This window comes from Furipterus horrens, unplaced genomic scaffold (genome assembly GCF_987537825.1).
Source record: "Furipterus horrens unplaced genomic scaffold, mFurHor1.1.pri manual_scaffold_8, whole genome shotgun sequence".
In the NCBI taxonomy this organism is placed as follows: Eukaryota; Metazoa; Chordata; class Mammalia; order Chiroptera; family Furipteridae; genus Furipterus; species Furipterus horrens.
Window position 1 is genome coordinate 95,308,419 of NW_028327178.1, and position 72,089 is coordinate 95,380,507.

Consider the following 72,089-nt stretch of genomic DNA (forward strand, 5'->3'; position numbering starts at 1 on the left):
TGAAAGACCTTGACTTTGGCACCTTGTAAACTCTTAACACTTCTCATTGCCCTTTTGTTCCAGTCTCCTGACTTGGAGCTCTAAGGCCTACTCTTTTTGCTCCCAGCTGATGAGTGGGATTTCAGGGCTTAGGTTTGAGAATGGAGCTGCTCCTGTTGACAACTCCTAGTGAAGAGAATCTCAGAAGGAGAAGATGTTCCCTCTTCCCTTGCAAGTTTGGGAAAGCGAACAGTTTCCTGAGAGCAGTGGACAGCTGATTCAAAGAGCTTCTGCTGATGAAGTGTGGGGCTCTCACCCTTGTTCTGATTTTGGTTGCAAATGTGATATGTAACCAAGGACTCAGTTTTAATGCTTAAAAACAACAACAACAAGATAATTGATATCTTAAAAAGAATTGGTAGCCTTGCTTAATTATATGTTGCCTTAGTAACATCAGTGATTTTAAAAATGAAGGTACTACTGTTTGTAAGTTGCCTGTATTGGCCAGAAGAGCTTTGTAGTTTTCTTTTTCTTCTTTCTCCTATGACTATGATTTAAAATGAACAATATATGCTTTGTATATTTGATTTTGGACTGATGTATATGTCATATGCAATGATAAAACAAATACATTTTAATCAATATAAGAGTAAAATCTTTAAAAACCAAAAGCAAAGTGAAACAAATAAATCTAATTAAATGTATATTATATATATATAGCTTACACAGAGAGGTCTTATTTTAAGTCTTTAATTGGGTAACTTTATTTTACAGTAGTGAGGAAAAAATGGTAGTTGAATGTACATTTCAGTATAAAAACAAAAACAAAAAAATATATAGTCTAGGAACAAGAGAATTGCAAAGAAAACTTTTCAGTAATTTTGTTGTTAGTAATAACATTGGTATGGTTACTCTAAAATAGAAATATACATATTATAAATATGAAAATAATTATGTTAATATTGTCAGGACCAAGATTTTCAGCATAAGATACAAGATATAAAAATAAAAAATCAAAATTTTAAAAGTCTGGTAACCCTAAATTTGAATCACAGATATCAGTGTGAGCATGTGATGTATTTTCTTCTCTGAAAGTGTTAATTTCCTAGCTGAAATACAATCTAGAAATAATGAACAGCCCAATTATCAAGGAACATGCCTAGTGTGGCGTCTCAAACACCATTTCTCATTAGAAGGAACTAGGGCTCCTTGGAGATATGGCTGATAACAGCTCTGGGGCAGGAAATATACAAGATGAGCCTGGAGTATCTTGTTATATTAGAAAGCAAAGAAACTATCAAATACTCCTGGGACCATATAAAAAAAACAACTCAGGAGCCAACTTGTAGTGGCTCTCTCCGGCCAAGGAATGGGACAATTTGAGCATCAGAAAGAATTGAAATAAAGGGTTAAAATACATCAACTCTTAAAATCCATGACTTCATTATTGGTTACCTCTGGAGCAACCAGGTCATAATTTTGAAAACTGATAAAGCAGAAGAAGCAGACATTGATCCTGCCTTCCCTGTACCGAGTGTACCCCACAGTAACCAAATAGATGATAAAGGAATTTTTCTTTGTAGAGGATTTCCAGCTAGTACATGGAGAAGGAACGATAGAATCCCACCATTTTCTAACTCCCAATAACAGCAAGAGACAATGATCATCCACATCTAAACATCATTTGGTGAAAAGCTGATAGAGATCTTTATAATGGATGGATATCATGTGCCTACTGATGTGCTACAATATAACATATCAAACATCAACGATTAAGTATTTTTACAAAAATAAAATTTAACTGAATCTGATCAAGCCTCCAGATTTAACTGCCAGTTCACTGGAAATACTGGGACAGAGAAACATTGTATGTTAGGGTTACTCCAGGAGACAGATGGCGAACTCAGGTGAGGAAAATGAGAAGAGGCTGTATTTACAAAGGTGAAGGCAGAGTGTGAAGGGCAGAGCGGGATCCTGGGAGGAGCAGCAGAGAAGCCCTTACCAGTTGGAGGGAGAGATTACCAGAACTTGGAAGGGGAGGGAGTTGTGTAGAGCAGCCGTCTTGAGAGAAATAGTCACCTTCAGTCACGAAGCACAGACAATCAAAGCAGCCTTGCAGGGAAATAAATACTCTGACCTCATTCTCCTCCCTCCCTCCCATACCTACCAGGGCTCCCTATTGGCCAAACCAAACTAAAGCCAGAGGGCAGGAGAGCCTGGCTGATTTAGTTTCTTGGGGCAAACGCCAGGGTGAAGAAGAGTGAAAAGGGACCTGAATGGGGGAAAATGGGGAAAATCTGTCACAAATATGACAAATAATGCCATGGGGATGCAATCAGCAAAATCCAGAATGCAAAAAGCTCTCCAGGACAAACAACCTTGTTTTACTTCCCTTCTATCAAATAAATTGCCAAGAGGGAAAAAAAAGAGTCAGGGTGGGGGAACCTATAAATTAAACAAACTTTTTTTCTTCCTAACACATAAATTGCAAATGGGGTAAAAAGAAGGGGGGTGTCCTATAAATTAAAAAACATTTGAAACATAACACAAAGTGATTCTAACAAATCATCATTAAAAAGAAATAAACTGAAAAATTATGGAAATTTGAACATGATTTGGGTATTTGGTTATATGAAAGAATTGTTGATGGGTTTTTATTTTTAGATGTGATTGTGTTTATGGAAAGAGAGAGAGAGAGAGAGAGAGAGAGAGAGAGAGAGAGAGAGAGAGAGAATAAATGAGAATGCTTATAGAGATACAAACTGAAGTGTCTGGGATTTGCTCCAAAATAATCAAGTGGGATGGAGGGGAATGGGAGGGGCACATAGATGAAACAAGACTGGCTTTGTGTTCATTATCATGAATATCATGAATATGGGAGGATAGCTACCTAGAGATGCGTTGTCCTTCTCTCTCTACTTTTGTATGTGTTTGAAGTTTTCCATTAAAAACATAGGAACGTATCAGAAGTACTCTTATGTAGTAGCCTTGCTTTGTCTTATGGCAATATGTGTTGGGTATCATTCAATACCACTGCATATGGAGCCGCTTCTTTCTCATCTTTTAAAAATGTATGTGCATGTATATCTGTCACAAACATGATAAATAACACCATGAGGATGCCATCAGCATGTCAGTACATGCCTGACATGTACTTTTTTCCATGAATGATAGCGTCAGCAGTATGTCTTGGAGATCATACTGCATTTATACAGGGGCAGCTTCCACATGCTTCCTTCCTTTACTTTTTATGTTTAATGGATAATGCATTCACGAGATTCTGAAATAACCACCTTCTAACCCTTTGCTCTTTTACACGAAGAAATATGATAAGAATTGCAAATGGTTTCCTGTCCTGGGTGTTTGTCATTTGACTTTATTGAGGTGTTTTCCGTGCAGAATATTTTATGGATTCAAAACAGGCCATCTTTGAGAGTGCTTCTGAGTTGTAGGTCCTATTTAGAAAAGTCTTACTCACTCTAAGATAATGAAAAAACAAACAAGCAAACCTATGTTTTCTTCCCACATATTTAGTTAATTTAAACCTTCTTATGTAAAACATAACACACATAATGGCATAAAATATAAAGCTATAACCTAACAACTTGTTGTGAAATGAGCGCCTATGTAATCACAATGGTCAAGAAACAGAACATTACTTCCCTCACAGAAGCCCCCAGTAAGGTCTTTCCTGATCAAAATTTGCTCCTTCCCCCTTGTAGGAAACCACTGCATGGACTTCTATAGTATTCCTCTCCATGCATTTTATGGTTTTGACACTTAATTATGCGTCCCTAAGCACTGTGTTCAATATTCATCTATGTTGCATGCAACATGGTTCCTTCGTTCTCAGGTACATGGTATTTTATTGTATGTTGATGTATGAACCATGACTCATTTATCCAGTGGGAATTTATCTTGCCATAGGTTTGTGGTAGGCCTCTGGGTGAGTTTCTTCTCAGATGGCTAGCCAATTGTGCCAACAATATTTATTGAGTTTTCCGTCCTTTCTCCGCTGATTTAAATGTCACCTTTGTTATTTATTAAATGACTTTATGTATTTTGGTTTACTTCCAGACTCATTCATCTGCTCCATTCATCTCTCTATCTATTCCTGAATTCATAATGAATTATTAATCTCACTTTATAATACATTTTAAGATGTGGCAGAGTTTGTCTACCCAGATTTCTCTCTCTCTCTCTCTCTTTTTTTTTCTCTTCAGGATCTTCTTTTGTAGTCAGTTTGTTCAGTTCCAAAATAATCTGGTTAGAATATTTATTTGCATTCCATTGAAATTATAGATTAAAAGATGAAAGATGGTATCTTCTAGTCAAAAATGAGAATGTGTCTTTTTCCTTTACCTAAGTCACATAATCAACTTCAATATTTTTATTCATATATTTCCTGTATGTTTTTTGGTGAAGTTACTCATTCCTTTAAACAAATGAATAGTATTCCATTATGTTTGCTGCCATGATTTATTTAATCATTCCACCTTTGAATGGCATTTGAATAAATCTGTTTCCAAATTTATTCTATTACAAAAATTGCCCTGGCTGGTGTGGCTCAGTAGATCGAGCTTGGGCCTGTGAACCAAGGGGTCACCAGTTTGATTCCCAGTCAGGGCACATGCCTGGGTTGCGGGCCAGGTCCCCAGTTGGGGGTGCCTGTGAGAGGCAACCACACCTTGATGTTTCTCTCTCTCTCCCCCTTTCCCTCTCTCTAAAAATAAGTAAGTAAAATATTTAAAAAACAAAACAAAAATTGACTGGACCACATGGATCCTGGCTTATATCTGCTACAAACACGCACAGATTGCATTTTCTCAAGATGGCCTTAGGAGTATCCACATGCTCTTCTGATAATGTGACTATTATGGGCTGACTTGGTGCTGCTACCTGGTGGCCAGTAGAAACAATGCAAGACCCACTGTTCTCTCTTTTTAAGAGAAGGTTTATTCTCATTCATTGATTCCACAAACATTCACAATACCTGATGGTAGAGGCGTCAAGTGTACTTAACCATTTTTGTATGCTCCCATCTCTGGTCATGAGATATCACTTAGAAATCCACAATTTCTTTTACTTTCTTCCAAAAATCAAAATTCTCTGCAAACAGAGATTTTTCATCAACTTACAAAAGCTGACTCAGTAGCAAAACCTAATCTGAACTGACATACGGCTATTTATATACTCATTGTAATATATTTTTCTATATAATGTATGTTTATTTTACAGTGGAAGTGTGAATGTTTGGTTATAGGGCGCTGTTCTATACCTCTCCAGGGATGTTATATAATAGAAGTCGTTCTCAGATGAGGTCCTCCAGCAGCATCAACATCGCCGGGGAACTTGGTAGAAATGGAAATTCTCAGGCCCTATCCCATGCCTATTAAATAAAAAGACTCTGGGATGAGGTCCAGCCATCTGTGCTTTAATGAACCCTCCTGGTGATTCTGACTCATGCTCAAGTATAGAATCACTAATATAGAGTATAGGCACCACATTATATTTATAAAATTCTAAAGTCCCAAATTCCAAAGCATACCTCCCACCTCAGCCTCAGAGAAAGGATTTCTTGCAGGCCTCTATTTTGAAATTTCAAGTAACATTAAATAAAAGAAGCCATAAGATTTTTAAAAGATGTATTTGTTTTTAGAGCGAGGGAAAGGGAGGGAGAAAGAAGGAGAGAGACATCAATGTGTGAGAGAAACATCCACCGGCTGCCTTTTCGCATGTCCCCCCTCCCCCCCATAGCTGGACCTGGCCCACAACCCAGGCATGTGCCCTGACAGGAATCAGAATCAAACCAGTGACCCTTTGCTTTGCAGGTTGATGCCCAACGCACTGAGCCACACCAGTCAGGGCGCCATGAATTTTTTTATGTTAAAAGGGGAGCAGAGTTCCTTGTAGGAATGGAGAAAAGGTATAATAAATATTAACAAAATTCCATGATATGAAAATACCTCCTAATTCATTGTATCCATTCCCCTGTTGGTAAGCATTGAGAATGTTGCTAATCTTCTGCTATCACAGATAAAAGCCAGGATGAATATCCTTTTCTACGTGCCTTTTCCTGCACAAGGGAAGGTTTTCTCCAGCCTAGGTATTCCTCAGGGTGGAGTTGCTGAGTCCTACATAATGCCAACCTTCTCTCCTAAGTGGCAGTACCAGTGTTTGGGCACCCCCACCCCCAGGGGTTCCTGATTCGTGGTCCTGGCCTGTCCCAGTATTGACAGACCTGTGGGTTTTCCCCCCTTTTCTGAAAGCTGTCAGCTTTTATCTCCTGAATTTTTAATTTGCAGTTCCTGAAACATTCAGGAGTGGAGCCTCTCTTCAACCAATCTATTGTTTGGGAATAAGCGTTTTGCCTTTTCCCTTCAGGCTTTGCCCGTCTATCTTCCAAGCCTGGGTTTCTTGAATTCTGTAACAACTTTCCTTTCCTGTCTGAGGTGGTAACACATGAAAAGTGCTTTGGCTCCCTGGCCGTTACTTGGATTGTGGAGGTTACAGACTCTATTTTGCACCTCAGGACTGAGAAACCACTTTCGTTTGTTCCAGGTGGCATCTGTGTTCCCCCAGGGGCCAGGGGTGACAATAGCTAGATGGGCGCAGGGCTGAAGGCAGCAGTGTCAGCACCAACAAAACAAACAACGAGGGGAAGCAAGCCTAAGCCTCAGTTTGTAATTTCCCAAACATGATCGTGCTGCATTTTCACGCACTGTTTACTGAAGCCCTGCCATATGCCAGGGCCTGAGTGTGTTCTCCACTTCATTCATTCAGCAGAGCCTGCCTGTGCTCCTCCTGTGTGCCAAGCTTTGCTGGGCCCTGGGAATTTAGATGTAAACAAAACACATCTGGCTCCCGATCGGTGTCTGTCACTGGCGACGTTAGTCTGTTTGGGCCACCCTAACCAAAGACCACAAACTGGGTGGCTTAAACAATGGAAACCCATTTTCTCACAATTCTGGGGGTAGAAGTCCGAGAACAAGGTGTAGATAGAGGGTCGTCTTCTTCCTGTGTCTTCCCGTGGTCTTTTCTCCATCTTGAATCTCCTTTTCTTTCTTCTTCTTTTTTTTTTTTTAGTTAACATCCAATGTCTCATATATTAACCCCTTATCAGATATATGATTTGCAAATATTTTCTTCCATTCAGTAGGTTGCCTTCTCATTTTGTTGATGTTTCCTTTGCTGTGTAGAAACTTTTTAGTTTGATGTGGTCCCAGTTGTTTATTTTTGCTTTTGTTATCTTTGCATTTGGTGTTCATCATTACCTGTCTGGATGAGTATTTCTTCTTTACATCTTTGTTTGCGGGACTTCTATGCAGTTTGGTTTTCTGGAACTTCTGGTTGTTTCTAGTTTTGAGGTAGTTGTATTCCTTTTTAGTTGTGGAGGAAGACGCGGCCTGACTGTCTACACCTCCATCTTCTCTCCTTTTCTTTTTATTGTTTTTTATCCTCACCTGAGGACATTTTTTCATTGATTTTTTCAGAGAGAGAGAGAAAGGGAGAAGAGGAAGGGATAGAGAGAAACATCAATGCAAGAGAGAAGTACCAATCAGTTGCCTCCCATATGCTCCTAGACAGCAGATCATAAGCATCTGGACCAGGGGATGAACCCACAACCTAAGTTTGTGCCCTGACTGGCAATCGGACCCACAACCCTTCAGTTATGGGATGATGCTGCAACCAACCGAGCCACACTGACCATGGCATCGAATCTCTTCTTCTTATAAGGACACCAGTCATATTGGATGAGAGCCCACCGATCCTATATGAACTCACTTGACCTGAATCACCTCTTTAAAGCCCCTATGTCCAGATGCAGTCACATTCTAAGGCACTGGGGTTAGGACTTCAACAAATGAATTGGGGCAGGGGAGGACACAGTTCAGCCCATAACACTGTAATAGGAGAAGCAGACATTAACTCCAAAGTCACAATTATGTGTAAAATTACAACTGTGGTCCCTGGGGTCATGAGAGCCAGTACCAGGGGGTTGACAGGCTTGCTGGAACCTTCCCTGAGGTAGTGACATTTGGGCTGAGACCTGAAAGAAGGATGGGGTTAAGCAGAAAGAGGGAACAGCAGACCAGGCAGAGGGAACAGAATATGCAAAGAGATGGTAGTACCTGGTGGGCTTCTGAGAAACCAAAAGGCAGCTGTGCAGGTTGCTCTGGTGACCTGTGGGGATGGTGAAGCCTTGAAGCGGAAAAAGACCACCTGGGCATTCCTTTACAAATACAGATCCCAGGCTTCATTCCAGGTCTACTTGAATCAGAATCTCCAAGAGGTGGGGCTCAGGAAGCTGCCTTCTCCACGCCAAACTTCTTTATTTTGAAAAATATCAAACCTGTGGAGAAATTGAAATGAACGTACAAGGAACACTCGAATACCCTTCACCTAGATTCACTGATAGTTAGCCTTTTGGCACGTTTATGCTTTTCTTTCTCCTTCCTTTGCCCTCTCTTTAGCATGCATCTTCTAAGAATAAGATAAGGACCTTCTCTTCCATCACTACATTCCCGCCATCATATCCCAGAATACTAACATTAATTCAATAATATTATCTAGTACATACGCAATATTTAAATTTCAATGGCCCACAACCTTTTCTTTATAGCTATTTACTTTTTCAACCCGTGATCCAATCAAGGTTCACACATGCACCCACACGTGCACACATGTGCGCACACATGCATGTTGTATGTCCCTTTAACACTTCTAAACTAGACTAACTCCCTGCCTTAAAAAAAAGCTGATGTTAACTTTTAAAAAGAGAGCCCAGGCTTGTGGAATGCCCCACATTCTAGATCTGTCTAAATTTTCCTCCTGACTAAAATCAGGTTAAGTATTTTTGGCAAGAAAACAACGGAGAAGATGTCGAGTCCATCAGACCTGTCACATTGGAGGCCTGCAATGCCAGCTTGTCCCACTCCTGGTGATGTGGGTTGGTCACTCGATTCTGGTGGAGTCTGCTGGGTCTCCCTATTGTAGGTACCGTTTCCCCTTTTTCATTAGTAAATAATAAGTAGTGTGATATTTTGAACCATGTGACTCTTCTGTTACCCAAAACCTCCCACTCAGTGGCTTTAGCATTTGCTGAGGACCGTTGCTTCCTCAACTGATTATTATATTGGTGATTGCAGCATGGAATCTGTATTTTTAATAAGTGCCCCAGGTGACTCTTCCACTTGGGATTTCGAAGAGCCTGTTTGAGTCAAAGTAATGAAGTGTTGCTATCAGGGCAGCTGGAGGCATTAGCTATGACATACGGCTCTTTGGAATCAGTCAAAATGCATGTCCCCAGGCCCCATACCACACCAAGGAATGAGAAAGGAGTATAAAGGATAGGACTGGGAAGCAGCATTTTCCATACCTTTTTCCTTACCTTCCCCTAGATGAGTCTGTGATCCCAAAGTTTGAGAAACACAGACTTAGCGGGTGATCGATCCTCAGCCTGGCCGCACATTGCATTTTTAACTCACCTGGGGAGTTTTTTTGATCTGCGTGTATGCATGTGTTTAAAAGTACAAGCCCCACCTCCAGAATCTGATTCACATGGTCCTGGGTAGAGCCTGGGCATCAACATTTTTAAAAGATCTCTTTGGGATTCCAATGTCCTGCCAAGATCGAGAGCCTCAGGGCTAGGAGGGTTCTCTCTAACTTGAATATTAAAACGAAAATCCATCTGCCCCCACTTTGTGACCGTTAAACTCCCAGCATCACAAGACCGAGCTCACCTGCTGTCCCAGACCTCAGGTGCTCCCTCCACACCACTGATGGGGGCCCCCCCGTCAGTGCAAACAGCTTGGCTTCTTCTCCTTGGGGAGTTTACAACAGAGGTTGAAGAGAGGTCACTTCCCTTAAAAGCGTGGGGACATGGGAAAAATGCACACAAAAACACACGCAAGTATTGTACAATTGGAGTTTTATAGACCAGGAAACAGACACTCTGGAAGGGGAAATGGCTGCCCAGCTCGTTCATGGCAGAGCCAGGAGTCTTATCTAGGATGTCTTTCACCCACTTGGCTCATTTTCACTTGGGCCTCGGGGCACCCTCTGCACTTCCTGCACATCTGTTGGCTGGGCCTGGCCTGGAGCCAGCCAACATCTTCACCAGCAGCATCAGCCACCTCTCAAGGCTTCTGTTGGGCCAGGCATTAGACTATTCGCTGAATGAATGGATGCAGCCAGCCCACCACTTGCCCACTGGCTGGCATTTAAACCAGGGAATTAAATAACCTTGAAAATAAATTCTTTTGAGATGGATTAGCTCAATAGTTTTTACATATTCAGTAGTCTCTAGGTCTTCCTTATTCTACAGTCTTTGCCTTGTAGCATAGTAACCAGGTAGTTCACTCAAATTCTCTTTTCCATATAATTAATATGCAACTGTGAGTACTTGAATAGCAGTGGACGGTTGACCTAAAGTTATATAGATATTTAAGTATATATTTGTAAACATTAATGTTTCATATTTTATATGTTAGGGCCAATCCATTTGTTTTCAGGTTCTCAAATACTTTCCATATTCTATTAGAATGTTCATTAACTGTGGACTATCTATCCCCTAATGTCTAACAGATCATAGATGACCTCAACATATAAGGGGTTTGCCTTCATTGAGGCTTGGGGACAAGAGAGATTTCAAGGACATGGTCAATGTTGTTTTCAAGGACCAAAGAATAGTTTTAACTTTGGGGGAATAAAAACTTTATTGATATATCATTCATACCCCATACAATTCACCCACTTAAACTACACAATTCAATGGTTTTTAGTATATTCATAGCTGTGCAACCATTACCACAATCAATTTTAGAACATTTTCATCACCCCAAAAAGAAACTGCTGCCCTTTTATCTGTTACTTTCCCCTGGCCCCTCCTACCCCCTCCCAACTCTAGACAGCTACTAATCTACTTTTTCTCTCTATAGATTTTGCCTACACTGGACATTTCATATCAATGGAATCAAATAATATGCAGCTTTGTGTCTGGCTTCTTTCACTTAGCCCATGTTTTCAAAGTCCATCCGTGTTGTGGTGTATATCGGGACTCTATTCCTTTCAATTGCCAAATAATTTGCATTGCACAGGTACACCACATTTTATTTACCCACTTATCATTTGATGAACATTTGGGTTTTTCCACTTTTTGGCTATTATTAGTAACACTACCACGATTATTTGTGTACAAATTTATGCAGATGTATGCTTTATTTCTCTTGGGTATATACCTAGGGGTGGAATTCCTGGGTTGTCTGGGAATCCCATGTTTAACATTTTGAGGAACTTTCAGACTGTTTTTGAAAGCAGCGACACATTTTACATTCCCACCAGCAGTGTATGAGGTTTCGCCACATCCTTGACAGCACCTGTTACTATCTGTCTTTTTCATTATAGCCATCCCAGTGAGTTTGAAAGTGTATCTCACTGTGGTTTTGATGTGGATTTCCTTGTTGGTTGATGACATTGAGTGTCTTCTCATGTACTTGTTGGCCATTTGTGTATTTTCTCTTTATTTATTTATATTGATCTGAGAGAGAGAGAGAGAGGAAGAGGGGGAGAGAGAGAGAGAGAGAGAGAGAGATAGAGAGAGAGAGATTGGTTGTTCCACTTATTGCTGCATTCATTGGTTGCTTCTTGTTTGTGCCCTGAATAGATATCGAACCTGCAGCCTTGGTGTATCGGGATGATGCTCTAACCAGCTGAGCTACCCAGCCAAGCTACCCAGCCAGGGCTATATATTTTCTTTGGAGAAATACCTATTCAGATTCTTTGTTCACTTTTAATCAAGTTATTTGGCATTTTATTGTGGCGTTGTAAGAGTTCCTTATATATTCTAGATACAAGTCCCTTATCAGATGCATGATTTGCAAATATATCTTCCTCTCCTGTGGGTTATTGTATTGGTTTGCAAAGGCTGTCATAATAAAATACCACAGACGAGGTGGCTTAAACCACAGAAGTTTATTTCTCACACTTCTGGAGGCTAGACGTCCAAGATCAAAGTGTCTGCAGATTTTCCTTCTCCTGAGGTCTCTCTCCCTTAACTTGTAGATGGTCGCTTTCTCCCTGTGTCTTCACAAGGTCTTTTCTCTGTGTGTGCATCCCTGATATTTCTTTCTCCTTATAAGAACACTAGTCATATTGAATTAGGGCCCCATCCCAAGGGCCCCAGCTTAATTTAATCACATCTTAAAGACCTTTCAATGCAGTTATGTTCTGAAGTACTGGGGGTCAGGACTTCAAGATGTGAATTTGGGGGACACACAACTCAGCCCATAAGTTATCTTTTCACTTCTTTTTTGATGGTGTCCTTTAAAGCACAAAGGTTTTTTATTTTAATGGAGCCCCACTTACCTATTTTTTCCTTGTTGCTTGTGCCTTAGGTGCCATATCTAAGAAACCATTACTTAATCCAAGGTCATTATATACGCTTATGTTTTCTTCGGAAAGTTCTGCAGTTTTTTTGTTCTTACATTTCAGTCGGACCCATTTAGTTCATTCTTGTATGTGGTGTGAGGTAAGGGGTCCAACTTCATTCTTTTGCATGTGGGAATCTAGTTGTCCCAGCCAGCGCCATTTGTTGAAAAGACTATTCTTTTTCCATTAAATTGTCTTGTCATTCTTGTTGAAAATCAACTGGTAGTAAATGTAAGAGTTTATATCTGGACTCTCAGTTTTATCCCACTGATCTGTATGTCTATCCTTATATGTGCATCACACTATCTTCATTACTATAGTAAGTTTTGAAAGCAGGAAGTGTGAGTCTTCCACCTTTTTCTGAGCATACTTGCACTTTTGGTATCAAACATTGTGAGTGGTGTGCACAGACAGCAGAGCGCGGGGATTTGGGCCACTCCTCAAGGCTTCATTTCAGGAACACAGACTTCAAGTTCTTCTGCCTTGGAGGGATGAATTCCTGCCTTCTCCGCTCACGGCTCTTCATGACAAATCAATGGAAATACGCTGTCCCCCTGAGTTATTTTAAACATCCTTTTAAGTCCTTCCCACCTGCCTTGCTCTCCAATTGCTCTTATTGAAACAGTGCCATTCACAACTGGATTGTAAATGAACTGGGAGTGAGACAGGGGATGAGTGGTGGTTGGGGCGAGGTTGGGGGAGGGTCTTTCAGAGGACTTGGTGGCGGGCGGAGGATAAGACCAGCCCAGAGGTTTTCGCTTTCCCATGGAAGGTTACGGAGTTTCCTCAGCAAACAGAACATGACTAAACTAAGGTTATACTGCCAGCCTCAGAAGAACATTGCTAGTGAGTAATGACCTAGAGGAGTTCTTCACAGACTGCTGGGAATTGAATTAACTGGGTACCACCCCCAAATCCACCAAACTTAAAAACCTCATCTACACCCCAATGGCTGGCCCTTGGGCTCCAATCCTGAGGCTGAGAAAGCTCAGGAAACAAGGCCCTTTGTGGAGAAGAGAAGTATTGTTCAGAAGCCAGTGTTCAGGGAGTGTGGATTTCAGAGAATGTTTTGTGAAGGATTTTCCCCCTTTCTTTGTTTCTCTCCCTTTCCTGTGGAGGCGGGGAGGGGGGAGTAGGGCCCTCTCAAAACCAGTCTTAAGGTGGTTAAATCCCTTATCTTGCGTAGAAAAGTTGGTGCTCAGAGCTCTGAGCCCAGGAAAGAGGCTTACATTCGATGACAGAAGCCACAGGGTGTTTACCTTTTCTTTTCTTTTTTCTTTTTTTTTTCATTTTTAACATTAAATCTCAGGGAAGCAGACCTTTTCGAGATCGTGGCAGACGTCAGCCGAGGTGCCACCACTTCCTTCCTCCTTCGCTTCACCTCTTTTCTTTCCAGAAGGAGGAAATGATGCGAGTCCACGTCGCAGACCACAGCCCCCCTGCTCCCCTGTCTCGCTCCTGTTCTCTGCCCTCCAGCAGGGGGACCTGCCCCCGCAGACCTGTCCCCAGGGCAAGGCCTGGCCGGTCTCCTGGATGTCCTAGGAAGCCTTCAGATTCAGGCTGCTCAGGCCCTCAAGGTAGGATACTTGAATTCTTGGCGCTGTACTTAATCTGTGTGATCTTGGGCAGGTTAGTGCTCCTCTCTGGGCTTCCTGGTGCTGCCCTTCTGTCAAATGGGAGCAAGGATACCGTCCTGGGCTCCCCTTTCCATGGTGATGGCGGTGGCGGGAAAGGGGGACGACTATAAGGAAAACTATTCCCAAGCCTGGACGCGTCCCAACTTTCTTCAATTTCCAGCTGTTCAAAGGAGTGGCCCCCATCCTTAATGCGCCGGGACCCTTCGAGCGCTGCCCCGCTAGCCAGACCCGGAGGAGCGCGCCCTCCCGCTTCGCTTGAGCTCAGGCCCCGCCTTGGGGGAGGAGCCGAGGGGCGGTGCCATGGCTCCCGGCCAAGCAGCGCGGGCTTCAGTCGCCTAGCCAGCAGCCGCGGCTGGGGGACAGACGGACAGAGCCGGGGCCGGGAGCCGACCGGGCAGGGCTCGGGAGAGTGGGTGAGTTCCCCGTCGGCGCCGCTTCCTTGTTGCGCTCTGCGGCTTGACGGGCAGGAGGGGGATGAGGATGGCGGCGGGGAGGTGGTCCCGGCCTCTGACAGCCTGTCTGGGAGTGTGTGGGGCTCTTTGGCCAAGGGCCGGCGGCTTAAGATAATTGGGGGAGGTGGCACTGGAAAGGCGGATACTAGTAGCGTAGGTCCGGGGAGGCGAGCTGGGGATGGGGCGTTCTCTTGGGTCTTGCGCGCCAACGACGAGGCCGGGGGTGGGGTGGGGTCGCCGTGGCTCAATCTTGGGGCAGGAGGGGAATTTCAGTTGGTTCTGGACTCTCGGGTCGCTGTCTGCGGCGGGGCTCCATGATGGGAATCGGGAGCTACATCCTGAACCAAACAGCCTGGTGTCCGGCCTCGGAGCCCGGCTTGGGGGCGCCGCCCCCTCGCGTGGCGGTGCTTGGTCTCCGTTGGCAGCGGCCAGGATCAGGGAGCGCTCCTGTTCTGGCGGGAAAGGTCCCCAGGGGCAGGCGACCTCAAGTGCCGACCCATCCAGCAGCGGGATCCCGATGACATAGCCCGATGACCATAGGGAGACCCTGCGCTTGGTGTGCCCAGGGAGAGGTGCGCCTGGCCTCTCCAAAGGGCCGCCACGCGCCAGCTGCTGGGTCCCTGCGCCCAGAGCCCTCCTCTCTTCCCGAGTCCCGCGCTTCGACTCCAGCCGGAGGAGCTCCCCCAAGCGCTTAGGGTGGGCCCCTGAGAGGTCGCGCAGGGGGTCTCCCCAAGGTCACCCGGAGCGTCCAGATTGAGCCGCCCGACTGACTGCTGCGAGTGAAGAGCAAGGAGGGGGTGGCGCTCGCTGCCACCTCCTTCCCTGATGCAGACTCCTTCCTTCCATCCTCCTCCTCCCCCAGCCCGGGCCCGGCTGCACTGGGGATGCTGATGATGCAGCTCCCAGCCCCGGCGGATAACTGAGTCTCGGCGAGCTTTGAATCTGGCTCTCCTGGGAGCCTGGGACCAGGCGCTCCCGGGCACCGAGGGAGGGAGACGCGGCTGCTTAAGCGCTTCTCCGAACCGAAAGCCTAGCTGCTTGCGCGCCCATGTGATTGGTTTCTACATAATGGGCCCCTGTTCTCGCTGTCAGAAAAGCCCACCAGCTTCCCGCGGCCGCGGGTACCAGGTGCCCCCTCTGAATCGCCCTCTGTGGAGAACCCGGGCCCCGAGGTACCAGGAGCCCTTTCCCCCAGGGCTCTCTCGGGAAGCGGCCTGTCGTTAGCTGCCTCAGCCCGCGTGGGTACTTCCCTGTGTGCCCTGCCATTTCCTGCGGCTGGTGCAGCACCGAGAAAACCCCTCCATCTGGGAGGACTCCTCCTAGGCTGGTAATAAAGCTTTTTAGCTGCCTGCCCCAGGGCAAGACACTTGGCCTCTCGGAGCCTCAACTGCCTCTAGGAAATGGGGCCAAGAAGCCGCCTTTGGGGCGCGGGTGGGAGGACCCATGGGAAGAGCTTGGTGCGGCGGAGCATGGCAGGGTGAGTGCTCCTAAGTAAATGCTGGCGCCTTTCCTGCTGGTTTTGAGTGGGGCCTGTCTCTTCTTTAGGGCAGGAGCAGAAGTGGAGCCCTGGTGGGTGGTTCTGCAGGGGTGGGGGGAGTTTCCACAGCTCCCTCCCCGTGCTTTGTCATGAAGAGCCAGCTTGCAGGCGGCTGGTGGGTGCTGGTGAATCCTTTCAGCTGTCAACCTGCTCAGGGCCTTCCCCCACAAATCCCCAGCCCCTTCTCTCCCAACTGCCAGAGTATGTTGGGGGTGAGAGGTCAATCAGGCCACTCTGGATGTTCGACTTTGCACCTTGCTGTCAGCTGGAGCCCACCCAACAGTGTCCTCCACCGTTGAGTTTCCCTGACTCCTCTCCTGGTCCCAGCTCTTTCCAGCCTCTGGAGTATCTTCCTACAGGAAGACCACCTGAACCTTCCTACCCCTCTTTCGGTGTTCCCCACTTTGACATTCCTGTGACCCCTCCGTGGCTCATGCATTGGGGCTCCTTGCATCCTGGTGCTCTCTGGATCTGCCCTGGCATGGAAGGACATGACAGGCAAGGCCAGTGCATGCCCAGGCTCCATTTCTCGGGTCACTGATGCTGGAGTGGGGGTGAAATTTTAACCTAGTTAAGTCTGTTTGGGAGCCTGAGCCACATGACTAAGTGGTTGCTGATGTAGGAAGGTGGGTTTCCCCCCAAGGCCAGACCTTTCTGCAGAGCCCGTTAGGAGTCTTTGGAAACTAGAGCCCGAGGCTCCTCTCAAAACCTGCTCCATCATTTAGAGTGAGCTTTCTTTGACCCCCCAAAAGCTGCATCCAGCTTGGGTTTGCAGGTTGAAGAAGGCACATATGTAGGTTCATGTGCTGTGCTTGGACCCTCAGGATCACCACCCAAACTGGTCCTCCTCCATCAAGGACTTGGACCTTTTGGGGTATAGTGGGTCCCAACTGGCATCCTTCCAGCAGAGACCAGGCGACCTTCTTTATCTGCAGCACATCTTAGAGACTGGGCTTCAAGGAGGGCTTGGATGAGCCTGACTCCTCCAGAAAGCTACAAAGCATGAGGGGCATGGGACCAGACAGGTCTATTTTAAGTTTCAGTTCTATGCTTAACAGCTCTGTGACCCTGGGTAAATGATTTACTCTCGCCGAGTCCCGGTTTTCTCATCTGTAAAATGGGAGTGATAGTAATGCTGACTTCCTGGGGCTGTGAGGGTTCTGTGACACCATAAAGCACAGAAAGTGCTGAGTACAGCACCTGGTGGGGGCAGGAGTACAGGAAGTGATACTTGTCACTGTCACCACCATTTCCTCCTTTGCAGTGGCTCCCACCACCTCTGGTCTGGTGGTACCAGACCTTTTCTGCTTCTAGCTTTCAGGAAAGGGGAAGGCTCTCAGTCTGGGGAGTCTATCTCCTGGGAATTTTAAGTCCTGTCCCCAGGAAATCTGAGACCCAGTCTTTCTCATCTGGCGGCTATTTTTTTTTTTTTTTTTTCAGGATTCATTGATTTAGTCAATAGATGTTTACCTCATTCTAGACCTTGTGCTTAGCAAGGGATTTCAAGATGAAAAAGGCAACTCTCAGGATTCTTCCTCTGTGGGGCAGAGGCAGGCCTGGAAACAGATCATGAGGCCACTACTGTCCCCAACAGATAACAAGGGATAACAGTTTCACCCGCAGGGGGAGGAGTGAAGAATAAAGCGATGGATGAAAAGGTGGGCTCAGGCCAGCCAATGGGTTTCATTCCAGAATCTGCCACCTTGTAGCTGGGTGCTGATGGGCAGATGCCTTACCTCTCAAGCAGATAAGTTACCTGTGTAGGGTGTTGCTGTGAGGAGAGAAGTGAGACCATGTGGGTGAGAAACTTAGCTCAGGGCCTTCTAAATATTCACCCATGATTGCAAATGTTAGTTGCTGTTATTATTAGTCTGTGATGACCAATAACAGGTGGGCAAAGTTTGCTGTGGGAACCCGTTGGAGTTCTTCAGAGACAGTTTCCCAGGTGGTGGGTAATGGAGGGGTAGGCAGCCTGAGCAGAGAGAGCAGATTGTGCAAAGGCATGGGGCTTTGTGTCTTCGAGAGCAGTGGGAAGTGAAGCTGGAGCACCGTCACCACAGGGCACATGGAGGCAGAGGCAGCAGGCGAAGCCAAGGAGCTACGCAGAGGCCACCATGCCATGGGGTCCCGAATGACTGAACATTCACTGACCCGAAGCAGGTACCTTGCAGCCTGCAGAGGGTTGTCTGCTTGTAGCACCTGAGAAGGTCTAGAAGTGACTTCTGCCTGGGAGGAAGGGCTGGGCTGGGCTTGTTTGCCAATACATCAACTGTCCCTTCCTTATCCTTCTGCCCAGGAAGCACAGAGGTCCCCCTCCTTCTTCCTGAGACGCTTCCTGAGATGAGATACTTCTCTACCAGTTTCTTTCTTCCTGGGACTCAGTTTCTCATTTGAAATAAGGGGATGGGGATAGAAAAAATGTCCTGATCTGCCTCCTTCAATATTGTACCAAGTGCTTTTCTGGGCAGTGGTGATTGTCCAAAGTCTTTGCTTGCGTTGTCATTGAATCCTCATACCAACTCACTGAAATGGATGCATTTATCTCTCTTGCACACAGGGGTAAACTGAGGCACAAAGGATGGGGTGATTTGCAAAAGGCATGCAGCTTATATGTGGTAGCAGTTCATGTCTGGGGCTCTCCAAAGTTGTTATATGCTAGCCTGCGCCACTTCACTTGTGCTCCTTGTACACACCTAAAGCTGACTGCAGAAAGTCTGGCTGTTCTCACTGTGTTTCCTCCGATGCTGGGCAGTAGGCACCCTGGAGATGAGTCACAGCGGGGTGTGCTCTGGTTATCTGAGGACTTCCCTATTCTCTCCGTGCCCTGACTCTTGGGAAGACCCTGGGTGCAGGCACTTGGCAAGGGGAGGTGTTCTTGGATGTGTCAGAGTTCAGGTCGCATTCTTCAGCTTGCTAGTGTCCCGCAAATGTGCCTTGACGTAGTCAATTTGCAGCTTGATTGATGTAGCAGGTGGTGGTTGAGCTCTACAATGACGCCAGGAAGAAATATGGGTCTTTGAGGGTGGCTGGTCAGAGCATCACATGACCACATACCCTACCTGTTTATAGAAGACAAAGGCTCAGACTTCCTTTTCCATGGGAGGCAGAGTTTAAGGCCAGGGTTCAAATTCTGACTCCGCCTTCTGCTGGCTTTTTGGCCTTGGACAATTTCCATTTCCTTGAGCCTCAATTTCTTCATCTGGAATACAGATAATATAGAATATATATATATATCAGAGTTATCTTAAGGATTTGTAATTATACAAAAAATGCCTGGTTTACAAGTTGTAGATAATATTGGTGTTGTATCCACAACATATTCCTCCAGGTACTTATCAAAACTGTGATTAGACAGTTATTTGTGGTCATTACTCTTAGTCTGTCTCACCTACTGGGCCAGCGGTTCTCAACTGGGAGCAGTTTGGCTCCCCAGGGGGCGTTTGACAATGTCTGGAGACACTTTCTGGTCATCACAACTGGGGAGGGGTGCTGTGGCATCTAGTGGGTGGAGCCCAGGAATGCTGCTAATATCCTACAGTGCACAGGACAGCCCCCACAACAAAGAATTCTATGATCCTAAATGTCAATAGTGCCGAGGCTGAGAAAGCTTAGACTGGACTATAAAGCCCATAAGGCCAGTGACTGTGTCTAATTCATTCAGCTCTGTGTCCCCAGTTGCCCAGCATGATGCCTTGCACACAGGAGACGATCAATATGCATTAAAGAGATGAATGAGGTCTTGGAACGCCTTATGTCCCTCAGAGTCCCAGAGCTTTGGCCTGTAGGACATTCTGAATGGGAAGAAGAGATTTAGGTGAATCTGAATGATGATCAGCCAATTGGTAATACAGGCCAAAGAAATTCAGACCACGCTGTTTTCTCTCCCAGGCAGGTGCTTTGGGGCCTGAATGATCTGAATAGCAATAGCCACTGCGTTTTGCTCATGTAGATACAGGACCCACCTTTATCTGGACATGCAGGCCGGGACAGGGGAACCTAGGTGCTGACAAGGAACGCCCTGTGGGCTAGGCCCTTGGGGTCTGCCAAGCTGGGGCGCAGCTGCTGTCAGCTTCCTGTTTTTTTTCCTTTCTGGTGGAATGAAGGAAACCCACTGAATGGCGATTTTCCACTGACATTTACAGCAATGTGATAGGCCTTGGATTAATGAGGTTAAGCTCCAGTGTGAAATCTGCCCAATCACTTGAAGCCTGGCCAACAGGAAGACATTGCTTGTTTTCTTTGGGCCATCCGATGTCTTTGGATATCTTTGGCCAGCGAAGCAAGGGTCATGGCTCTGTGCAAAAGAAAGGAATGTTTTATGCCCCAGAATTGGAAAGGCTGGAGTGTTGTCTCCTTTCCAGTGTATTAGGAAGGTGTATTTTAATCTGGACTTTGAAATAAATAACTCACTAAATTAAAGGTTCACCGTGAGTCCTGGGCTGGCTGCTGAGCCTGGATCTGGGCTAGTGACAGGTTTACGCTGTGTTTCTGGGGCTCTCTGGGGGTGTGAAGGAAAAGTTTGGCCCCTAAGGGCATTTGGATGGGTTAGAGGTGCACACGGGGTAGAATTTATTCTGTCGGGGGAAGGGATCTCAGGTAACTGCCTCCAACTTGCTCATCTTGGGCTTCCTGTAAAAAGCAGAGCCTGGTTCAGTAGGTTTGGGGCCTGAGCACCTGCATTTCTGACACGTTCCCAAGGGAAGCCATTCTGCTGGTCTGTCCACTGCACTTTGAGTAGCAAGAGTCTGGGGAACCCCAAGTCTAAAGGTGAGGGGTATCTGGTACAATCCACTCAAACGCAAAAGCAAAGTCAGCCTGCCATGCCTGTTCGCACGGCCACCTGCTCTGCTGGCTGGCTTGCAGAGCCGCATATTTACTGCGCGCATTCTCTCTGAGCCGGGGCCTGGGACCAGGTGTGGAAGGCTGACTGCCTGCTCTCAAGGAGCAACTGAAACAGCCAGGGCAAGGGCTCAGGGGCTTCTGGTGCTTCCAGAAAAGTGTCCAGGAACACACTCTTTCGGACTCACCTGGTCACCTGAGTCTTGTTAAATATACAGATCCCTGGGCCCTGGCCCAGTCTGCCTGGATCAGAACCGGTCACGGTGGGGCCCTGGGAATCTGTAACTTTTAAAAGTGTGCCAGGTGATTCTGATTCCCAGCCAGGAGGAAGAACTGGCAGTGCCTGGGAGTTAATTGCTCAGCAGGACTGGTGTAAGTTCATAGTCATGTACTGCTGGATGGCACCTGGCTCAGGGAGGAGCTGAAACCTAGCCTGCTCCGCTTGCCAAACTCTGCATCCTGCAGAATTGCATCTGCTTGGAAGAAAGGGTGTCTTTTTCTTAATATGAATAATCGTTAACATTTGGTACTTATTATGAGCCAATCACTGTCTATTTAACTCTTTTAGTCCTCTTAGCAGCTCTAAGAGGTGGCATTATTACTGATTTTACTGCTGAGGAAAGCGAGGTACAGAGAGGTTTCAATGCCTCTCCACAGGTCACACAACCAGTAAATGGCAGAGCAAGGCTTTGAACCCAGAACACCTGGCTTCAAAGCCCATGCACTTAATCACTATATTCTCTGGCTTTTCTTTGGATGAAAATGCTGGGGTACTCCATAGGGCTGTCCCTTCTCTGAGGGTGTGCCTTTTTCTAGTCTGTCTCCAAATGGAGGGAAGGCTACCAGTGACCTTGGCTGGCTCTGGAGTCAGACCTGGGTTTAATTCCCACCTCCACCACTTGCTGCAACCTTGAGCAAGTTACTTGCTTAACTTTATTAAGCCTCATTTCCCCCCTGTGTAAAATAGGAATAATAACAGCCTGAGATGGTAGGATTGACCATTTAGCTTGCGCTTGGCTCATAGGATGTATCTGATACATCTCAACTATTGTTATTACATTAGTATCAGCCAAGACAGCCTCTGGGAGTCACAGATGGCTTTAGAGCAGAGGGGGCAGGTGAGCAGAGCCTTGTGCCATTGATGGCCCTGGTGGCTGGGTCAGTTGGTTCTCTCACCCAGGTCACGTGTGTCATTATTTACCTCAGCTTCCCAAGCCTTTGCTTCTTGGCACTGGTTAGAGGCCCTAGTGTTTGTGCCACGCTGGTGACTTCTCAGAATTTCTTGGCTCCTAGACTGGTTCAGAGTCTCAGTTAGAACTGGCTTCATTTCCTGTGATCCAAGAGCAAGTAAAAGATACATGTTCTCTCACTTACTCTCTTCAGGCCTCTTGGCCCTTCTTGGTGACTATTGCTGTCTCCAGGTCCCTTCTGGAACTCTGTAGTCAACCCCACGGACTGGGCCGAGAACAAAGGTTGTCCTGCAGACATCACCTATTGCCTTTTAAAGAAATAGGGACAACTTTCTCCAAATTTTACTTAGTCTTTTTTTTAACATGTGAAATCCAGCTTTTGTTTTCTTATCACTATATTTTATGCTTTTCAATTATAAAAGAATACAAATTCATTAAAAAATTTAAACAGTATGGAAATGTGGAAAATGGAAAGTGATATTTTCCCACACATTATCCCCAGCCATTCATTCTTTTCACCAGAAGAAATTCCTGAATGTTTTATGTGTCTTTCCATAAATTTCTTATAAGCATGTTAATTTACATGCTTATCCTTTTTTCTTTTTAACACATCTATAGATCACTTCTGAAACTTCCTTTTTTCAGGTGATTTATCTTGACACATGTCAACGCATAGAAAGATATGTTGGTCTTTAAGGCTGCATGATATTCTAGTAATAAAAATTTGCCCTAATTTATTTCTACTTCCTTGTTGACAGTAGAGATTGTTTCCAGCTTCTTCCTGCTCTAAATGTATGAAGCTGCAACATCCTTGCTTACACAGCTTATATCTTTGTACAGTGGTATGATTTTATCTACAAGGAAAATTTCCCGTAGTTTGAGCTATGAGAGACACTGTCAAATTGTCCTCCCAAAAGGCCAAGCCAATTTCTATTCCATCAGCAATAGGGGGCAATACCTTTCCCTATCCCCCTTTTCAACACTGAGCATTAAGTAACTTTAATTTTTTGCCAGTATTTTGTTAGAGTAAAATACAAAAGATGTTTCTGAGTCAGGTTCTGCAGTAATTCAAGTTTTGACCCTTTAGGCTGTGCCTTCATATAGATTGTTAAATATTTAAGAAGTACATTTTATCTGGTTTTATGCTTGGAATGAAAGACATAAAATTAGGTTAAACCAGCTTCTGCCCTCAGACTGCTCCCTATCTCCTGGAGGGAGCAGACACATGGTACAAATAAAATAAGAGAAAGAACAGTGTGGTCAAGTGTGCTAGAGGAATGCATAAACTAAGCTAACTTTTGTTTGATCAACTCTATCTTCATGAATTTCACAAGTGAATTAATAAAATACACTGTACACTGTGATGGGGGTAGGGTGGGCTTGAAATACTCAAAAGAAAATGACTGGATTAGAAGCAGAAAAATCATGCAGCTTACCTCTAGTGGAGGCAGCAGAAGAGGTGGGCACTTAGGGAGGGAAAGGTAGTTTTAAAATAGTCTCTTTGGTGGTTTCCATGCTTCCTAACGGGGTTTGCTGGAGAGAGGCAGTGTAGAAACCCAGCTGAGTTTGCAGCTGGTACTGCCTACAGATCACTTAAAGCTGGGCACACGTTATGTGAGTTCAGTGAGAGTGAGAACAAAGGAGTAGAGGCTGGCTTTCTTAAGTCCACAACCTTGGAGCTCATAGCGCTTGGACATGGTTAGTATGAATGGGCAGGTACCCTAGGGGTTACATGGAAGTGTGCTCTGAATAGCGTCCATTATAGACTGAGTACACTGAATGGGTGTTCACTGAATGAGTGAGGATCAAAGATGTCTCTGTCTTACAAAAGGGCCTCCTACTCAAAAAGAATAGATCGATGTAGAAAGGGGTATGATCAGCTAATCTACTCACCTGTGGGGAATCACACCTTAGCTATATATTTTCTCTGGGCTACCTGTTCAGGAGATCTTCATTCACAAGGGATATCTTAAGAACAACACTAGGCAAAGAGCACTTGACAATATCTGAAACAGTGCTGTGGAATGAACCTAACTATTGTGTTACAACAAATCATCTAAGTGGGGATGTATGAAGCCAATTGCAAAGCTTGCAGAGTTGAGGAAACTGTGAAGCCAACGGCAATGCTAACCTATCGTTTCATGGAAGGTTAGGTGGGGGCCAGGCGAGATGGGTCCTGGGTTTGGCCCTCATTGTGATCTCCTCCCCCAGAAGCCAGGTCTATTTCATCTGTTCAGTTCTACAGCTCAAAGGAGCACTCCCTGAGACAGAACTGATGGAACAATCTCAATGAATTATCAATCTCTTGGGCTCCCACCTTCCTGTCCACTCTCTCTCATTTTTTAAATACCTACCATGTGCTGAGTGGCTCTATAGCAGGATGTACAGGTGAATTACCCACATGCCTTGTCTGCCAGGGGAAGAGGCAGGTCTGAAACTAACAATTACTAAAGAGTGTTGAGTGCCACAATAGAGAACTAGAGAGGAGAAAGAAATCCATTTGCAACAGGGCAGATAAAGAACAATTCAGAGAGAGTAAAAAGAGCATTAAGACACCCTGTAGATGAGATAAAGCAGGTCAAGTGCTAAGCATGATGCCTGAAAAGCACTTAAGAGATGATAGATACGATTATTATAGCATTTGCACTAGCTCTCAACGAAGAGGAGTGGAAGAGCATGAATAAATGTGAGGAGGTGGGGATGCTGTAGTGAAAACTGTACAGGCACTTTGTAGCAGAGAAATCCAAATCTGGGTTCAAGTCCTAGTTCTGCCACTTCTGAGTTGTGACGTCGGGCATGTCAAGATGAGCCTCTACTTTCTCGTCTATGTATTGGAGACAATGATACCCATTTTAAATGGCTCATTGTGGGGATTAAAGTTAATTTATGTGTATATGGCACCTGGCACATAGCAGAGTCTCAACAAATGGTGGGGACGATGGTGGAGGTATGAAGCCATCAGAGCTGTTCTGCGTAGCTGGGAAATTGAGTATTTCGTGGGCTTGGGACACTAGGATAGCCAGAGATAAAGTTAAAATGTCAAGACCACATAGTGGATGGCTGAACCATTAGGCTGAGGAGTTTAGATTTGACTCTACAGGCCATGGAGAGGTAATAATGCTTTCCTGCAGGGGAAGTAATGGAATCAGACTTGGTTTCAGGAATGGAGATCTGCCAGTGGTGCGGATGGTGGGTTGGAAGGTAAGGAATGGAGGCAAAGAAACCACTTCAGGAAATGCTGTGTAACCCACCACTCACATTAGCCTGTGAAGCCGTACAGTCAGGTACTGTCCGGTGAGGCAGATGAGCACAGTGGTTAAGAGCATGGGCTTCTGGGTCAAGGCCAGCATGGATTTGAATCGTAGTCCTGTTGCTTACTGGCTGTACCCTTCTGCAAAATAAGGATTAATAGTACCTTTATCACAGGTGTGTTGTTAGGATTAAGTGAGATAGTGTAGATAAAGCACTTAGCTCTAGAAATGCAGTTGATAATTAGAATTTTTAAAATTACGTATTTGAGATGGACCCCTTTCTCCATGTAACACCTATTAACCTTCCCTGGAGCTACTAGCATTCTAACAAAAACCAAAAAACCAAAAACCAAAACAACAACAACAAAAAACATCTGCTTTATACTTTCTAGAGAAGCAGCGGCACTTTCTGCTCCAAGAAATAGTAAGGAGGGCTGCCAAGTTCTAACACAGTGGTTTTTGGATGCATGCTAGACCTACCAGGGGAGCATTTACAATTTTTGATGCCTGGCTGCACCTCAGATCAATTAAACTAGATCTCTCGAGGTGGTACCCAGGCATCAGTATTTTTAAAAATGTTAATGAATTAAGGTAAAATAAATATAGAAAAGTGCATGGACCCAAAGCAAGTGAGTTTTTCACAAACTGAACCTGCCTGCTAAAACAAACAAATGAACAAAAAACAGAATATTACCAGTACTCTAGAAGCACCCTTTTCCAGTTGCCCCAAATCACTATCCTGATTGGTAACCCAGGTCAGTTTTGCCTGTAAGTGAATTTTACACAAATGGAATCAGATAGTATGTATTTGTGTGTGTGTGTTTGTCTTATTTTGGATAACTCTGTGAGAGTCCAGTTGTATATTGCTTATTCTTGTTGCTGTACAAGGTTCCCTTGTGTGAATGCACCGTAATTCTTTTCTAGACTACCGTTGGTGGACATTTTGGACAGTTTATACCTTGGGACTGTTATAAACAGTGCTATTAAATTCTTGTAAATGCTTTTTGGTAAGTGTATATAGAAATTTCTATTGGGTATATCCCTAGGAATGAAATTGCTGGGTTACAGGGTGTGCGTATGTTCAGCTTTAGAAGATATTGCTGAGAAGTTCTAAAAATGGTTGTATCAATTTATAGTCCCAGTGTATTAGAATCCTTGCCAACAGTTGCTATTTCCTGTCTTAAAAAAAATAATTACTTTTTTGGCCATTTCAGTGGATCTATAATAGCCTTGCTCTGTGATCTTAATGTATGTTCCAAGCATCTCCAGGTGATTCCAACGTGTAGCCAAGTGTGAGAACCTCTTTCATACCAGGTTTTGAAAAAGCAAAACACCTGTTAATGAAACTGGATAAAGAGGTGTTACATTGACCAGTGACTCCTTTTGATATCTGTACCCCGAGTTTTTATATTCAATAGAACTGCTCTGTCTAATTACCTAGTGGAGGATACTTTTGCTGTGGAAGGAGAAATGAGGTGTATCAAACCTGATAGCCCGTCCCTCACCCTTATTCCTCTGTGCTTTATGTGGGGCAAATGGCTCCGTCAGGACTGATCTGGGAGCTGGAAAGAGGCCACGGCAGAACTTCAATTTCTTCTTCTGCTTTAAGACCTGAAAGAGAAGGGAGGACGTGAGAAGTGTCCTATATATAGAGGTATATATAATCTCCTGTAACTAGCAGATAGATGCTGTCAGATGAAAAGTTTTGGTTTTTGCAACCAGAGTTTAAGATTTTGTGCTGTGTATTGGCTTCCCAAAGCTTACCCAATACCCTGTACTTGTAAGGTGCTAAAAAAAAAAAGGGTGAATGACGTCAATGTTAGAACTGTATAACTGTCCTTAGTGAAAAGTACAACTCACATAATGCAGTGGAAGGTGTTGGTGGGGATTTAGCTGGTGTGATTAATAGTTTTTGTTCCCTTTGTAGTTTCTATGCTGTGGCTGATATTTCCTATTTGTTCACTTATTACAAGCATATTTTCCTTTACACTCTGGAGCAAAGTTATAATAGCAGCTTTATAATTCTTCTCTATTAACTCTAACCTCTGGGTCCTCTTGGGGTAGGTCACTATTGATTGTCTTTCTTTTTGAGTTTGGGCCACATGTTCCTGTTTATTTAAAAATTTTTCTAGTAATTTCGTATTACATCCTGAATATTATGAATGAGACTTGAGAAGACTCTTCATTCTATTATATTTCTCAGAAAAGTAATGATTTTTTTTGAAACAGTTAACTTGACCAAACTCAAACTCTAACCTCAGTTTCCCTTGAGTGGGAAATAGCTGAAATCTATTTTTAGTTCTGTTAGCCTTAGTTGGGCTGCTTGGAACCTGCCCTATACATGCATCATTCAGGGAGATTTGGGCAAAATTCGTATTCAGAATTTGGGGCTACTGCTGTGTGCCCCTTTTCTGGGATGTCTCTCCTTACTTCCCAGCTGTAGTTACTGAACTGTCCTCTAACTCCTCAGAGTGAAGATTTCTATCCAAACTGTAGCCAGTATGTACAACATTAACTTGGGCCTGCCCTTGGGGCAAAAGCTGTAAAAATACAGATATCGCCTATTGCTGTTTCTTTCTTTCAAGTATTGACTCCCCTCCACTTTCTGTATGCTTGTTATTGAACAAATCTAATGCCTTTTAATAGGTTATCTGTGTGTGCATGCGTGCGTGTGTGTGCGTGTGTGTGTGTGTGTGTAGAGTTTATAATAGTTATATGTGAGAGGGCAGTTCTCCTAAGAGTTATTCTGCCATTACTAAAAGCAGAACCGTTCTGATCAATGGTTTTGCTCATTAAGGGCCCCTCAGAGCTTCCCTCCATTTTATTGCTTAGCACATAGTAGATGGCAATAAATATTTATTGACTAAATGAATGTGACTTCCAATTAAAAAATGAAAGTGAAATAGGGGAGAAAATTTCCTGCAACTAGTTCATTGGTAACATCAGGTATAAAATAGAGAGGCTGTTCAGTAATTTACTGGAGAAAATGCTGAGTGAGTGGTTGAAATACTATTAGGACCCCAGATAGCTTGAGTGTAAACCAAAGTGGCTAGCAAAGTCAGCCTGAGATTTCAACACAAGGAGATAAATTCAGTTGTGATGGTAATAGCACTCGCATGGGACTGAATCTGTGGCTTACAGAGAATTTATCAGGCTCAACGGAAATAGAGCTGGTCAAAGGGGAAGCAGAGGTATGCTTGGAGTTCTGTACATCCAGGGGAGCCAAGAGGAGGGAATCAAAGTGAAGGAACTTTGGCCAGAGATCAAAGAGGGGAGGAACCGAAGCAATGTAAAGGCGGTCTACTACAGCTTGCTTGTCTCTGTGTGGCGACCTGGAAGGTCACAAATCCAGTACTCAGAAACTTCAAAGACCGCCTATTGAATGGAAATCTCATACCAAAATGCAGAGCATCTGGGGACTTCCTCATTTAGTCCACTGACAATTTCATCACTCAGAGAGCCGAGGGCAGAGGATACTTGCTGTTATGAATCTAGTCTGGGAGCTGCTAGGTGAAGTAGAAAATGAGGAGGTGCTCACCAAGGAAGGGGATACTGGCAATAAGGGGGCTGAGCCCACAGGGATTTGGAAGACAGATTTTATGAAATTTAGGATGAGATACCGATATTTTCTGCCTAAGCCTCTGAAGGTGATGGCAGCTCCAATAGTAAGGGAAGTTAGGGCTTTACTCAGTTATCCTCACGCTGCATAGATTTCCTCTATTCTCCTTCAAGGACTCCTCTTCTTGCTCTCAGTTGTGCTTCTGTGGGCTGTCTTCCCTGTCTGGCATTTTTTTGTTGTTGTTGTTTATTTTCAAGCAGGGGAGATATTCAAAATACTTAAACATCACTCCATAGGCAGACCAATCAGAAGAGAGGCTGGCCACCAACGCCTGAAATGTCAGCCCAACTTACAAATCCTTAACCTCTCTGATCATCAGCTTTCTCCTCTTTGAAATGGAGACAATACCTGCATTGCAGAGCTGGTGCAATGGTTTCAAGAGATGTCACATGTGAAGAGCTTGACACGTGGAAGGTGTGCTGTGTGCAGAAGCTGCTGTTATTACCCTGCCTTCTTTATCTCTGGGTTCATTTCTTTGACATGCTTTATAGGTTTTATGCTGCGTATCTTTAGTGTCATTAAACACATGTTTTACTCTATACTGACTTCAACAAGTAGTTGTTCTACTAGCAGTTGATCTGTCTGGTTTCTTAGTCATAATATCCTCCTATTTCCTTGATCATAAATACTGTAGATTTTCTGAAATCTTGCATTTCATGAGGAAGATCTTTTAAAAGCACTTTAAAAAAAAAAATAGAGTTGTTCCTAGTGCCTTCTTCTCCTTCCCCTTTTATATACATAGACTTTGGAATTAAGCAGACCTGCGTTCAAATCCCAGCTCCACCACTTACCGGCTGTGCTGTTAATTAGTATCTATTTGCTGCATTGCTCTATTTCTTCCCCTCCTCATTCTTTCTTCATCTAGGATAGGACTTTCTCTTTCGAGTCCAATTCTATGCTTTTTATTGTCGTTTCTTCCTTTGGAATTATCCTCTAAACCTCAGTGAACAAACAAGATGAAAAGCGTTTTAAAATTCCCATCCCTGCCACTTACCAACTGTCTAAGAACACCCCTGGCTAAAGGGAAAGAGATAACCTGCGAGGGATATCCTTGGGGTTTCTGGAGTGGAGAGAGGGATCCTGTTAGGAAGCAGACCACAGTTCCCTTTCTCCCTTATGTTGGTAATGGTGTGGGGTCCAACATGCTTGGAGAGGACAAGACAGTGATCCCTGGCTGGTAGCAGTGCCTTGGTCCCTCCCCCTTCAAGAATGAACCCCATCCAGTTACCAGCAGAATGCTTATCTTCCTGCTTTCCAGGGACAGCGTTGGGAGAGGTGACAGTCAGCCACAGGGGCTGCCGTCCTTTCAGTTGCCAGCTTCCTAGAACCTGTAGGGGTTGGAGTACAGTTCTTCATCCTGCCCCCAGTGCAAGTTTTTGGAGAAATTTCTATTACAATAGAACCTAAGATATTCTTGATTCTTATCTACCATTGAGACCATGGCTACTTGGGATTGTTGTTTGGCTGATATACTGGGATTTGAGGGGCCTGTCCACTCACTCTGATAACTTTCTAGATGTTTGTGTTTAAGATTAAAGAATTTTGAACAACGGGGTGAAGGCAAGTATAGAAATCCAGGTTTATGCCCTGGCTGGTGTGGCTCAGTGGATTGAGTGCTGGCCTGGGAACTGAGAGGTCAACGGTTTGATTCCCAGTCAGGGCACATGCCTGGGTTGTGGGTCGGGTCCCCAGTTGGGGGTGTGCAAGAGGCAACCAATTGATGTACATCTCACACATTGATGTTTCTCCCCCTTTTTCTCCCTCCCTTCCTCTCTCTATAAAATACAAATAAATAAGATCTTAAAAGGGAAATAAAGACATCCAGGTTTACGTAAGCATGATGTAGAACAGAGTTGCATGCCCAGTGTGCACACAGCCACTTCACACTCTTCTATCTGTGGCAGGCGTTACTAATCAATCAGACCATGCATTCCTCCTGTTATCACACATGGCCTCATCACCCCTGGCCTAACAGTGCTCTAAGTAGCCACAAAAGTCCAAGAGCTGGTACAACAGAGCAAAGTTTGGCCAAGGATGTCATGCTGAGAGAGGGAGACCGAGGAGACAGAGGCCATTCCAGCCTCAGTCAATGGGAGCAGCGGTCCCCTGTTTAATAAACGTGTAACCCAGGAGGGTGTTCTGTGGCCACAGATGGCCCTCCTTTGGAAAATGATTCCTCCAGCTGCAAAGGGAGCATCTGTCTCTCTGCAAAGGGAGGGGGTGGACCACACTCCCCAGCACACTCCCCCAAGCCTGGAGCAACAGCATGTGTCATTTGACTCCCATTTCCCTGAGCTTAGCTATTACATAAGCTTCTTTAGAAGGCTGGCTGTTCAGTTTAGCACCGACTGACTAATGCAGTCGTAGACATCATGTCAGCTTCGTGTATGCCCTATCCTTGGCACCTTCGTTCTGTCCCCTGCAGCCTCCCCCACACCGGCATTCTCACCCACAAGCGTGTGGGCCTTTCTGTGGGATCAGGTCACAGGGAGAAGCACAACGTGGAAGACTGGTGTGTTCATGGGTTTTCCTTCACCCGTTTGAGCTGTGGCTTCCTTTGAAGTTTTCTAGGAGCTGAGCCTGAGAAGGCTGTCTCACCTTCACGGGCAGAATGAATCGAGCCCATTATCCATGAGTACCTGCTTGGAATGGTCCTGAAAAGCTGCCTAGCCTGGTGGCTACCAAGTGTTGGGCTGCAGATATGCGTGACAGAGTGCTTGCTGCTAGGACTGATGACCTGTCTGCCAGGCCAGCCTTGGGGCTCAATGGGCCATCCCACCGACACCCTTACCTGGGCCTTGTCTCTCAGCAGTCTCACGAGTGGCCATCAGGTTCTTGGGAGTGGGGACCCCAGCATAGTGCCATGGCCGGGCTTAGTTGAATTGTCAATGTTAGGCAGTTTTTCCTCACACCAGACTCATCCTACATCTTCCTTTTGTCTGTCCATGATCCCAACTCTGCTCTCCAGAGACTTGGAACAAAGTTAATCCGTTCCCTCTTGGCTTTTGTTAAAGCCTGGTCCTTTGTTTCCAGTGTGGCCTAGGCAGTTCACAGAGAGGCCAACTGGGCTATTATTTGATGCTGAGTGTGATTCTTTTCCTGACAGAACTCACGATACTTTATTTGCTTGATCATTCTTTGTTCTGTGTAAACTTGTGGTGCTTGAGTCCTGCTGCCCTCTCCTGAGCCCCCACCCTCAAATCTTGCCAAATGGGTATTAGTAAATGGCCTTCAGGGGACAGTGACAAGTCAGAGCCAAGCCTAGGGCTACCACTTATAGGTCTGAATGAAGAAGCACAGCAGGGAGAGGTGGATTTAAGAAGCAGACATTTGGGGACCAGTGTCCCACAGCAGATTTAAAACCAAGATGTCCATCTAGAATGATCGTGCCCAAAGTCTAGAAGGTTCGTCCCAGCGGGGATAGGACAGCCAGTCCACAAAAGCCCATGAGAATGGGGTAGGGGGAGACAAGGCTAAGTTCTAGTTCAGATATTTGGAGCACCAAGGGTGCCAGGAGTCTCTTTGCTCCTAAGTAAAGCATCTTTATACTGGGTGGGGAGGGGTGATGCTGTGATTCAGATAAGTGTGTTGTGGGAGGGTGGGGGTGTGCATCCTTTAGGAGGGAAAGTGGGTCCCACGTGAGACCTGAGGGGGAGGTGAAGCCGAGGGGGAGGGGAAGCCCGGCTGTGTTTTGTTTCCCTTTTCCTCTTGTGTTCAATGCCACAGGAAGCTCAGGGAGAAAGCAGTCACTGCCTTCCTCTGGGTTGCTGCCAATATTGTGTGAAGAATAATAGCTTAAAAAGAAGAGAAAAAAAAAATCTTTTTTTGGATCATTGATGACTTTAATTATTTTTTTACACTTCTTGTACATTCCAAGTTCTCTGCAATAAGTACACAACTTTTATAATGAAACTGTCGTTATTTTTAAAATAATCATCCAGTAACTTTCAATATCCTCTTGAGTACTTAGAATTGAGAGTGCACAGATAAAGTGAGAAAAATACATATACAGGATAAAAACATGTAACAAAATAAGAAACAACGGTGATGCTGACCCACAATCTGCATTCAATAAATACTTACAAATAAATACAGAGCAGGAAAAACCGTAGGCTCTCATCTCAAACAGATCTGAATTTAACCCCAACACTCCTGTTTGCCAGCTAAGCAGTTATGAGTGAGTTTCTCTAAAGGTTTGTTTTCTCACTTGTAAAAGTAGGACTTGAATTTCCATTTCACAGAGCTGGTACAAGAGTGATACAAAAGCGGTATGTGAAGAGGCCAGCACAGTGTAAATACTTATGTGTTTGTCAACATTTTCAATCTACTAATAAACTTGTATACACAATATATACATTTGATGAATGGCTAGCTTAATGAATGCTCAAAGGCTGCTACCTGGTCAGGTGAAAAAGAGTAATAGCACGGGCAGAGTGAGGGAAGACTGCATCAGTTTTCTGGTCCACCAAAGTGAGGGAGAGCAGTACTTACTGGAAAGAGGAGTTACGTGACTGAACTGCATTTGGATTCTACAAATGTGTCGAGTTTCAGAAGAAGTGGGATACTCATGCTATGTGTCTGTAGCGCCAGTTAGGATACTTCTGGCTGCAAGTAACCAAAATGCAATTAAAATGGCCAGTTACAAAAAGGGATAACGGGAAGTTTGGGATTAGGGAAGTTCCAACCACTTGCCGATGCCGACCAAGACATTTCTTCTTGCTCTCCTCTGTTCCCATACATCTGCTAACATCAGAAAAGGGGCTGTGTCTTCCTAAATACCTCTTTTTCAGAAGCTACAAAGACATGCCCCAGAAAGTTCCCCCGCCTTGGCAAATTTCCCATCCTGCCATTGGCCAGAATTACCTCACATGGGACTGCTTCTCCTGACGCACATGGTGGGCGCATACCCAACAGCTCAATTAGAAAGAAGCAGAAGAGAAGCAGAGAAGTGGGGCAAGTGGCTTCTAGAAAGGCCACTCACGGGGTCTGCCATATCTGTCTATGCACAGGATGTGTAGGGAGTTGAACACAACATGACATTGGAGTTTGAATGGACAGTGCTGTTGTACTACCAAGGGTCCATGTGTATGAAGTGAAAGCGGAGGGCCAAGAAATGGATGTCCCCGGGCTGGGCTATAAGAATAGCCTCATTTCCCACCAGTCACTGCTGGGATGACTGAAGATGCTAATGGGCTCAACCAGGAAAACGGCCAGAGATGTGAGACAAAAGACAAGAAGTGTGCAGGTGTGCTGCAGAATGAGATACCTCCACCCTCATGATCTAGGGACACTCCCACCAGGTGGAGGGTGGGATCTGGTCTGGTGGGACTTACAGGGAAGCTTGCACTCCAACAAACAGCCCAGATGCCCACATTGGGGGACGTTTCTGAAATACCAACAATCCCCATGATGTCCTCCCAGCGCATCCCCACAGCAATCTCCAGGCCATCTCGGTTCTAACTTCCCTGAAGTCAAAACATCCTCCCCCAAGCCCAAACACAGGATAACTGTTGAAATCTCTCCACGAAATGTGTGGTCTGCCAAGGATTCCTCCATTCAGTAAACTAGTTTCATGCTATAGAAAGTGATGGCCAAGAACTGGCTGATGCTCCATTTTTCACGTCCCTTCCTTGCTGGGTGAAGGCAAGTTTGGGATGAGCTGTGTCTTCAGCTTAACTGATAGCCCCTTGGAATCGCACCAACATCTCCTTCATCCCTGGTGTATGGCACACAGACCTTCAAGGCCCAAAGATCTTTTGGATTCTGAAGCCACTCCAGGATGGAGGTCTGGCTCTTCTCCCCAACCTCTAAGACGAGCTTCTTCAAGGAAGTGATTATTTGATGGAGCTTTAATGTGTTCTCAGTCCATTTCTTCCTTATCTCTTCTTTTTGGCTCAACCTCTGAAGAAGCAGTTGCTCTTGTTCAGTTGCCAGGAAGCGGCGCAGCTTTGCAAACTCTGCACTGCATCTCGGTCGCTCATCCTCCGTCCTGTTCTTCTGCTCGGTACCGTTCTTCACGTCCACTTCCTGTAAACGCACGGCTTTCTCCATCTTGGCCATCAGATGGCATTGAGTCTTACGTCTTCCCGGGTAGCTCTCCAAGGCCTGGTCGAAGGGCACCGGGGTGTGGACCCGGCACTCCCGGGGCTCCCCGGACACCAGGCACACGGGCTGCTGGTCGTCCTCGCAGAAGAGCCGCAGCAGGTCCCAGTGGCGGCCTCACCGGGCTAGGGGACATGGGGCCCCGGCGGGGTGCTGCACCTTCTCCGTTACCCAGGCCAGGGCCCGGCTGGGTTTCTGTGCGTGGCTACCCAGGCCTGGACACCTGGCGTGACGGGACGTGGGCTGCTCAGGAAGAAAAATCTTAACATTTTCTTTTAGCAGTGTGAACTTTGAGACACTGTCTGACTCATGCTTTAAAGCCTCTCTCATTTGAATTCACCTTCCTTCCTGTTGCTTTTCCCAAGGCTCTAGGCTCCAGTCCAAAGACGTGTCAGCCAGCTGCTCCTCTGGGGCTGAGGAGTCCCAGGGCCCGGGCCCCCTTTTCCCATCCCAGGAGGCAGGGGCCTGGTTTTGGCTTCCCCACCCCTCCTCAAGGCTGGCCCTCAGCTTGGGCCTGAAGCTCTCTAAATGGTCACTGAAAGGGGAAGTGGAGGTACCTGGTAGCATGTCCCCGCAAGAGGTCACTCGGCTTGCTTCAGCCCACAGTTCCTTCTGGGGCCCCCACTCCTGCGTTCCGAAAAACAGCATTGCCGTCTAGTAGGGGGCTTTGGCAATAAGTAACAAAATTCAGTTGCAATTGGTTTAAACGAAGAAGCGTGTTTTGTTGGCTTGGATCGCTGAAGTCCCGAGGCCCCTACGTTAAAGGACCCTGTTTCTCTCCTCCAACTCCCAAGTATTGGCTTCATCCAAAGGCCGGCTTCCTGCATGGCTGGCGCTACCTTCATGTCTGGCAGTAACTGGGGTCCACGCTTCCGGTTTACCAGTGGTGAGAAGAAGAAGCTTCTGATTGGGCCAGTGTAGGTCATGTGCCTGTCCCCAGCCAATCACTGTGCGTGATCTTAGGCCCTTGGTGACAGGCTCTGGCCAACCATGGCCCAACACGGAGTGATAATGGAACCACAAGGACCGCCTTCAAACTGGCTTTCAAAGGACCTGTGTCTTTCTTCCTCTTATTGTTTCCTCAGAGGCGTATTCATTCCGCAAACGACACTCTTGTCACTGTCTTCTTTCCTTTCTGTAGTGTACCCTGCCCCCCCCCCCCACCTGGTCCCAAGCCCTGGCACCTTCCTCGCCCTCTCCCCTCGGACTCACCTTTCTGGAACGCAGCCCCTGCTTACGGGGGGGGGGGGGTACACTGACTCAGTTTCCCCCCTCTGAGGCAGCGAGGGTTAGGGGGTGCAGCAAGAGGAATCGAGTTCAGACTACGTCACATAGCAACAGGTGTTGAATCAAGGCTCACCCGACAACCTGTGTCTGCCTCACTGAGGGTCAAGTGCCTTGGTTTGGGATTTCCTACTACCTACCCACTGTCTGGCTATTTTGGTTTATCCAGCCAGACCTCACACAGCCATTTGTTGGAAAACTTAAGTACCACACCCTATTCTGCCTTGCTTCTGATCACACATACACTTCCTGGGTTACCCCCCCGCCCCCACCACGCAAAAAAGAAAAATCTGGCCTCTGCAGATCCCTCCCACACCTGTCTGACTTGTGGCCCCACATGCCCAGGTCTCTGCAGGATGGTCCATCTGGATAGTCCCACAACACACTAGGCTCCATGTCTCCATGGGGCTGGTTTTCCTCCAGATGAGGTCTTGGGGGATCCTCTTTGAGTATGGATGATGCTGTTGCTCTCCTGAGCCCTGGCAGCTTGGGCTGTGTCCCCCATCACCATCCAGGGCTGTCTCTGGAAGTACAAGACAGATGTGCACAGGCTTCAGGAGGAGGCTAGTCCCCAGCCCTTTGGAGCCAGGACTTCTGTGGGCTATCCCAGCACCCAGGCCAGTACCCTGTCTTGGGAGCCGCCCAGCTTCTGTGCTCGCAGCAGGGTGGCAATTCTTTAATTAGACCAAGCAGGGTTTTCTCGGCCGGGGGTGGGAGGAGGTGTGTGGGTCTATTGGGGGAAACTAGGTCACCTGAAAACCAGTAGTCAAGAGGGAGCTGTCCTGGAGCCCCAGCTCCAGGGAACCCAGAGCGGTGAGGTGGGAGGGGCTGGCAGGGAGAGCAAAGTTGGAGAAAATATGCTCTGGCCCCTTTTATTGGCCCTTGGGAGTGATTGTCCTCACTTTTCTCCAGGGGGCTGGGCAACTGCCCTTAATTCCTTCACCCCAAGCAAACTGCCCAAGCCAGGGAGGTCACTGCGGTGATGCCTTCAGTCTGCCTGGGGGTCACCGCTGTAGGACCCGAGGGGTGAGCACTGCATTGGGAGTCAGGCCCGGGGTTCAATGCACCGCTCAGTCTCTGTATCCTTGAAGCATGCCACCCACTCCCTTGTGCCTCTGTTTTTTCATCCACCCAATGGGCAGCGACTGTGCCTATCTTTGACCCTGCTGCATCTGCAGCCCTTAGCACAGTCCTGCCTGATAACTATTTGTCAGATGAAATAATGAACTCATACAAGTACTTCTCTTATAAGATTGTTATCATTGAAGATCAGTGGCCAGGTGGGTTTTCCAGATGTCAATCATGCATGATTTTTTTTCTTTGCTACTACCTTGCTAGCTTTCCATTGAAGTAGATTTATTCCAAAAGGAAATTTTATATAAAACTTTTATAAAAAAGCAGTAGCTATGAAAATATATCCACGGGAAACACAACAATGTTATTACATTCTATCCTGGATACAATTACTTGCCCAAGGCCACTTGTTGGACAGCTCCGGAGGCCAGCGTCTGTCCTGTGGGTGCACACAATGTCTCCCCTGTACCTTGGTCCTCTTCTGCACTGGGGATGCTCACAGACTGTCTTTGCTTTTCTTGTGCAGGTTGGCCCTCTGGATATTTGGAGGCTTCTGCCTAAGACAAGGCTTGCAAACTCAAATGACCATAGGGCTAGCAAGTGATGTCATTTAGTGGAGGAGGTCAGGTGAGAGTAATGGAGGGTAGTGGGGACTATGGTAAACTAGAGGGTATGTGCCTGTTCGAAGGGGACAGTCCCACTCCACACCTGCTGATTGTTGCCATGTGAGCCCAGCATGGCCAAGTACTGAGATGTCCTAGGAAAAGCTGAAAATTCAATTTTGATGAGAAAGTCTCCAACTTTTAGATGCAAGCAATCAATTATAGACTGTAAAACATGATGGAGACCATATTGTGGACCACAAGGGGCTTTCCGGCTAGGTCTGGCCCATTGCCGCAAGTTGCTCACCACTGTCCCCCAAGACTTCTGTTCCCTGTGGACTGAGCGGCTCTGTCCTCTTCAAGCCATGTTTGTGTGTGTGTTTTCCAGAACTCCCTCCATGATGGTCAGCCCCCCTCCATGCCTTTGGACATTGCCAAACTCCCTCTTAGCTCATGTCTCTACCTCTTACTTGGGGAACTCCTTTCTAGTCATGCTTTGGGACTATCAGTTGTCCTTTACTCTGGAGAACCTTTCCTGATAACCCCAGGCAGATTGGCCCTTTCATTTTTTTAGCTGTGTGATGTTGGATAAGTTACTTAATCTCTCTGTGCTTCACTTCCCTTTTCTGTGAAGTGGAGGTGTTAATAGTACTTACCTCATTAGCTTGTCAGGAAGATTAAATGAATTTATAGGTAGAGAGACAAACTAGGATTTCCTAGAAGGCAGAGCTGGTCCCTAACCCATCTGAATCAGGGCTTGTCACAGAGCAGGTGTTCATTGAATGTTTGATTATTGGATGAAGGGTAGAAAGTAAACATGTGGCTCATTACCTCCCAGCGAGGTCTGACCATCAGAATGATACAGTGTGGTTGTGAAGTCGATTCTTCTGAGCTCCTTTTAAAAATGCAACCAAAATATCTATGTAAATGGCTAAAATAAAGGCCAGTGACAACAACAAGTGCTGGCAGAGAAACTGGATCACTCATATGTTGCTGGTGGGAATGAAGAATGGTACAGCCACCCTGGAAAACAGTTTGACAATTTCTTATAAAACTAGACATTGAATTACCCTACAAGCTAACAATTGGACTCCTGGGCATTTCCTCCAGAGAAGTGAAAACTTAATGTTCACACAAAAACCTGTAGATGAATGTAATAGCTCCAAACTAGATACAACCCAGATGTTTTTCACTGCATGAATGGTTAAACAAACCAGGACACATCCATAAAATGAAATACTACTCAGCGATAAAAAAGGTACAAACTATTGACACAGGCCATAACTTGAATGAACCTTAAGGGAATCATGCTGAGTGAAAAAAGCCAATCCAAAAAGATTACCTATTGTCTGATCATATTTATATAACATTCTGAAATGACAAAATTCTAGAGATGGGCAACAGATTAGTGATTGCTAAGGGCAAGGACAGGAGTATGTTTGGTGGGGTAGGTTAGGGATCCTTGTGTGATGCAACTGCTTATATCTTGACTGTGGTGGTGGATACATGAACCTACCCTATGGAATAAAATTTGCATAAAACTAAACACATACATGCTCACACACGGGCTGGATTAGGTGTCAAACTGGGGAAATCTGAAAAAGACTGATAGATTGCATCGATAACAGGTTCCTGGTTATGATATTATACTGTAGTTTTGCAAGATGCTACCACTGGGATAAATTGGATAAAGGATACATGGCATCTCTCTGTGTTCCTTGTTACAACTGCATGTGAATCTATGATGATCTCAAAAATAAAAGTTTAATTAATTAATTTAAAAAGCATTGTAAGGTATTCAAAATAGAATAAAATAAAAGGCACTGGAAGCCAGTTAGCTGTTTCCTGCCGAGCCTTGCCATTAGCTTATGTTTACCCTTGAGGTCAAGTCCACTCAGATCCCGTGAACCTTCGCCCTGGGAGGATCACCAAGCCAGCCTCTTCCCCATTCTGCCTGTCTACCTTCCAGTCTCAGAGCTGGGCGAGACCTGAAGAACATTCTGACCCAACCTGAGCACTCGGGGGTCCAGGCTGAGGCTGAACCCTGATCTTTAGCCTCTTGAAGACATTCCCCTCCCCTCCCCGCCACTGGATGGAGATGCCACAGGGAAACCAGGAGATAATAGTCACTTTCTAAAGTACAGGGCCATCCTGATCTCTTTTGTGACAACAGAGGTTTCCACTTGGTGCAAATATAGACCTGTGCCCATCTTTGTAACCCATCAACCCTCAGTTCTCCACCAGCCTTGCCTGTGGGTGTCCAGAAGCACTGTATTTACATGTCCCTGTACGTCCTCCCAGCTGGTTTCTCTTCGCTACTATACTGGGTGTTTAACATTTTTGGTCAGCTCTTTTTATTCCTTGAACATTTTATAAATTTTGGGAGGTGGATACAATATGTTATAGGTGGGGAAACAGGCTTAGAGAGGTTCAAGTTATTCTAAGACATTTTCCCTCTGTCTGAGAGACCATGGGGTCTGAAGACAGGGATGGGTGGACTTCAGACTCTGAAATTTTGTTGACCTCATGTTGTCCAGGAATCAATGAGGGTAAGAGGAGTGACTTCCAAAAAAAGAATTTTTTTTAGAAGATCATTCAAAGAGGAACACTTCAACTAAGATTTTCTAGGTTTCCGTAATTCAGCAATTATCAAACTTTTTTGGTCTTAGACACCCCCCCCCTTTTTTAAATACTCTTAAAATTAAGAATCCCAGAGAGCTTTTGTTTCTTTGGATTGTATCTGTCAACATTTAGCATATTACAAATTAGTACTGAGAGATTAGAATATTGTACTAATTGCTTTAAAATTAACAATAAACCTCTTATATGTTATAACAAGATAACAACAAACCCCTTATATGTTGTAACAATGTAACGGCCTTGTATATTATAACAATATAACCACAGTGAATGGTATGATATGACGGAGGTGCTAGCTAACACTACAATGGTAATCACATAGCAATACGTAAGTGTATCAGATCAACGCCTTAAGTTTACACAATTTACAGGTCAATCATGTCTTAATTAAAAAAGAAAAAAATGATAAAATAGAAAAAATGTTTTGAAATCAGATCCGAGTTTGAGCCTGACAAGCATGTCCACCTGCGTCTCTCTCCCTGCTTCAGGACCCACCATGCGGCCCCAGCCCCGCCGGAGCCCCCGCGCTCCACAGGCCCCGGGCGCACCGTGCTAGCCCCCATCCGGGGCGCGGGGAGGCGCGGCGGCCATGGCCAGCCACGTGGACCTGCTGACGGAGCTGCAGCTGCTGGAGAAGGTGCCCACGCTGGAGCGGCTGCGGGCTGCCCAGAAGCGCCGGGCGCAGCAGCTGAAGAAGTGGGCGCAGTACGAGCAGGACCTGCAGCACCGCAAGCGCAAGCACGAGCGGAAGCGCAGCACGGGTGGCCGGAGGAAGAAGGTGACCTTCGAGGCCAGCGTGGCCCTGCTGGAGGCCTCCCTGCGGAATGACGCCGAGGAAGGTAGGCCACTCGGACCCTTGCTGGCTGGCGGCGCCTAGGCCTCCGCGACTGCTGTTCAGGATCTGGCTCCCCCGGTTCTGGGCGGTGATGTGCGGGCTGGGGATTGGGGATCTGGCCAACTCCAGAGTTTGTCAGCCTCACACGTCTTGGGAAGGCTCCGAATTTATCTTACACTGGTTTTTTTGGGGTGGGGTGGGGGTGGGGGGGCTTTTGGCTAATGATCATCATCATAATTGTCCTTCCCTGCCACAAATATTTATTGACAACCTACGTTTTGCACATTATTATTCTAGATATCTGGTGAACAGATTGGCACAGTCTCTCTCCTCCAAGAGCTCAATGCTCATAGGATCTTGCATTTCTTAGGTCCTTCCTCTGAGTCAGATCACCAGCTGGGGTCTGTATGTAGGTCCATTTTATTTAGCCTTTGCTGCAGGGGTAGATGGTGTAGGGGGTGGTTAACTGCACAGGTTCTGAAGTTAGACTATGCGGGTCTAAAACTGACTTTGTCAATTATTCCCTATGTGACTCTGGTGGGTAGACAAGTCACTTTGCTTCCTGAATCTCAATTTCCACCTCTGTAAAATGGGGATAATAATTGTATCCAGCTAAAGGGCTTGCTATGAACATTAAATTAGGTAATGCCTGAGAAGCACTTGAACATTTCATTATATATACATATAGTCATTTGTATATAATTAAAGAGTATTAATGTAACAAAATATAATAAAATAAAACTAATCATGCAGCAGTTATATAATGTAAAGTGATATATAATATAAACATTGTTGTGAAATATATAAATTATTATAATGCATTTATATGTATATTAAAAATCATAGTTATGTTTATAAAGTCTGGAAAAATGATATACACAATATTGTTAAGGACATTTCACTTTACAAAGGGAATAAATAAATATGAACACATACATACTCATATTATCTGTTTCTACACTTTATGGATACCCTGTACTGGTTATATTTTATTTAATTCTGTTATTATTATGTGTCCCATGATCCAGATATCATAATACCAAAGAGGCAGGTTAAAAAACATCCATTTTACAGATGGGGAAACTGAGAGCCAGAAAGGTCCAGAACCTTCACCAAGGTGATAGAGTATGATCAGAAATCCCGGATTCAAGCTCTTGTCACTGGCCTCGTGGCCTTGTAGGTTTGTTCCTTGTAATAGGGATGAGTGGGTGGTTGGTGATTTGGCCAAAGCCATCTTCTCTGCCCTGAGGGGTCCCACCTGATCGTTGTGCAGCTGAGATTTGTGCTTGTGACCTGGGTTCATCCTCAGCAACCTCTGGTCCTTCCCTGTATACAAATCCATTCTGGCTGTCCCTGGCGGGGCCCAGCCATGTTTCCTGGGTCCCTCTGGGCTCCTGCCTCTGCACACCCTCCAGACATTTGGTGCTAATGCTGTCAATGAAAGAACTGAGCCATGGTAGCACTTGCTGCACTAGAGCAGTGGTTCTCAACCTTCCTAATGCCGTGACCCTTTAATACTGTTCCTCATGTTGTGGTGACCCCCAACCATAACTAAAGCATAGTGAGTAATCACAAAAACAATATGTAATTATATAAGTGCTTTCCAATAGTCTTAGGCGACCCCTGTGAAAGGGTCGTTTGACCCCCAAAGGGGTTGCGACCCACAGGTAGAGAACCGCTGCACTAGAGGGTGTTGGGTTCTATGCCTGCTGCTCCTCAGATTCTAGAACACTCTGAGAAGCACAGTTTTATTTCTGGTCACAGAGCACTCTGGGAAATGAGTAGAGAAGGCTTGCTTGGAGCCCTCAGTCAAGAATCCAGGGTGAGCAGCTCCCTCGGAAGAGGCATGAAATCCTAGGCTAAGGGGACACAACCCCGTGAGGCTTCTTCCCATGTGTCATTTGCCAGGTGACGTGGCAGGCCTGTCCCACTCAGTGGGAGGCACATGATGATGTCTAATTTTTGTCGTAGGCGATATAGTTCCTCAGCTCCTCTTTCATCTTTGACTCCCTTCTTCCCTGACAGAGTCCCATCTCCCCCTCCCTGAAGGGGCTTTGCCGAGGCTCTGTGAGCTGGCTGTGGGGCTCCGGGGGGGTATTCCGGTTAGAAAGAGCATCCAGGGCTGGCCCCTAGGCCTGCATGTGACCTTGAGCAGCTGCCTTCACCTCTCTGGCTCCAGTTTCTTAATCTGAAAAATGGGGATTTGAACCTTGTCCTCAAGGGGGTGTGACAAAAATTAGACAAGATCCTGGATGTGACAGCTCTTCAAAATTCTTCTTCCTCTTCTTCTTCTTCTTCTTCTTTTTTTTTTTACAAGACTCTAATGTTTCTAAAGAACCCAAATATACACAAATGTTCTTCTAGTAAAAAAAAAATCAAACATAGAAGTGTGCAGAATAAAAAACTTATTCTTCTCTCCCTCCCCTCTCCAGTCCTTCCTTCTGTGATTAGTACTGCTGTTTGTTTGATGTGTTTCCTCCCAGGCATTTTTCTTATTTCCCTGGGCTTGGAGAAGTAGAGCTGGTTGGGATTTTTTGTTTTTGTTTTTATGTAGGTGATAACATGCTGGATACATTAGTCCACAGTTTCCTTTTGTTCACTCAACACTATATCTTAGAGGTGTTTTCATGCCAGTACATCTACAGTGGCATAATAGATCTGGTTATTTTTTAAACCGCTGCATAGTATTCCATAGTATGGCTTCACTGGGATTTTTGCATTGGTTCCTTGTTGATGGGCATGTAAGTGTTTCAGCGGTGTTGCTTTTGCCAAAGTGCATGTTTTGTGCACACGTGCAAATGTTTATGTAGGACAGCTATGGAAAAATTGAGGCGCTGGATCCGAGGGTATGTGTATTAAATTTGGATGAGAAAAGTGCCAGGCTGCACAGGCTGGTCCCCTGGCTTTGGGGTTAGCCAAGAGAGGGTGGAGAGCCAGAGGGTGTGCACTGTGGCAGGCTGTGGGGGTGAGGGAAAGGTGCCCTGGGGGTCCACAAGGGAGGGAAATCAAGCTGCCATCTGTCATCAGGCAGTCTCTCCCGGTGATGCTCAGCTTCCTGGTAGCATGACTGAGCCCGCTGCTCCCCGCTGGCCAGGATGGCTTCTGTGCGCCCAGGGAGCTGGTGTTGGGGAGGCTGCTGGGGCGTTAGCTCACAGCGAGATGGGAATGTGGGGCAGCAGCTCCCCCGCTCCCCTGAGCTCACAGCAGTGGCTGAGTCAACCTCCTCCACCGGCCAGGGCAGTGTGAGTGGTTCCAGGGAAAGGCAGCGCTGGGGAGCTCGCCAGGTTTCCTTCTCTGACTCTGCTTGCCCTCAGGCTAATGTCAGGCACCTGGGACCCTCCTTGGCCCCAGACCTGCCCGAGCCCCACTCTCCTGTTCCCATTGCCCATATTTTAAAAATGGCTTTATTGAAGTTTAATTTACATAGCATAAAATGTGCCCATTTAAAGTAAAACGTTCAAGAATTTTCAGTGAATTTACAGTTGTACATCTACCACCACAGTGCAGTTTTAGAACATTTCATCACCCCCAAAAGAAACTTTGTGCCCATTTAAAATTACTCCTGGTTCCCACCCCCACCCCCAGCCCTAGGAATTGTTTTCAAGGTACACCTGAGGAGTGTTTTATGTCAGGAAGGATGTCATTCCTTTTTATTGTCCCACAGTGTCCCGATGTATGGATAGACCACATTTTGTTTACCAGGTGATGAACATTTAGATTATTTTCATTTTGGGTTATCGTGATGAACAATGCTGCTATGAACGTTTATGTGCAAGTCTTTGTGTGGACATATGTTTTCATGTCTCTTGGGGAGTTACCTAGGAATGGCATTGCTGGGTCATGTGGTATGTCTATGTTTAACTTTTTAAAAAACTGCCGAACTGTTTTCAAAAATGGTTGCATCCTTTTACATCCTCCAACCCCATTTTACAGCTTCTCACTGAGAGGCTGTGTCACTTGCTGAGACCTCACAGCTTTTCACATGTGAGAGCCAGAACTAGAAGGTAGACCAGTTGTCTCAGGACGCAGTTCAGTTGCCTGTGCTTCTAACCACCAGGTGGTCCTGGGACAGCCTGCATTTGGTTTTCCCTAGAAAATAAAAGAACCACCCCCTTGTGGTTCTGATCTGTGTCTCTCTGGGCCTTATGGCCCTTGGCGTTTTTGCTGACTGCTTGGGCCCTCTGTATCGGGGGGGGGGGGGGGGGGGTCCCTGGATAAGCTTGTCATCCCTGGCTGAAACTTCTTTCCAGGGCCACCTCGGCCCAGCCTCCCTGAAAACGATTGAACATTTGTTAACGTGTCACGGCTTCTGTTCTCTCAGAAGCTGGAGGGTTTTCTTTATGGAAACTCTATCACATTCAAAAGTTCAAGCGATTCTTCTGTAGCCTAAATTTAGCTCTTCAACTCTTATTCTCATGGTAAAGATTTTCAAACAGTTTTTTAAGCAGTGGAAACTTCTCTTTAAGTGAAAAATTATGCAGAAACCCAATATGTAAAGCAGATGAAAGAGCTATTCTGGTTGGGGCAGGAACCTTGCCCACCCCCACGCCTGTCCCACCAGCCCCTGCACCCCCCCCCTCCCCGGTGTATCATGCATCAGCAGACACCTGGGCTCTGCAAGGCCCTCTGAAACCACTGACGCATCTGAAAGAAACACTGTTCTGACTTTCACTTTTGATAATTTTGGAAGGGGAACTTTCTTTTCTCCTAATTATAAAAATAATGCATCCTTGTAGAAAATCTTAAAAGTGCAAGAGAAAAAAAAAAAAAAAGAAACGTAAAGAAGAAAATAAAATCACGCATACTCCACACCACACGGCAATGACCACTGATAATATTTTGGTGTTGTTACATCAATCAGGATCCTGAGATCAAACAAACGGTGTTCTCCCCTGGGGTAATTTGAGGGAAGTTTAATAATGAGGAAGTTTGCAGAGTTTAGGGCAATAGTCCTCAGTTTTGTGTTTTTGGTCTCAGGGCCCCTTTATAGTCTTAAAAACTGAGAACCCCTAAGAACTTTTGTTTAATTGATTTCTATCTATTGATATTTACCACATTAGAAATTAAAACTGAGACTTAAAATAAATACATATTATTTATGAAAACATAACATAAAATCTATTATCTGTTGTACTCATCTATTGCCGCGTAGCAGGTGATCTCCATATTTAGCAGCTTAAAACAATGAACATTTATATCTCACACAATCTCTGTGGGTCGAGAATCCAGGAGCTGCTTCGCTGAGCGGTGCTGTCTCAGGCTCTCTGAGAGGTTGTGGTCACTCAAGGTTTAGCTGGGACTGGAGGAAGTACTTCCAAGATGGCTCACTCACATGGCTCTTGGCAGGTGGCCTCAGGTGTTTGCCATGCGAGTCTCTCCACAGGGCTGCTTGAGCATCCTCTCAACATGACAGCTGGCTTCCTTCAGTGTGAGTGAGCCCCACTCATGAACAAGAAGGAAACCACAATGCCTTTTATGACCTAGCCTTGGAAGTCACATACCATCACCTCTGCCATATTTCATTCATACTCAGGGGAAGGGAGTTAGGTTCCACTTCTAGGATGGAGGGGAGTGTGTGAACATGTTCTAAAACCACCACACAAGTTAGTCTAAATAGTCATAGTTTTCAAAACAAAGCAAAAAAAACAATAATGAGGAGAGGAGTCTTGTTTTATATTTCTGCAAATCTTTTAAAGGTCTGGCTTAAAACAAGACAGCTGGATTCTCTTATTTGCTTCTGTTTTCAATATGTTCTGATGTGTTATTTTGGTTGAAGTAAATGAAGAAAATCTTACCTCACAGAGATATGTAAATGGAAAAGAGAGGAAATATTTTAATTGCTTTCCAGATAATTGTGGATATTCTTTGATACTAAACTCAAACTCAGCAGGTTTTTCTTGAAGTTTAACTGTAATGTGGAATTGACACCATATCAATTTTTAGCTTTTCTTATGCTAAAATCCATTGGTCTATCTTGCCTTTTGAGTAGCTCTTTTAACCATGCATACTTTTAAAAAAAAGAAACATAACATATTGGTCTGTTAGAAAGTATTGGTTCATTTTTTTTTTTTTTTTGATATGATACCGAAAGCAAGAGCAAAAAAAAAAAAAAAAAAAAAAAAAAACCAAAAAAAAACCCCCAAAGGTAAAGAAGTCCGTATATCAAATGTGGAGTTAATATCCACAATATATAAGGAACTCTTACAAGTCCAATAGAAAAATGGACAGAGGCCCTGAATAGACATTTTTTTTTCCAAAGAAGACATACAGATGGCCAACAGGTACATGAAACGATGCTCAGCATCACTAATCATCAGGGAAATTGAAAGGAAAACTGCAATGAGATATCACCTCGAGCTGTTAGAATGGCTATCATTGAAAAGATAAGAGATGAGAAGTGGTGGCGAGGATGCGGAGGAAAGGAAACCCTTGTGCACTGTTGGCGGGAGTACAAATTGGTGCAGCCACTGTGGAAACCAATATGGAGGTTCCTTAAATAGTTAAAAATAGAACTACCATATGACCCAGAAATATACTACATACTTTTGGGTATTTACCCAAAGGAAATGAAACCACTACCTTGTAGAGATAACTGCAGCCCAATGTTAATTGCAACAGATGTATAATGATTGGTAGCCATTATTATGGTTATTATACAGAGTATCAGGGTATTTTTACTGCCCTAAAAATCCTCTGTGCTCTGCTTATTCATTTTCCCCCCTCCCTCCAAATCCTGGCAGCCACTGATCTTTTTACTGCCTCGATAGTTTTGCCTTTTCCAGAATGTCATTTGGTTGGAATCATACCCATATGTAGCCTTTTCAATTTGGCCTCTTTCACTTAGTCATATGCACTTCAAGTTCTTCCATGTCTTTTCTTGGTTTTATAGCTCATGTCTTTTTAGCACTAAATAATATTCCATTGTCTGGATATATCACTATTTATCCATTCACCTACTGGAAGACATCATGGTTGCTTCTAAGAAGCAAATTATTCATAATTTTGAATAAAGCTGCCGTAAATATCTGGTTGCAGATTTTTGTGTAGACATAAGTTTTCCACTGTTTGAGTAAATAGTGAGGAGTGTGATTGTTGGATCCTATGGTAAAAGTATGTTTAGTTTGGTAAGAAACCACCAAACCTTTCCAAAGTGGCTGTACCATTTTGCATTCCCACCAGCAATTAATGAGTGTTCTTGTTGCTCCACATCCTCACCGGCAAGCATTTGGTGGTGTTGATGTTATGTATTTTGGTTATTCTCCTAGGTGCCTAGCTCTATCTCATTGTTGCTTTCATTTGCATTTCCCTGATGACATATAATATGGAGCATCTTTTCATATGCTTGTTTGCCACCTGTATCTCTTCTTTGGTTTGATTTTTTTACTGTGCATATGAAGCAGGGAATATGGTGATCACTAGTATGATTGGGCTAAAGTGAGAGTGGTTTTCTCCACCATTGCTTTTGCACCATCGGTACAAAGGTTAACACAATAAAAAAAGGCAAATAACATCTTCGTGTTATTATGAAAATAGTTTTGACCTCCTGAACACCCTGAAAGAGTCTTGGGGACCATTTTGAGAACCAGTGGTTTACAAGAACCAACATGGAATGGTACAGTACTCTAGGGCTAGCAATAGTGGGTAGCTGTTACCATCCTCACACCAGAAGGGGCCATGGGAAGGGGAACCTACTAGGCCCTCAGGACGGCATTAGAGAGAGAGGGCTGCCTAACAGGAGCAGTGTCTTTTTCTAGCTGTTGTCCAGTCTTCTTACCATGCTCCCCATGACCACACGCAACCAGAAAGTGGAATGGAAGGAAGCCTTTGATGGAGTCCAAGTGGTTGGGCTTCCCCAGCCATGAAGAAGAGTGGATTTGGAGGGACAGATGGGGGCATACCCAATCCGGTTGTCTTCAACAATTTGTATCTACACACAGACACAGAGTGAGTGTGTGTACATTTAAAAAAGAAGTTTTTGCCCTAACATTCACTTATCAGTTCAATAAAATTAGGCATCTACTCTGTGCTTTGACAAATCTAAACAAAATAATGATATAAATAAGGACTAGGGCGGGAAGCCATGTGTAAGCTATGGATTTTGAGGTTGTTTCCAATTTTTGTTTCTATAAATTATGCCATGGTGATGATCTATGCATAAAAGTATTTGGCCACCATTTTTATTTACTTAGGATAGATTCCTAGAGGTTCCATAGATTTGAAGATATAAATATTTGCAAAGCTCATTTGGTCACCAGAAAGGTTGGGTCAGTTTGAACTCCCACCAGCAGTGAGTACCAGGCCTCCTTCACTACTGCCTTCCTTATCGAAACAATAATGACACTGAAAACATATCTTTGCTCCTACATTTGACATATGGAAAATAGTCCTGTTGTCTTAATTTGCATATAGTTGATCAAGGTTGAATATCTACCTATTCATGAGCTTACTCGTCATTTTTTTCTTTCTCTGAGTTGTCTGTTTTTCACCAGTGTGTTTCTTTTTCTGATTAATTTTAATGATTGTGTGGTGTGTGTATGTGAAAGAGCAGTTTGGGGAGCAGGAGAGAAAGGGAAAGGATGAAAATGGAGAAAATGTCAACCCTTTGCCGTCATGTATGGTGCAAATATTTTCTGCATTGTGCGTGTGTGTGTTTTCACATTTTGTTTATAGTAATGTTTTTATGCCCTGGAGTTCTTAATCTTTATGTAGTCAAACCAAATAATATTGCTTTTTTCCCATTATTTTGTTTTTCACTTTTATCCCTCTAAAACAGGGGTCAGAAAACTATGGCTGGAACGCCAAATGTTCCCGCCATCTGTTTTTGTAAATAAAGTTTTATTGGAACACAGCCATTGGGACACAACCGTATTGCCTATGGTTGCTTTCTCACTAGAGCGGCAGATTGGGTAGTTGCAACAGAGACTGTCAAGCCTGCAAAGATGAAAATATTTAATCTCTGGCCTTTTACAGAAAGTTTGCTGACTCTTGGTCTAATGTGTTTCTCATCTGGCTGTGTATTTTTTTTTTTTTAAAGATTAGATTGTACTCTTTTTTTTTTTTTAAGGTTTTTAAAAAAATAATTTGTTTGTTTATTTATTTTTAGAGAGAGGAGAAAGGAGAAAGAGAGGGAGAGAAACATCACTGTGCAATTGCCTTGCACTCGCTCCCCTAACTGGGGACCTGACGTGCAACCTAGTCATGTGCCTTGACTGGGTATTGAACCAGCGACACTTAGTTTGCAGGCTGACACTCAATCCACTGAGCCACAGCAGCCAGGGCCTTGGCTGTGTATATTAACCTACATGTTTTTCTAGATTGTTGTGGCCTTATTTAAATAAATTAAATACATATTTTTAAAAAATCTCACGTCAGTATAAAGTACTAAATTAAATATATCTTTTACCCCCTAAAGAGTTATTAATTGTCCCAGCATCTTTCCCTTTCCCTTGATTTTACAATGCCACCTTCATACCCTAGAGCCTCATCTGCGAAGAAGGGTAGCTTTCCAAGCTGTTATTCTGCTCCAACAATCTGTTTTTTGCCAGGTACATACTATTTTGATCCTTATAGCTTTATACTGTGGCTTAGTATCAGATAGGAAAAGTCCTTTCTCATATTGCTCTTCTTTTACCAAATGTTCTTGGTTATTTTTAGCTGTTCACATAATACTTAAGATCTTTTGGTCAAGTTTTGTCTTCAGATTTTAAAAGTACTTTCCTCCAGAATTGATGAGCATTACAAATGGGTATAGGATTTCAGTTTTACAAGGTGGGAAGAGCTCTGGAGATGGTTGGGGTGACAGTTATGACTATATTTAATACCACCAAATACTTAAAAATGATTGAGATGGTATATTTTGTTATGTACTTTTACTACAATAAAAATAATTAAGAAAATAAGAAAACCCCAAACTTAGCTAGGGACCGGAATGAGGGGAAAATGGGAAGTTACTGCCTAATGAGTATAGTGTTTCAGTTTGAGAAGATGAAAAAGTTCTGGCGGTAGATGATGGTGATGGTTCATAACAGGTTAATGTACTTAGCGCCACCGAATTGTACACTGAAAATGGTTAAAATGGCAAATTTTATGTTACCTATATTTTACCACAATTTAAAAAATTAATTTCGTAAATGGATATCTTTGTCATAAAGAATTTTCTAAGTAAGCAAATGCTACATGTCTCTCTCTATTGGGTGAGTACTCTTTAGGTCCTTTAGGAAAGCTATAGGTCTTTTGTTTTTGTTTTGTTGTGTTTTGTTGTCTTACCGTATAAATTCTGTTTATTTCTTGAAAGGAGGGTTTTAAAATTTTTATACATTTATTTTGTAACAAGCCATTTTACTGAATTCTCTGTATTCTCAGTTTTTCACTAGGTTCCTTTGGCATTTTCCACGTGGAAAATAACATTATTTGCAGATGATAAGGTTGTCTGTTCATTCCAGTGTTTCAGGGAGTCTGTCATTGCCCTCAGCCAGTCCTCCCGTCTCTTCTTTCCAGGCGAACTACTTGAGTTCCTTTTGCTGACTTTTTTGAGGTGTGACTTGGAGATTTGTGAACATGTTCTACTTTGTCTCTATCTCTCCCAAAGTCTGATCTGGCTTACCTTACAGACTCTAGACCATTATTCAAATCCCTAATGAAAACATTGGACAGGTCATGGCCAAAAACAGAGCCTGGGAAACAACCCATATTAACGTATATTACTCTCCTCAATGCCCTGGCTGGTTTAGCTCAGTGGATTGAGCGTCGGCCTGCGAGCTAAGTGTCGCTGGTTCGATCTTCCAGTCAGGGCACATCAGAGAAGGAAAACTCTGACTCCAAAAAACCTCCGCTGCCTTGCGGCATACCTCTTCAGGGGAAAGGCTAAGGGAGTAAACCCCGACAGAAAATCCGGAGCCGGAGTCCCTAAGGCGGTTTGACGTTGTAGTCAACACCGGCAACTCCTGCGGCGCACCTGAACCCAAGCTGTATCGACTCCGTCTTTCCCTTGGACCCTTCAGCTGCGAAGAGAGGGGGGGTCTGCTGCATGGGCAACAGCAGACCCTCCATATCACCCTGCCCAGGCTCTGTAGCTTCAGCGTCATCACAAGATGTCGATTCAACACGGGAGGAGACAGATACCGTGTCACTCCCGAGTCGGACTGCACAGCCATTCTCGGCGGTGCAGATAGACTCTTAAGAAGCTACACCATCGTCTCTCGAGACGGACGGCTGCCGACGACGACGACTCTCCTCATTCTGGTTGAGTTGGTCTGTTAGCATGGCACAAATTTCTGTTGGTTTTAAGGGCAGCCACTCTTGACTGATTTGGGGGATTATAGGAAACTAAAACCTCCAAGTTGGTTTCCCTTTAGTCAAGTTACATCTTCCCCATCCTGTCCTTATGCAACTGATGTTTTAAAAACGACTTGTTGAAATCTGTTGTTCATACTGACAAGGGAAAAACTGGCTGCATTTTGTCATACTGAGCACACCCAGTTACCAGCACTCCTTCAGATCAAGAAACAGAACATCATCAGCACACCTCGACGCCTTTCCAGACACACTGGTGATTTTCAACAGTGAAGTCTAGGCCCTAAATGTATCTTGTGGAGTTTTGAGACCGTTATCCACTAGCTCAAATAACTGGATTCTTAAGTGATAAATTAAGACTTCTGTATTAGCAGCAACAGAAATCCAACTCAAATTAACTAAACATATGTAGATAAAGGGGGCTTCCAAAATCTGTCTCTGAGTAGATGGCTGTCAGCAGCATAATATGACCTATTCTTTTAGTAACCCCAATAGGAATAATTCATCTTTCCAACAGTGTTCCAGGTTGGTCAACTCCCAGAATTGAATCTCTTTAGCTAACATTGGCTATATACCTACCTCTGAGCCAATCACAGTGGCAAGAGCAAGGATGCAATGCTGTGATTGGTCTGATCTGAGTCATGTGCTCCTTGAATCAGTTCCTCCTAAAACACACAGACTGATACTTGGAGATATGTTCTAACTGCCCCAAGGAAAATTGGAATGCTGTTACTAGGAGGGAAGATGGATGCCAGCCAGGTCATAAATAAATATCTACCTCAAATGAAATATTAATCAGCAATTTCTACTGTACAGGCATACCTCAGCAATATTGTGGATTTGGTTCCAAAACACCATAATAAAGTGAGTCACTGGAATTTTTTGGTTTTTCACTGCAATTAAGTTATATTTGCATTCCGACCGAGTGGCTCAGTTGTTGGAATAGCATCCTGATCTGTGTTTCTCCCTAACATTGATATTTCTCTCTCTCTCAAATTAATGAATATGTCCTCGGGTGAGGAGTAAAGTAATAATAATAAGAAGAATAGTAATTACTTAAGTAGCCAACTGTGGTTAAGCTACAGTCTGTTAGGTTACTATATTGAACAAGAGGACTCTAGACCATTATTCAGATCCCTAATGGAAACATTGGACAGGTCATGGCCAAAGACAGAGCCTGGGACACAGCCCATATTAACATATATTAAAGAACAAAATTCAGCCAAGTTAATTTGAAGACCTAATTGGCTTTATTAAGCAATTCATGAATCAGACAGCATCTCATGTAGAAAACCAGAAGGGCGCTCTGATGGTTTATACAAAATGGAAGGTTTTATAGGCTGAAAAAGGGTGTGATTAAAAGTTAAAAGAGTGGATTATTTTAGGCAAGGACACCTGTCCCTAGGGAAGAACATGGGGTTTTATCAGGCTGATCACCTCACTAGTGTTGGTCAGGATATTCTGGACTGATTGGTTAATGTCACTTTTGAGAGAGGCTTAAAAAACAATAAGTTATTAAATTTTGGTTTGGTGACGTGGCCTAGCAAAAGTTACTCCACTCTGGTCTGTTGTTTCTTTTAAAATATGTATCTGAGTCAATCATCACCCATTAGGAATAGTTGTTCAACTGAAATGAACTTAACTATACTGTTATTTGTAGTTGGTATATGGAAACAGTAGCAAGAGTCTCTAATTATAAAAGAAAGAGCCTTTCCTTCCTATAAAAACTTGGAAGATTTCTCTTTGAGGATTAAATAATAGCAGAGATTCACACACAGACACTCATGGAACGCCGTCTGGGCATCTGGACAGTTAGTAGTGAATGAGAGACTGGGCCAGACTGCGTTGGAGCTCAGACACTAGCAAAGTCACTTTGGCGAGAGCACAGTATCCACATCCTTAACAGTGGATAATATTATTATAAAGAGAGCCTTGTCAAGAACAGATGCCCAGAAAAAGGAGGCTAGGAGATCATTTAGGAGCAATGCTATCTAAATTCTTTCCAGGGGAGAGGATAACGTGACCCTTCTGTTGCAAGGACAATGTGATTATGGAAACCCATCTTGATATAATGGCATTAAACATGATGATCATGTACCTCCGTGTAACCCTCTGATTATAATGACATTTATGAGTGACATTCCAGCTAGGTCTGCCTGCAGATACAGAATGAACTGACCATGTTTAAATGAATTTCTGGCATGCCAGACGATTCTCTTTCTCATTGAAACTGCATTATGGTTTTATTTGGCAGCCTGCCATTGCTTGGATCATAGGAGACTACTCTTGGGGGAATCAATCGCTGGTAGTAGACTTGTGAACCATGGTCCATTACCCAGGTGATGCCATCCTGGGGGATTCGACCAATTGGAATTCTCCTGGAGTCTCCTCCAATCCAAAACACCATGACACGCAAGCAGCATTTCCCTAGGGTAATTGATAAGAAGATACATGAGACAGCTGTCAAATGCTTACTGGAGTCCAGACATTCGCTCTATTTGACATTTCTCAGACAGGTGAGATTTTTCTAGCATGATTTATTCTTGCGTGGCTTCTAGGGACCACTGTTTCCTTCCTAATGGAGCGAGAAAATGGTCATTCTTTCTGTTAAAGAAACTCAGAGTCTCTTTAAATACATACCTAAATCTTTCCACAGTCACCAAAGCCAAAGTCAAAGCCATCAAACAACTATGTGAAGGAAGGCTGGGGTGTGACAAATAGAAAAATGTTCCAGAATCTGCTCTGAGTATTGCATTATCCAGCACATCCATCCCTGTTTGTGCCAATAAAACAGAACTGAGCCCTGGCTGGTGTGGCTCAGTGGATTGAGCGAACTGAGGGGTCGCTGGTTCTATTCCCAGTCAGAAAACATGCCTGGGTTGCAGGCCAGGTCCCCAGTTGGGGGCGTGAGAGGCAACCACATATTTATGTTTCTCTCCCTCTCTTTCTCCTTTTCCCTCTCTCTAAAGTCAAATACATTAAATTAAAAAAATAAAAAACAGAATTGGTCTCACTGCCCCGTCTTCTGTCTACTATATTTGATGGAGGAAATGTGTCCAGGGCAGAAGTGAAGACAAAGAAAGGAAAATCTGAAACTTCTAGGTCAGGGAGAGGGAAGTAGTACCTTTGTCATTTACACGGGAAAAGCTAATGAAGCCCAAATCTTGATGGAGGAATCAGGGTTCCCAGTCCTTCAAGAGAAATCCTAGGACACAGGCATTTTGGCTTAAGGACTCCAATTCTCTGGACACTACAAAGTAGTAATGGCAGTTCTCCAGCTGAGTCATCATCAAGAACTATGCTGTATCTGTTGCTTATTGTTGCATAACAAACCACTCTGAAACACTTAGTGGCTTAACACAGCAATTTATTTCTCAATGATTCTTTTTTGAAAAGTTTATTTATTGATTTTAGAGGGAGAGAGGAAAGGAGAGAGAGAGAGAGAGAGAGAGAGAGAGAGAGAGAGAGAGAGAGAGAGAGAGAGAGAGAGAGAGAAAGAGAGCAAGCACATTTATTGGTTGATTCTTGTATGTGCTCTGACCAGGGACTGGACCTACAATGCTGGCATATTGGGACAGTGGTCTAACCAACTGAGCTACCCTGCCAGGGCCTTCAATTATTCTTTGAATTGATCAGGTAGTTCTGCTGGTCTTGTCTGGGCTCATTCATGAGGCTGAGGCTGCCATTAGCTACTGGGTCGGCTGGTGTCTGGTCTCAGCTGGGATGGCTGGGATTCTTTCTCCATGTGGTCTTTTATCCTGGGCTTCATCCAGCATGCAGGTCTCAGGATTCCAAGAAGGCAAGCTCCAATGCACAAGTATTTATCAAACCCTTGCCTGCATCATGTTTGCTGATGTCTCATTGGCCTAAGTAAGTCACATGGCCAAGATAAGCACATGGGTACTAAAGAGCATGATTCATCAGCAGCCATTATTGTTCACTCTACCACACGCTCTACACTTTGGGTCTAGACTGAAATTCTAGCACCCTAGTGTGATAACCGTGGACATGTCTTGTTGGTCAATGCTATGATTGCCTATGGATATTCTGGGATGTTTGGGATGTACTGGGAGGACCAAATACTGCTACCAGAGTTCTCTGTCTAGGAACCCTGGACTCTGGGTCGAGCATGCCAAGTATGTGACTGGCATTGATACTAAAGCCATGGCAGAACTTAGCATTAGAGAATGGTGCTTATGCTTATTTAATTTTATTGCTTATTAGCTGCATAGCCATGACAGTGATTTATGTGATTTCATAATGTTAGGGTGAACCCTCAGTAATTGGTGTTAAAGTCTGGATCAATGTTGAAACAAATAAGAGCAGAAAAATAATCATCTGCCAGATGGAACAAATTATTAGTTCACAAATGCAGTGTGCTCAACAGATAAAATTCCTGAAACGTGGATGGCACAGGAAAAACGGAGAGGTGGAGAGGTGAAGAAGCTTTGCAGAAAGGGAACAGACCTTTGATGTCAGGAACATGGAGTGAGACAAAACCTAAATTTTAATCCCCATTTTATGACCGTAGGCGAGTTACGTAATTTCTTTGTGCCCAGACTTCTCATCTGTAAAGTGGAGAGAATAATGACTGTGGGGGTGGTGACTGAGAAGATTCCTAGAGATAAAGGCTGGACAGTGAACATAGTCCAGTAGCTGTTACTATCCTCTGCCACTAGCCTCCGTTTCAATGGGCCAGAGGCAAGGTTAACATCTCCTCCTTGCCCTTTCTAATCCTTCTGCTCACCCCCATTGCCATAATTGCCCTCATTTTCTCTATCTTTGATTCCTCAGAGTCAGCCTCCTAGCGGTCATTCACATGACTTTTCTGATTGTAGTCATTTGCACTTTAGTACGACAGAGTTAAAACTTTTTTTTTACCAGCAATTTTCATTGTTAGCCAGTGGGAAGTGAAAGGCTTTGGTCACCCCACACAATGGAGCACTTAAAGCCTACTTGCATTAGAGAGCCCCCTCAGACTGTTACTGAGACCATAGAACTCAAGGTGTCTGGGTTTCCTGGTTTCCTGCATCATTTCTGAGGGTAGTCTCAAGTATTCATTTTGCTTCACTTGAGCTATTTGAATGTTTAAAACCCATCTATAATTACAAAAGCTCTTTGAAAGGACCCTAATTAGCTTCTATAAATTGCTTTCTCTAACCTTTCAGAGTTAATATGATCTGTTCCCTTGTTATTAAAAAAAAAAAAACAAAACACCCTAGATTACTTCACAAAACTTCTCCAAAGTTACTTGGCACCTAACATTTTGTCAAGGAGACATGGTGGCCAACCTTCCCCTGAATGGGCTAGATTTCTATATAGTCATTCCTTCCGGCTCATGACTTTTTTCTTCATTTGCTGCCCACGGATGCTGAAAATAACTTGTTTTCTGGCAGGCTTGGGATGAGATTCCTTATATTGAATCAGATCCATAACGAAGCTCTCTCAGCTTTTAGGAGAGAGCATCTTGAACTGCAGGGATGGTTAGGAGCAGGGCCCTGGTGAGGAGTACGAGCCTCTTGTCTCAGCATCACACCTGGAGCTAGGAGAGCCGCTACAGGGCCATGCCATCTGACCCACTAGCGTCCACCTAGTGGCTGAGGCTCCTGGCTCTGCCTGGCACTGTTCCCTGCCTTGGACCATGTGGCCTCTGCCTTCCCATTCCCTGTAGCCCAGACCACAGGCCTCAAAGATAATTAGCAGGAAACATTCCATCTCTAAACATCAGCTGCTTGGTTCAGAAAGACACAATTTCCTGTATGTATATATATGTAGAGATTTGTCCCAACTAAAGCCAAGATTCTTTTGATTGTTCCAAACTGGTGTTAAATGAGAAGATAATACCTCTGGGTAATGTGAGGGTGAGAGAGAAGCTGGGGAGTGGCAGAATAGCTGGGTGACGAATGATCATCTGAATGGGTGATAGGGAGTTGGATAAAAAGGAGCAGCTAAGGCAGTGGGGAAGTAACTGGAGAGAGAGGGAGTAGTTGGGCAATGAAGGAGTAGCAGGAGAGTGGAAAAATAACTGGATAATGAAGGTAAAGCACAAGGTGGGAGTTATTACAGTGGGACAACAGCAAAGTCCCAGGCCTGGAGTAGGGCCCATTCTACCCTGCTCCAATCATCTCCACTTCGTTACTTTTGTAGGTCTTGCTGGTGTGAAACAATCTCAGCCTAACTCTGTATCAGTGAGCTGCAATCTGGGCTATTGTAAACCAGTGGGGGGCAGCTCTCTGGGATTAAGGCTGAGGTTGTGGCAGTAGTGGGTGGGTGCAATGTAGCTGGGTGAGGTTTACTTTTTAGGGAGGGGCTATTTCTTCTCTCAGGCCCTCAAATGCTGGGTGAGGTTTCTGCCAGAGGTCCTAGCATAACCCACATCTGAACCCCCAACTGCCCCATCAGTGTTCATTGATGCTTAAATGCCAGACACCATGCTAAAGTCTTGCCATGCATTATCTCATTGCATCCTCTTGACAACTCTATGAAACAAGCACTAACACCCTTACTGGTGTGGCTCAGTTGGTTGGGAATTGTTTCACAAAACGTTGGGTCGCCGGTTCCATTCCAGGTCAGGGCACGTGCCTGGGTTGAGGGTTTGGTCCCCTGATTAGGGTGCATACAAGAGGCAACTGATTGATGTTTCTTTTCCTCTCTTTCTCCCTCCCTCCCCCTCTCTCTAAAAAGAAATAAATAAAATCTTTATAAAAATAAGTATTATTGGTAGCCCTCTTTTACAGGTAGATAAACTAAGGCTTAGAAAGTTCTCATAACTTTCCAGGGTAAGAGACAGAGCCCAGACTGTCTGACTTCAGAACCTGTACTCTAAGCCTTCTTCCACAGTCATGGATTACTCGGGAGCATTTTCCCCATTTTCATAAGCCCAATCCTCCCATTCACAATTTAACCGCATTTACCAAGGTCTAGGCTGGGAGTGAGGGCTCAGGTAGTGTGTCCTGCTTGAGGAAGGAGCCCAAGAAACAAGCCAAGTGTCCACGGCCCCCACCTGTGGGTGGGTGCAGCAGCTTAGCATCTGGGTTCCAAACCCATTTCCAATGAGGTCTGTCAGATTAAGTCACAATTTAGAACCAGGCTTCCCAAGGCACACCCACCACCGGCAATCAGACCTCAATTGCACTGAGACATTTATAGTCCACAGTGAATTTCCATCATCTGTAAAGGATGAGACAGCAAGAGAAATCTTTATCTTGGGGAAGTTTTCCTTCTCTTTACTTTTCAGCAAGCCTTGGGACAGATACTATATCAAGGATCATGTCCAGCTGACATTTTCAAAAGTATTTTCTGGTACTATGTGCTTGGAAAATATTATATGGCAACAATTTCAGGATTTGGGAATTTTTTTTTTAATTCAAAAAAGATTTACATTTGGGTCCTGTAGAACCCGATTCTTCTTATTTTATGAAAGTCAGGCAATCATGTTGTCACGTTTCACGTGATACCTTATTTCATAAGCTGCTGGATCCCAGAGAAGCCATTCACTCCAGGAGGATCATGATGAGTGAAATTGTTCTTCACACTTGAAGCAACTTAAGGTTAAGCTCTAATTAATGAAGGGGGTTGGGTATTATACAGATAGATTGGTAGGTGGGTTTGGGGACATGTCAAATATGCCATCTTTGTCTCTGCAGTTGAAAATATATTCAGAAAGCCCACACAACTCTGTAGATTTCTTAAAACTCCATTTTTGGCAAATGTATTCGGGTCTTGGTGTGCTCTGGGTGATAAATGGCTTCTGACTCATGGCACTCAGTGACTGTCACTGCATTGACCCAGGTGTCACTCGGGGCATAGCTCATGGGGGCCAAAATCCCCCAAGTCAAGGGGACTCATAAGTATTTTCTGGTGGCCATGGCTTAGGGACCTCAGCCAGGCCATGGGGGCACTGTCTTAGTTATCTTCAGCTACCAGAGCAAAATACCGTAGACTGGGTGGCTTAACCAACCAAGAATTTATTTTCTTATAGTTCTAGAGGCTAAAAGTGCAAGATCAGGGTATAAGCATGGTCAGTTTCTGGTGAGAACGCTCCTCCTGGCTGCCTTCCGGCTATATCCTTACTTGGCAGGGAGAAAGCGAGAGAGAGAGAGAGGGAGAGAGAGAGAGAGGGAGAGAGAGAGAGAGAGAGAGAGGGAGAGAGAGAGAGAGAGAGAGAGAGAGAGAGAGAGAGAGAGAGAGAGAGCGCAATCCAGAGCAAGAGCCAATTCTCTGGTTTCTCTTTTTATAAGGGCACTAATTCTATCATGAGAACCCCACCCTTGTGACTCACCTAAACCTAATTATCTCCTAAGGGCATCATCTCTAAATGCCATTGCTTTGGGGATAGGGCTTCAACATAGGAATTTGAGAGGAACACAATGCAGTCCACAGTAGGCGCTTTCTGTTGTCGGGCTAGGGGGATGGCTTCTTCGATGCTTCTGGATGTATCATTTTTGGGGAGAGAATCCTGATCTTTGAAAACTTTCTGGAGGACAGGAGAGGAAAGGACTAAACCTGATCTATTGGGGAAATATGTGTATATGGAGACTATACCTAGAGGTAAAGTGAGGAGCCCTTGTGATCCAGAAATGAAATCACTGCCTGACCTTTTGTCCAGAAACCTCCCTAGTTAGTGTAATGGATGAGATTGGTGACTCTGAGAAGCCCTGAAGGATTGGCCAGGTCAGGGCAGGAAGAAGCAAATGTTTGAGTAATGAGGATGCTCAAGAGGGTGTGAGGGCCATGAGGACAGTGTTGGCCCACACACAGAGTGGATGGGGTCTGGGAGCTCTTGGCATCTCCTCCCCTTCTTCTCACCCCCCTTCTCCTCCTCCAGATTCCATCAGTTGTGGCCTTTGGAGACTGTCCGGGTCTCTGCTTCTTGGCTCACCCAGCCCCCTGCCTGTCCCCAGTTCAGCCTCCCAGGTGTTCTGATGTTCAAAGAGAGTGTGCAGGTGGTGGGTGTGAATGTCTGATGTGCTGTCATCTGTGCCCTGGGGCTTGGAGATGACCTTGGCTCTGAGTCATGAAGCAGAGAGTGTGTCTCTGGGCTGTCCTGGGTGAGGAGTGAGCCTTCTCGTTCTGGAAAGGCGTCCAAGGAGTCTCCTGGTTGTGAGTTGCCTCTCTCTTATTCTTACAAACTGCGAGCACAAAATACAAAACATGTGGAAATGGAGAAGTTCCCCGAGAGCTTCCTGGTGTTGATAGAACCCTGTTCTGACCACAGAGACCTGATGCACCTCTTACTTCCACTCTCATCTGTAAAACATGAACTTGGCTGGCTTCATTCTGCCTGGACCCAGAGGCCCTGTTGACAGGTTGACCTCCCTGCAGGAGCATCATCCCACAGGCACCAGGCAAGGGGAAGGGACACCGGTTCCCTTTGACTCTAGCATAGATGATGGAAAGACTCAGGCCCTTTTCAGGTTCATACTCTGACTCCTCTGCACATTAGCTGTGTGATCCTGGGCAAATTGCTTTTCTTGTTGGCACCTTGGTTATTACCTCTAAATGGAAGCTGTAACAATAATAGCTACCTCAATGAACTTGTGAGAATTAAATGAAGTTGTGTATGTAAGCAAACCTAGAATAGTCATTGGCTTAGAGTAAGTTGCTCAAGAAAGTTATTTCCCATCTTTTCTGCCGGGTGGTACCAGATGAGAAAAGGATTTTTATTTAACAAAAACTTGCATAAAGAAGCAGCAACTCACTCCTAGGCATTTACCCAAGAGAAATGAAAACATATGTCCACAGAAATACTTGTGTGTGGATGTTCATAGCCATATTATTTATAATAGCCCCTAAGTGGAAATAACCCAAATGTCCATCAGCTGACAAATGGATAAACAAAATGTGGCATCTGCCTACAATGGACTGTTTTGCTGTAAAAAGGAAAGAAGTACTGACATGCTACAATGTGGACAACCTTGGAAATGTGCTAACTGAAAGATGCCAGACACAGAAAGTCACATATTATATGATCCCATGTGTGTAAAATGTCCATAATTGGCAAATCTACAGAAACAGAAAGTAAATCAGTGCTTACCTAGTACTTGGAGTGGGAGTAGGGAATGGGGGTGGCTACCAGTGGGTATGGGGGTTGTTTGGGGGGTGACAGATGTTCTGAGATTAATTGTGGTGATGGTTGTACAACTCTGTAGATACAGTAAAAAAAGGGCTCATTGAATTGTACCTTTTAAATAGGTGGGTTATATGAGATATGCATTATACCTCAACAAAGCTTTTTAAAAATGAGAAGTTGGGGCCATGACCGGTGTGGCTTAATTGGTTCGGCATTGGCCCACAAAGCAAAAGGTTGCTGGTTTGATTCCCGGTGAAGGCACATGCCTGGGTTGTGGGTTCGGTCCCTGGTCAGGGCATGTATGAGAGGCAACCAATCGATATTTCTCTCTCCCATAGATGTATCTCTCCCTCTCTCGTTCCCTTCCGCTCTCTCTAAAAACAGATAAATAAAATCTTTTAAAAAAATGAAAAGTTGGGGAGAAAACAGCACTTGCTATGTGCCAGAAACTTACAGTGATGCATAAATATTCACCCATTGAGTCCTCGTAACAACACAGTGAGAGGTGCTGTTATTACCCCACTTCTGCAGTTGTAGAAACAGAGACACAGAGAGGTAAAGTAACTTGCCCAGAGTCACACAGCTAGTTAGTGGCAGACCTGGAAACTGAACTCAGACATTCTAGCTTGTGCCCTAATCACCCTCTTTTGCAGTAAATCAGAGGTCAGACTGTGTGCCTGACAGAGCAGAAGGGCCACAGGATCTCTTCAGCTGAAAAAGACCTCCAGGGTCCCTCTCCCCTGTCACCCTGGCACCCCCCCCCCCCAAATACTCCCCGCTAGATACCTTCCCAGACCTGGGTGGGCTATGGCCCCAGAGCAGTGCCAGGGTCACTTGGCTCTCACTGTTTCTGTTTTTGCTGTTTTGCTTTCGCAGTGGGAAGACATGCAGATTGTACGGATGGTTTTGTGGGGAGGCAGAGGAGAGGCTGTAACAGCAGCACCTGATCAGCGCACCCCATTATACATCTCGGGTTTCCCTTGCCTGCTCTCCAGCCTTCTCTGTCAGTTCTCGCTTTCATTCTCACCCTATGCCATCCACAGCCTCTTAAAGTCACCCTCGTGTCCACCGAGAGCCAGTCTGTGTCCTCAGCTTGCAAATGCTGAGGGCAGCGCAGTGGAGGTTTGCCCTCAGGAATCGCAGGGTGCCCTCCAGCGTCAGCTGGCGTCCTTCACGTTAGGAGCCCTCCAAGCCATCCGGGGGGCCGGAGTCCTTTCATTGTTTCCTTTGGAGGAGTCCTCACTGCGGCCCCACTCAGCCTTAAGCACTGTCTCCAGGGAGCTCACCAAGGCCATGCGGTTTGGAGTCACGTCAGAATCCAAGGCCTGGTGACGGCCGGCCACCGAGGGTGCACTGTGAGACTTCCCCTTGGGTCAATAGGTGGATTTTGCAAATGGTGGAGAGTGAGGACTCAGCGTCAGTCAGGCCTGGGGCTCAGTTCTGACTCCGCTGTGGCCTTGGGTGAGCCACTTCATTTCTCTGAGCCTCAGTTTCACCATCTGTAAGATGGGGACACTGACAGGACGCCGTGAGGTTTAAATAAGGGAATGTACGTAAGGTGCATGGGCACATGTCCTGGCTCGTAGCGTGCCCCCACTCAGCAGAACCTTTTATCACTGCTAGGGTGTCTCCAGCATATATCTGGGCCATGGCTGATGGCAGTTATTGTAGTCTGAGCTCTGCCCCTCAGCCTGGGCCTTCTAGCTGGTAATCTTTAGCTCCCAAGATGCCACTTTTGCTTTCTGTTTGGACTTTGTTTTGGGCTGGTTCCTTCTGTTCTCAGTGATAAAGGCCCTCACTCCAGAGCCTTGACCCTAAACCAAGTCATGATACATGGCCATGCCCTCACCACATGCTGCCCCCACTAGGTGTGACTTCAAGCTCACCTGGACCTCTGAGCCTGGCATTGTGGGGTAGCTGGAGGGGCAGTGTCTTCAGAGATGAGTGTAATGCCTACTGGGGTGCACTGGGCAGTTGGAGAGAAAGACCTTGGTCAATGACCCAAGCCCAGGCATCAGGGAGGGGCAGGAGTGGGCCCTAGAAGGCCCAGCACAGAACCTAGCTCTGAGAAGAAGATAAGAAATGGGTGTTTTCAGGTGACTCTGAGGGACTAACAGTCTCTGACCTAGTTTGGGAGCTCCTGGCCCCTCTCAGACTTGGAGCTGCAGAAACCAGTTTGCAGACCGGCACATTCCATTTAATTAGCGTGGCCTCCTTCTGGCCGGGAAAACACCATTAAATGGGCTGGGTTGGCCTGAAATCCTGACAGTGGCCTCAGCCCTTGTCCCATAGGGCTATCTGTCCCTCGGGTTCTGTCCCCTTAGCCAGGCTGGATTTCAGAATGGCCTGAGTTTCTGATTTGGAATGTGAGACACATCTTACCCTTGTTGAAATCCCAGGAAATACCTGGCTTGAACATGGCAAGGATGAGCCGGCCCTAGAGCCTGGGGGTAAGGAGACGGGAAGGAGGAGAAGCAGAGGGCTCACACAGCACCCTCTGCCTCCCTAAGTTCCTCAGCCTGTGCCCTGCCCTGTCCCAGCTGGGAGCTATGACACAGACCTCTGGCTTCTCTAGGGCACCTGCCTCACGCCCTGCACGTTGTTACATCCTTGCATCACCCTGCAACGTGGGCTTCCCTTCACATATGAGGACACTGAGGCTCAGAGAGATTGTCACTTGCCCCAAGTTTGCAGAGCTAGAATACAGTGTCTGGATTCTCGTCTCCAGGTCTCCTGGCTTCTGGTGCCAGCTAGTCAGCCTCGCAGAGCCTGGCTCTGTGTTGAAGGCAGCACTCATCGCCTGTGTTTCAAAAGCCTGGGGAGTGGGGATTTTGAGTCCTGTTCATGGTTTTGGAGGGAGAGTGGTCAGACAGGCTGCAGGCCTCTGGGCAGCAGAGGAACTCCCGGATCCGGGGTGTGCTGGCTTCTGTTGGCAGCAGGAAGAGGAGCACCTATGGGTTCTGCCACTTCCTCGCTAGGTGAACTTTAGCAGTGAACTTGATCTCTCTGAGCCTCTTCCCTTCGTCTGCAAACTGGGGGTTTTGCAGGACATATCCTGGGGCTGTTGAGGATGAAACCGATGGCATCCAAAGTGCTTTGCACTTAGTAAGTGTCCCACGGGTGCTGGCAGTGTCTTACCAGTGCTCCTGGGGTGTCTAGCTTTTTGGATTGAGCCTGGCACAGAGAGGGCTGCTTGCGTCCCCTCACTCTGCAGATGTCTGGGGTGGGAGGCAAAGAGTGTGTTTTTTCCAGAGAGGGCACAGCTGGGTGTGCAGGGGGCAGCCTGGGGTGGAGGGTGGGCCTCCCAACCGGGGTATGTCAGGAATTGGGGCATAAGCTATGGAGTTAAATCATCCTGCAGTCTGGAAACCACTGGGTTTTTAGAAAATTGAAGTGAAATTTACATAACATAACATTAACCATTTTAAAGTATACAATTCAGTGGCATTTGGTACCTTTACAATGTAGTATAACCATCACCTCTACCTAGTTCCAGCAAATTTTCATCACCCCATGAGGAACCCCGATACCAGTTAACCATCACTTCTCAGTCTCTTCCCCACCCCGACTCCAGGAAACATAAATCTGCTTTCTGTCTGTATGGATTTGTCTATTCTGGACATTTCATGTAAACGGAATAATATAACATATCACCTTTTGTGTTTGACTTCATTCACTTACTATAATATGTTCAAGTTCATCCATGTAGCATGTATTTCATGTTTGGATGATAATCATTGAATGGATATACCACATTTTGTTTATCTGTTCATCAGTTGCTGGAGAAGCTGCTGTTTTTAAAAGGGGACATGAAAGAGGACCAGGCTGGGCCCAGAGGGACACACACACACACACACACACACACACACACACACACACACACACACAGAGGCTTCGGCCCACCCTAAGGCTCACCCCCTGCAGAGGTGGTCAGAGGGCACTGTGCTCACGGCTCCTCTGGCCTCGTCAGCACATTAATGCTCAAAATTCAACCAGGTGCTGACAGGGACCACAGGGAGTGGTTCCAGGGGGTGGAGATGGTTAAAGATCCACCAGGCACAGAGGACCAGCTTCCTGCGCAGTCCAGCCTGGGGCTCACCCAAGTGCATGGGTCAGACCTGAGGCTCTGGAGCAATACATCGGGGCTCAAATCCCAGCTCCACTGCTTACGGGGTGGCGTTGGGCAAATCACTCAACCATTCCTGCACCTCAATTTCTCTCTTGGTTAAGGAAAGGTGAAACACCTACTCAAAAGGGTTGTACCGGGGACTAAATGAAGCCTTTCTCGGGCACAGAGGAAGGTTCCAAAGCATGTTAGCTGCCAGCTATTATTATTCTTTAATTATATCAGTTGGCATTCAGCCCTAATGCTGTAATCTTGGGGGCGTGCTGAGTCCCTGACTGGCCAGGTCCCTGCGGTGTGTCCTCAAGGCACGGTCCCATCCATGTGAACGGTTATCTTTTCCTGTGTGTCCCTGTGACCCCCACGAAGGCAAGAGCTGGCTGGGTTTGGCTAAGCCCAGTATGTCTGCCCTGCACAGCCCGCATAAATGGCCGCACATCCACTCCACTTCTCAGGGATCCAAGGCCCTGCCCCACCGAGTGGAGCTCATGCCCTTTTATTTTGACATGCAGATTTAAAAAATAATAGATCTCATCTACCCTTAGCCCAGTATACCCCAGTGGTAAAACTACAATATGCAATAATATCACAACCAGAAAATGGACATTGATACAATTCACCAACCCCTAATCAGATGTTGCTGGTTGGTTTCCGCAAACTTGTGCATGCATGCATTTAACTCTAAGCAATATTTTTTTAATCACATGTGTAGATTTATGTGACCACCATGACAGTCAAGATATAGAATTTAAAAATATTGATGACAGGTTGACCTGATGATATTTTGGATATAGTGGGTTAAATAAGATACACTATTAAAATTTCACCTGTTTCTTTTTAAATTTTGCTACCAGAAAATGTAAAATTATGTATGTGGCCCACATGATATGTCTATTGGACAGTGCTGGTCTAGAACATTACCATCATTCTAGAAAGTTCCCTCATGCCCCTTTTCAGTCAGCCCTCTATCCCCTTCCAGGCAAGAACTGTTCTGATGTATTTTTTTTTTTAACCACTACAGGTTAATTTTATTTTTTCAGGTGAAATTCACGTCACATAAAACTAACCATTTTAAAGTATACAACTCAGTGGCATTAAGTACAACCACTATCTCTATCTAGTTCCACAAGATTTTCATCACCCCGAAAGAAACCCTGTACCCATTAGTAGTCATGCCTTCCTCCAGCCCCTATCAACCACAGATCTGCTTTTTGTCTCTGTGGGCTTACCTAGTTTGGGCATTTTATGTAAATGGAGTCATATAACATGTAATATTTTGACTCTGGCTTCTTTCACTTAGCATAATGTTTTCAAGGTTCCTCTCATGTTGTAGCATGGATCAGTACTTCCTTCCTTTTTATGACCAAATGTATGTACACACTAGGGTTGTTTCCACCCTTTGGCTATTTTTTAGCTATTGTGCATAGTGTTGTTATAGTGTTGTTATGAACATGAGTGTATGTATATTTGTTTGAGGTCCTGTTTCCAATTATTTTGGGGATATACCTAGGAGTGGAACTGCTGGGTGATATGGTAATTCTATGTCTAACTTTTTGGGGAACTGCCAGACTGTTTTCCACAGTAGCTGTACCATTTTTCAATGTCTGAGGGTTCTAATTTCTCCATATTCTTGTCAACACTTGTTATTGTCTGCTTTTTGATTAGAGCCACCCTAGTGGGTGTGAAGTATACAGTTAGTTTTGCTTATTCTAGGAAATCACTCACAGCATGACTTCTTGTGTGTGAGGCTTCTTTCATTCAACTTAAAAAGGAGGATATTTGAAGTGTGTGGTTTGAGTGCCTAAAAAGTAGTATCTTGGTTCATGGAGTACATTAGAGGGGACGATAAGATTCTTTAAGGCAGCCCTGAATCAGTTGGTTGGAATGTCATCCCATAGACCGAAAGGTTGTGGGTTCAGTTCTGGTCAGGGCACGTACCCCAGTTGGGTGCTTACGAGAAGGCAACCAATTGGTGTTTCTCTCCTTCTCTCTTTCTCTCCCTTCCCCCCTCTCTAAAAGCAATGAAAAAAATGTCCTTGGGTGAGGATTAAAAAACAAAAAGATTCTTTAAGGCGAAGGTGGCAGCTTGCTCCCTCATTTCTACCCCCAAACCCTTTGCAACAAAGGAACAGACAGGGTGCTTTCATGGGGACCAAAGGTGTGTGTTGTAGTTAGGGAAGTCAGTCAAGGAAGTCCTGTCTGAGAAGGTGGTCTCAGGAGACCCAGAGGATCAGAAGGAGCCAGCCGTGCAGAAAGATAAAGGAGGTTGGGCTGGAGGAGAGCATTCAAGGCAGAAATAATAGCATAAGCAAGGGTCCTGGGGCAGGGAAAGCCTCCAGTGGTTCAGTGCTAAGTTGGGAAGCGTGTGAGACCAGTGGAAAGGGAGAAGGGATGTTACTGCTGATGGGACAGCCTTGTGTTAGCTTTGAATGGGCCTGGGATGGAAAAGGCCACACACCATACCAGCCTTCTTGATGCTTTCCCAGCTCCGAGGGGCAGTTCATCCAAGATATTGGGCTCATCCCAATGTCTTACGGCCTCGGTTGGGGAGGGCGCAGTCAGGAGCAGCCGAGTCTGATATTCCAGGATACAGGCCTGCAGTACCCACAGTGATTCTCACCCAGGCCCCACAGGCTTGGGAACCTGAGTCTCCCCCAGATGCACCTTCACCCTCTGACCCCGTGGGGGGTGAAGTGGGGGGCAGTGCATGGCTCAGCCTGGTGCCCTGCCCTCACTGGTGAACTTGGCGCTAAAGCTCCAAGCCCAGATCCACGCTCTGGCCAGCCTCCTGGAGCTTGGAGAACAAACCGTCCTGCCCAGAGTCCTGCTCCGGGAACTATGCGCACCTGAGCCCCGTGTGCATGAGGAAAACTGACCCCAGCCCTGAGTTACATAAGGACACCTTTGGAATTTGGCTCCTTTTGAAATGAAATGGGAAAAGTACACCCACACAAACAGGTATGGGGGATTAAATGGGAGGGAAGCTGCCTTGGGGTCACCTCTGGGTCAGCCTGCATTCTGAGTGTTGCTTTCTTCATTCAGCACAGTATTGGCACCTACACTGTGCCAAACCTCATGGGGAGGGGACAGTGTACAAGAGCAGATATCCAGTAAATGTTTGTAGGAAAGAGAGAGGAGAGGGGAAGACATCCAGGAAGGGAAGAAGGGAGGGAGGAAGGAAGTGGGGAAGGAAGGAAGGAAGAGAGGGGAAGGGTTGAAATGCCCTCACATAGCTCACAGCTGTGCCCACAGTCATGTGACTGAATATTTACAAACTAGTTCAGCGTTGATCAATAGAAATATAATGTAAACTATATATTTAATTCAAAATTTTGTGGTAGCTGTATTACAGTAAAGAAACAGGTGAAATTAACTGGTATATTTCCTTTAACCCACTATATCCTTGCAACATGTCATCAGTACAGAAGATTGAACCATTTTTGTTAGGTTTTTTCGGTGCTAAATCTTCAGAGTACTCTCACAGCACACCTCAGGCCAGACTGCACATTCCAAGGGCTCCTCGGCCCCGCATGGCTCAAGGCCACTCTGAAGGGTGATAGGTGCTGTGGTCGAGGCGCCCACTGTCTGCTGAGGGCAACTTAATCCAGGGTCAAGGGAGACTTCACTGAGGTGGTGCCTTCAGTCATGTGTTCATTAACTGCTTTAATGTTCAACTCGTGTGTAGCGTGTCTCCTGCCTGGGTGTGAGGGATGGGCAGGGAGTTGGCTGCAGGGGACAAGGGGAGAATATTCCAGACCGAAGGGGAGGGCAGATTGCAAGCTCGGGGAGGGCAGAGGGGGTGTCTGTCTTGTTTGCTGCTGCATGCCCACATGGGTATGGAGTTGGTGCCCGCAAATATTTGCAGAGGAGGGAAGGGCGGGGGGAGAAGTTGGGTGTTTCTAGCGCACAGCAGACTCAGGAAGGAATGGTGAAGGAAGAAGAGGCTGCAGCATCAGAATCACCAGGAGGGTTTGTTAAGTCGAGGGTTCCTGGGCCCGCCCCCAGAGTTCCTGAGTCAGCGGGTCCACGGTAGAGCCACAGGACTTGCAATTCCAGCAAGCTGCCAGGTAATGCTGCTGCTGCTTGGACCACACTGGGTGAGCTCGGGAACAGTGTGAAAGCAGTGGGGAGCCACGAGAGGCTTTTGAGCAGGAGAGAAGCACATTCAGGTCTGTGACTTAGAAAACTGTCGGTGTCTCCTGGGGGCAGGCGATTACAGTCTCCTCCCCACCTCTCTCCAGCCAGGTCAGAGGCACACTTAACTCAGGAGGGTGCCTCAAGACTCGGTGCCATCCTCACGCAGTATGGAAGCCTGGCAATGCCCCTAGAACAAGGAAGAGCCCCGGGTGATAGCTGATGTGTTATCAGCACCGTGGGTGGGAACAGAAACCCTTAGTCTGCTGGAGGTTTCAGTGAAGAATTTCTTGGGTTAATGGAAATTTGACTGAGTGGGGCAGTGGGCAGAGTCTTTTTATACGCTACTGTTACAGAACCCCTGGGCTGTTCCACTTGAAAACAAACCCACGGGCTCTTTAGTTAGGGGTCCGATTGCCCGCCGCCAGAATTACAACTCTGAATATTATAGTTGAGTGAAAAGAAAATTGTTTATTTAACAGTTACACATATCCTTGCCTCCCCTCTACCAAACCTAGCCAGTTTTAGGGGGGTCAGAAACACCGTTTCCCTACTTCCTAGGCACAGTTCAGCTTTACCAGCAGCTGCCAATCACTCAATCTGATTGGGGAGGTCCTTTCTGTGCTGTGGTGCCCTCCAGCTCTCAATGCAGGACCACCTGGATTCTCAGCCTCCTTGCAAACTGTCTTCTTTCTGTAAACTGCATGGATCTCTTCTCCTTCTCCAGAGCACCTCTGCGAACATCCACCAGCGAGGGAGACAGCCCCAGAGCGTGCGCCCCCCTAAAGTGTTCGCAGCTGCCTATATATCCCTGACTGCGTCCTCTGACGCAGTGGGTGTTGCCAATAGTTCTGACCATTCACAGAACCCCACATAGGCTCTGTGTGCTTTCCATACAGTCCCCTGGTTCAAGACTCCTCCCATCCACCTGATGCCTTGGAAGCATCCAAGCAATTTTACATAATGAAAGACACCAGCCATCAGCCTCAGGCGTGTGG

General features: G+C 45.3%; 2 pseudogenes across 1 annotated transcript; one reads left to right on the plus strand and one right to left on the minus strand.

Annotated features, from left to right (window-relative positions):
- The first annotated feature begins 14,392 nt into the window (after positions 1-14,392).
- On the plus strand, positions 14,393-41,576 carry LOC150003564 (protein phosphatase 1 regulatory inhibitor subunit 16B pseudogene; annotated as a pseudogene). The gene is made up of 2 exons (XR_016512783.1): positions 14,393-14,458; positions 41,124-41,576. The product of XR_016512783.1 is annotated as a protein phosphatase 1 regulatory inhibitor subunit 16B pseudogene (transcript).
- LOC150003565 (E3 ubiquitin-protein ligase TRIM4 pseudogene) lies at positions 33,590-35,683 on the minus strand (annotated as a pseudogene).
- Positions 41,577-72,089: the final 30,513 nt, after the last annotated feature.